The sequence below is a fragment of the Nicotiana tabacum genome, chromosome 23 (assembly GCF_000715075.1).
Source record: "Nicotiana tabacum cultivar K326 chromosome 23, ASM71507v2, whole genome shotgun sequence".
In the NCBI taxonomy this organism is placed as follows: Eukaryota; Viridiplantae; Streptophyta; class Magnoliopsida; order Solanales; family Solanaceae; genus Nicotiana; species Nicotiana tabacum.
Genome location: NC_134102.1, coordinates 67802805 through 67874738, shown reverse-complemented (window position 1 = coordinate 67874738; position 71934 = coordinate 67802805). Strand labels below are relative to the sequence as shown.

Genomic DNA, 71934 nt, shown 5'->3' with positions numbered 1-71934 from the left:
GTTATTTCATAATAGTTTTGTAAACTCTAAATCTTAAAAGCTCATGATTTGTACTACCAGTCCTTGGGAATTCTTGTATAACAGTTCATTTGTCTTATCATTTCTTCTCTTAATAAATATCATTTGAACTGGTTTGTTGTTAACTGGCTTACCTAGCGGGTTGGGTTAGGTGCCTTCACGTCTAGATGGATTTTGGGTTGTGACAAGGTGGTATCAGAGCTCTAGGTTCATAGGTTCCACAAGTCATGAGCAAGTGTCTAGTAGAGTCTTGCGGATCGATATGATGACGTCCATACCTATCTTCGAGAGGCTACAGGGCAATTAGGATAAACTTCCCATCTTTCTTTCCTTATTGTGCGGCATTGATTCAGCTTGAAACATAACTCTTTGAATTCCCTCCACACATTCGTATACATATGTGAGCGCTCGGTATCAGTTGTGCATCGCTGGCTTGTGATTCCATGAATGAGGTGTGAGGTGTGATTTTGGTGCGCTGATGATGGGCCATTCTGGAGGACTTTAGGCCGGGTTTTGACTGCAGCTTGAGCACGGGGATTTCGGTTATGTGAGCACATGTTTTTGGACTTATACGTCCGGTAGTGTCCCTATGACTAGAATTTGTGACTCGATGAGTGGCTGGATGGCTATATGATGAGCATGATATGACTGCGGAATGTGTTTAGATGGTTTGATTGTGATGAGAATAGTTTGCTTGAGATGTAAAAAGGAATATTGGGTGCTAGATTATTGTCTTGGTGTGACGTATAGTCTCGAGTTAAGAGTGTGTTGAAAGATTTTTCATGTTGATTAATTGTTGAACGAAGTAGATTTTCATGTCTTGTTGTGAGTTCAGACTCAGCAAGATTTAGTGATGGCGTAGTATTTGTGACCGCAAAAGGGTATAGCAAGATGCCAATTTGAAGCCAAGCAGGTGGGTTATCTTATGTGGAGTAATCTACGAAGGTGCGATCCTTATAATGTTGTGTGGAGAGTTTCTTTTCTACCAGCGGGATATATGTGTTGAGATTTGAATTTGAATTTGGTTGAGAAAGTCGACTTGACCGCCACGTGGATGTACGTGAGCTTAGTAAATGATTCGAGGTACTATATGGTTTGTGTTATGTGAGCTTATGAAGGATTTAGTTAAATCTCCCTGCGGTATTATGGTAATAATAGAGTATGGGTATTGCGAGTTATCGAGTGTTTTGATCTATGGCTTTGAGACAAGTGGGGGAGTCTGCTATCACCGATTTGATTGGGTGGTTATGTGTTGTACTGGTTTCGATTTGAGGCATACTTCTAAATCATATATGACAAGCAGAGGTGGAGAGCAAGGATGACTCGAGTAAAGGAATTTCTGGATACTGGATATGTTACACTTTATGGGTATATGGAAATCATGAATGAGTTGAGTTGTTATTCGTGACGGATGTAGTGTGCACGGTGTATGAATTTGCTTGGTTGCATTAAGGCAAAATTACTTCTTTGGGGTGTTGTTGTTCAAATTGAGCATAGGCAGCTCGGCCCGTTTGGACGGTGCAATTGAGATTTGAGTAGAGTGGATGACTCTCAAGAAAGTTCTAATGGATTCAAGATTTTTATGTAGCAATTGTGATTTTTCTTTCCAGATTGGTATATGGCTAGAATATGAGATTTGCATCAGATGGTATCAGGACTTGCAGTATTTCTATATCATTATGGATTTTACATTTTAGTATCTAAAAGGTGAAGGAAACGACTTTAGATTCACATAAGGTCTTTTCAGAGTGGGTGTTTCGGTTGTCGTACTTTTGGGGTTCTTAAGAGGGAATACAACGGCTTATGGGCCTTAGGGCGGTGTGGTTTTATGCTAGAGTCTCGTGGGGTGAGTTTTGGTTAAGGATTGTGGTGTTCTGGCAAGGGAAGTGTCCATTTGAGGGCAATTCATAAGGAACTTAGAGAAATAGAACAACTTGGTAATAGCTTGGATTAGCATGGCAATGGATATGATCGGTTCTTTGGGTACTTATGATGTGGTGAGCCTCTACAGGAGTTTAGTGGCAATGCTCTTGGGTTTTGGTGACATGCGTGACTTGGTTCAGTTAGAGGGATTCGGTTCTGATAGCTGGGTTATGTGCAAATAGATTTTAAAGTATTCTAAATGGTTTCTACCATGGTTCGAAGTGTATATTTCTGGCTGGCGTGAAGAGCGTCGTAACGACCCGACCAGTCATTTTGAGTTCAAGTGCGTCGTTCGGTAGTTTGAGGCCATGAGCAGCTTCACTTCAGGTATTATGACTTGCACGCGTGGTCGAAATTGAAATTTCGGAAGTTCAGAGTTGATTTGGAAAGAAAATTCTCATTTCGAAAGCTTTAAGTTGGAAGAATTGACTAAGATTGGATTTTAGAGTAAACTGCCTCGGAATCGGGATTTGAAGGTTCCAGCAGGTTTGTATGATGATTTCGGACTTGGGCGTATGTTCGGATCGGGTTTTGGATACCCCGAGAGCGTTTCGGCACCTATTGTGGAAGTTAGCATTTTGGAAGAATTTCCATAAATTTGGGTTGAAGTGCATTTCAATGTTATCAATGTCCGTTTGGGATTCCGAGTCTGGTAATAGCTCCGTATGGTGATTCCGGTATTGGGAGCGCATCCAGAAGTGGATTTGGAGGTTCGTACGTCATTTTGGAGTCGTTTGGCGAAAGTTAAAAATTTGAAGGTTTTTGAGAAGTTTGACCGGAAGTGGATTTTTTGATATCGGGGTCGGATTCTGATTTCGGAAGTTGGTAGGCCCGTAATGTCAAATGTGACTTGTGTGTAGAATTTGAGATCAATCAGACGTGATTTGATAGGTTTCAGCATCGAATGTAGAAGTTAAAATTTCTAAAGTTCACTAAGCATAGAATGGGGTACGATGCATGAATTTGACATTGATTGATGTGATTTGAAGGCTCGACTAAGTTCGTAACGTGTTTTGGGACGTGTTGGTATATTTGGTTGAGGTCCCAAGGGCCTCAGGTGGATTTCGGGTGGTTAACGAATCGAGTTTGGACTTGGAAGAAAAGATGAGGCAGCTAATATCTGGTGTGATCGAACCTACGCAAAAAGAGCCGTAGGTGCGAGCTAGTGGTCGCAAGTGCGGTTTGGGAGAAGCTGGTCAGTGACCGTAGGTGCGAAGGGTTGTCCGCACCTGCGAGGGTTGCAGATGCGGAGGTAAGCCGCAGGTGCTAGAGTGAGAGAAGAATCTGGGAGCACAAGTGCGAGGTTATGTCCGCACCTGCGAAGGCGCAGATGTGGAAGGAAAGGCGCAGGTGCGGAGTCGAGCTAGGCAGAGGGAATGCGCAGGTGCGAGGTTTTGGCCGCACCTGCGAGACCACAGATGCGACGAAGAGTCCACGGGTGCAGAAGTCGGGGCTGGGCAGTGTCTCTTTTAAAGCGAGGGTCTGGCTCTATCTCATTTCATTTTCGCCCATGGGAGCCGATTTTGCAGCACATTGGAGTGCCATCTTCATAAATCATAATGGGGTAAGTGTTTTCTTCACAATTTTGAGTTAAATACGTGATTATATATGGATTTAAACATGGAAATTAGTAGAAATTATGGGGTTTTGATAGGAAACCTAGAGTTTGGTATTTTGGATTTTGTTTTACCACGAATTTGAGTATGGAATTGAGAATAAACTATATATTTGAGTTCGTAAGGTTATGGGTAAAGTTATCTTCAAAAAAAAATTGGAATCCGGGCACGTAGACCCGAGGGTGATTTTATCAACTTTTCGAACGGAGTTGGAAATTGTTATAAAATGATTAATTATGAGTATTAGAGTATATTTTGATTCGGTTGCTTCATATTTGACTAGTTTTGGAGCGACGAGCATCAGCTTGAATTGTCGGAGCGGCTTTGGAGCCGGTTATGGAATTTCGGAGCAAGGTAAGTCTCCTTTCTAACCTTGTAAGAGGGAATTAACCCCATAGGTGAACTAAATTATTATGTGATTCTATTTGTGGGGGCTACGTATGCACGAGGTGACGAGAGTCCGTACGTAGCTACTAACTATGCCTATGTTTGGGTAGTTTTAGGCTTACATCATGCCTTATTGCTATTGTTGTTGAATTATGACAACCACCTCTTTGATGACGTCCACTACATCTATATATATATGCTCCGGTTACGGAGGGAACTCGCTAGTTGCGAGCTTGAGTAAATTGTAAAGAGGAAAATTGTACCACGTATTTTATACTTATTTGTTTCATATATTTACTCTGTCTCATATTCATTCACTTCTTTACTGTACCTTATATTATTTATGGCCACAGTAAGTGTCGGAGTTGACCTCTCGTCACTACTTTTCGAGCTTGGGCGGGATACTTACTGGGTACGCCTTGATTTACGTACTCATGATACACTTGATGCACAGTTTTGTGCAGGTACACATATGTTTAGCGGCCTTGTGGGCGCAGGGGCGTGATTATGGCGGGGACTTAGGTGAGCTGCATTCTATATGACGCTCCGCAGCCTGCAGAGTCTCCTTCGGTGTATTGTATTTTCTTTCCTGTCCAAATTTGTATTTCGGACAGTTATTGTATTTTATTTTAAATTCCTTGAAAATGCTCATGCACTTGTGACATCGGGTTCTGGGATGATTATGGGATGTTCAGTATTGGAATTGGAAAACATTGTTATTTATTCTGTAAATTCATCTTTTACTAGATAAATTGAAGTAAAATTTACGATTTTAAAAATATTAAAATGAGAATTTAATTAATTATTTAGTGTTGGCTTGCCTGCCAGTGGTGTTCGGCGCCATCACGGCCTTTAACGGATTTTGGGTCGTGACAATATAGTTTCAGAGCACTAGGTTCACTTAGGTCTCATGAGTCATGAGCGAGTCTAGTAGAGTCTTGCGGATCGGTACAGAGATGTCTGTACTTATCTTTGAGAGGCTACAAGGCAGTTAGGAGCACTTCCCTTCTTGATTCTCATTGTGCGATTTGATTCCTTTGAGGCTTATGCCTTCATTTCCTTCCCATTAAATCTTATGCGACGTGAAGCGCTGGCTATAAATCAGGAATTGACAAATTGTAATGGTACAATAGATGAGGTACGGGATGTTTCTCCTTGCGTAGTTGCTTGGACTATTATCGTCGCCTTGCAGAAGGATATTCTGTCAATTCAGCTCAGTAATTGTACTTCTGAGAGCTTTGAGGCTATGCACAGGTTGCTATGATGCTCAGGAGTTATTGTCACACATTATTGATGTGATGGTAGGATGTTTGCCTATGTGTCGGGGCAGTGAATGACTTGGAAGGAGGTTTACTTAGTGCATTGTTCCGAGATTCAGTATCTTATTTCGGCGGAGGAAAAGCAATTGGACTATGAATGTCCAAATTTGGGTTGGTGGAGTAACGAGGCTTGGTATTTTCTAGTGTGATGGAATCTTCATCCGAGGTGTGGTGTCGTCGTCCTTGATTGAATGTATTAAGTTCGTCGGTGTTATGATTTTCTTCCATTCGCCTTTGGGGCAGGGTAGCATATGGGTTCGTTGGTAGAATGACTACACGCCTTGAGAAAGTTTAGAGTGATTTGGGATTCATGGTGGACAGTAACTAGGTCTACGGACTTAATTTGGAGTATTGGATGCTATATTGAGGAAGATTGGGGGTGACAGGAGAGAGTTGCTTGATATGAAGAAGGATACAATATGACTTTGGATTGGAATATATTGTCGCACCTTTAGTTGATGTCCATGAGGAGTGAACGGACCTATACAGCTGGTGAATGAGCACGGGTCCAGGATGGGTTACTGATTTTGTAGTTATTGTACCTAGTGCAGCGGCATTGGATGATGTCAGCATGGAATTTTCACAGTTGAGTTATCTCTTGTGAGTAGGTTTGCGTGGTGTTGATGGGTCTGTCACGAAAGAATTCTACTGGTTATCCGGCAAGAGGTCGACTATGTGAATGTGGTTAGTGATTCAAAGTGTTCATAAAAGGTCAAATGGAAGGATTTCGAGGAATTTGGCGAGTTGGTTGTGCAAGATCAGTTCAACGATGAAGAAATAATCTTGGCGGGTTCTAGAGAGATTTATGCAATGATAGCTTCAAGCTAAGTGAGAGAGTTCGACCGCCTACGGTTTGATTGCATGGTCGGTTAATTGTGAGATTTCTGGTTATCGGCATATTGGTGGGATATATGGCTGTCCAACGGGACGGGACGAGAAAAACATTAACGGGACGGGAAAAACATTAACGGGATGGGACGGGACGGAATGACATTTAGCCAGGATGGTGGCGGGACGGGACAAAACAGGACGGGACAAACGGGACGAAACGGTAGGCCCATCCCGTCCCGCTAACAAACGGGATGAGACGGGACGAGACGGGACGGGACGGGACGTACGGTAGGCCTATCCCATCCCGCTAACAAACGGGATGGGACGGTACGGGACGGGTTCGCGGGCCTTAAGTGTCATTTTAAAAAAAATATTTAAGCATTGAGTTTGGCAACGGCTATTCTTTTGACAATGACTAAGTTTTTAAAATTTGCAACAGCTAGTTTTTTGACTTATTTAATAAACTTAAAAATTAAACAAAAATTAGGAAACTAAGTAAAGAATTATAAAATATTAAAACAAAAGACTTTTAATGAAATATTCTAGTAATTATAAATTTATAATAGAGTTATAATATATTTATGATAATTTCAAGCCACTAAGTAACTAAGTAAGAGTGTAAGACAATTCATAAAAAAAATTTAACGCTTGGAGGCTTTAATTTTATTAATAGAACTTTCAAATCTCACATACAAATATAATTCTTTTGAAGAGCACCTAATCTACGCAACCACCTTCTAGGAAGGGTTTTGTTTGAACTAGTCCTCTTAGTAGCCAATTACAAATTATCATACTAATATTTGTAAGCTCCTATATAACTTTGTTGTTAACTTATCTATAATTTCTCTCGGACATTGTTCTGGAATTGGCAATGTTGATTGATGTTTCATGAGTTCCATGTCGTCATAGCTCTCAGTGCTAAGTATCTCATAGTATTCTTCTTCTTCCCTAGTTTCACCACTTGTTATTTTCATAGATTTATATTTATCAAACATTGATCTAACATAAGCATATATGTTAGCTTGGCAGTCTTCGAGAGATGGTTGTTCATTTTGTTGAATTGCTAAATTCTCATAAATTTTACGAACAAGTCCATTTGCATCTCTTAATTTTAAAGATGGGTTAATTATAGTAGAAATTAAATAAACTTGGGGAATAGGGAAAAAATACTTTTTAAATTTTGCAATCATTTCATTAATGGTCGGTGCATAAGTTGGATTAATTTTGCAATAATTTCATTAAGATAGTTGTTACAGTTGTGTTAGCACTTAGCAGAAGCATTATGTAAGGTGATAGTTAAAATTTTATCAATTAGTCCATAAAAATCAACAATTTGTAGAATAGTAGTTGCAATATATGCTCCAGTGAGTTTTGAATAAACAAATTTATAACCAATAATATGTTTTTGCATGTTTCAGTGATGATCAACCCAATGACATGCAACAGTTAAATAACCATAACCATTAGGACTACGACCTACATCATATGTGATAAACACTTTACAATCTAAGTGAAAAAATACACAACGAATATACTGAAGATATTCGGTTTGAAATTTAAAAACATCATTTCTAACTGTGGTCTTAGGAAAACCTTGAAAAGCACGATTATAAGTTTCTTGTATATAATGCACAAAAAAGAATAGGACGTGGGACAGGTGGGACGGGACGGGATGGGACAGGACGGGACGGGACAGTTAGGGACGGGACGGGACGAGACAGGCGAGATGGGACAGGACGAAACGGGACGAGACAAACGGGACGAAATGGCCATCCCGTCCCATCATGTGTCCCGTTTAACATGGGCCCATCCTGTTTAGAATTAAGTAGGACAGGACGGGACGGGACGCGGGACAGGATTGGGATGAGACGGGACGGCCCGTCCCGTTGGACAGCCTTAGTGGAATATTATGACTAAGTAAGAGAGAACATCAGCGGTAATTTGAGCAAAGTATTGAGGAATGTGTGCTATAGTAGGCCTTATTGACTCATGTTCAGGTTTTGGGAAGATTCAGGATTTATGCTTCGTGTAAAGGTGATTTACAAGGAAAGTGATTCAGTCAGGTGATTCTTGAAAGGGCGTTCATGTGCTAGTGGAGCTTGGGAGTTTGATTATATTCGGGACCAAGTCAGAGTGGGTGACTCTCAACAACGGTCCTAGTGGATTCAAAAGTTAAAGTGTGGTGCCTAAGGATTTCGAGTCCGTAGTATTGTTAAGTATTGAGTTGTTGCAGCGGATTATAAAAGTGGCTTGGAGTGTTCTATGTTATCTTAGGTATGCGGTGTAGCAATGGAAGAATGGGAGAAAATAACTTCGGAATCGTAAAGGAAATATCAGAATGGGTGTACCAGTTGAAGATGCGGATGTGCGCACAAGGGGGATGTGAGATGGTTCGTGGGTTTTGGGGACAATGTGGTCTCGTGAGATGGGGTCACTCAGGATGAGTGCAGATTAAGTTTGTTATATTGATAAAGGAGTTGTTGTTATTTCTAAGGAAGATCCAGAGTAAATTAGAAGTCGGGTTCGGTTAGCAATGGTTCAATCGGCATAGTGATGGCAATGATCAGCTCCTTCAGTGTGTTGGGTTATTCATGTGATTGGTGACAGTACGTGCGAGGTTTGACGGTCGCCGTAACTGATCTTATTTAGAGGCTTTCGAGTATTATGGCATGTTATGTGCAGATGGATCCTGGAAGGGTTATGGTGGTTTAAACCACTACTTGAGGTTGGTATTTTTTGCGGATATGAGGATTCAGTCGCGTGTTGCAATAGTTCTCTTGGAATGAGTTAAGTAAAAGGTTTCTATGTGATAAAGTATTTACCCTATTAGTAGTTCGGAAGTTAAGATGAAATTCTTGTACTCTTGCGCATTGGTATGATTAAGTGCAGTGATTGGCATGGGATTCGGAAGTTGAGGATCAAGGTTGCAGTTTTGTGTCGACAAGAATGTCAAGAGCTCGAATGAGCGGGAAAGGATTCAGATGGTTAGAGTAAGTTGGTATTGTCTCTGCGTCACCTGAGATCGGTGTCTTGTGTAAAAGGCTTTGCATACTGATTGCAAATTCTTGATATGCTTTACAACATTATTGTGACCGGTGGTATGGATGTACGGACTTGTTACCCGGTGCGGAAAGTCGTGGGAGCGTGTCCCACGGGAAGAGTGTATAAATGTGACATGTAGTCACTTGACTGATTGAAGATTTAATCCCAGTATGAAGAGGGTTGTAATATCGCTAATTTGAAATATTTATGTCTGGAGGGCGCTCGGTTCATTTGTTTTGGACTGTGGAGGTTTATTCCGGATGTGATGGTTGTTCTTGTGTGTTATGAGAAAAAGGGTTATTATGAACCCTTGAAAGGTTATTATCCTAGTACGGTGAGATCAGAATCGGCTCGAGGTCTGTGGATGGATTTAAATGTGAATATAGGCTCTATGTCAGGCCGGATGTGTTCATTTCAGCATAGCACTCCTTATGGAGGAGTATTCAGACGTTGGATGTCATTTAGTCGTCGGCTATTTCATGTAATACTATATTGTGCCGTGTGAGTTGTGAAACAGATTGGTAAATTTCTTATGTGTTGGGGTTCCGCATAGCGATGGTGTTATGTGAGCAGGATGGCTCTCGAGATTCAAATTATATACCCTACCTTAGTTGTTCTTGCATTTTGTAGTGTATGGCGCTATCTGTCTCCCCAGGGATGGTATTATGCACTTAGCGTGCTTGTGGCTGATATTCGGGTATTTTGTAGTAATGAGTATTCTTGCTCGGTAAGTATCTCTTTATGTGGATTTTATATGTAGATCGGGTGGCACGCCGCCACAGGTATGTTGTTACAATCGGGTTGCACATCGCAACAGTGGGATATTGATTACAGTCCCCTATATCTATTTTCGTGTGTTTTGTTTTCCATTTTCTGGGAAAGGTTCATAACACCTTTTCGGTTGTCTAATTAGTTGCGCGGGTTGAGTAATCCTTTCTAGATTTCATTTTCCTTAGGTATCACATTCGGGTTTGTAGCCTATTGGCACATTGTGGCATCATACGCGACTTCTGGCAGTGCCTGAGGTGGCTTATTGCCTGAGGTGGCTTATTGCCTGGGCAGCTTATACTGGGTGAGACGAGAATTTTGGATTTGGGATCAATGCGATCAAATTATATGAAGCATATTAAAGAGCAAACACCATTATTCGGTTCATAATGGGGTGATGATTCTAGTCAAGAGGGGAGATTCAATGATTTGTTGACTCGGGAGTTGGTAATGAATTTCTACACGTCTCTTCCGTCATGGAGGTATTTCAAGTGTTGGAACCAGACTTATATATGTCATGAGGTGCATGGTGAACATCAGATTCGGGGAATTTCGGCTATTGTTATCAGAGGATGTTATTATTGTCATGTGAATTATGCAATGCACGGTGTGAATTCAGCAAAGATATGCAGTCATGTTTTGGTACATCGTGTGGTGATTGATACAGTGATCGTATGTTGGAAACAGGCCTAGAAGAAGATTTCGGATGTTGGAATTTGGATCTAATGCTAGTTTGACTAAACACAAGGGGAATTTTCAGATTTGATCAAGCCAGTGTGCTCAACTGAGTTGTGGTAGCACGTGTAGGTGCACGAGGTGTTAAGCAGTGATTTCAGACAACTCCAGAGCAGTTCTTAGCACGTTCGAGGACGAACGTATGTTTAAGTGGGAGAGAATGTAATGACCCGACCGGTCATTTTGAGCTCTAGCGTGTCGTTCGGCGGTTTGATGCCATGAACAGCTTCGCTTCAGGTATTATGACTTGCACGCGTGGTCGGAATTGAAATTTCGGAAGTTCAGAGGTGATTTGGAAAGAAAATTCTCATTTCGAAAGCTTTGAGTTAGAAGAATTGACTAAGATTGGATTTTAGTGTAAACGACCTCGGAATCGGGATTTGAAGGTTCCAGCATGTTCGTATGATGATTTTGGACTCGGGCGTATATTCGGATAGGGTTTTGGATACACCTGGAGCGTTTCGGCACCTATTGTAGAAGTTAGCATTTTGGAAGAATTTCCATAAATTTGGGTTGAAGTGCATTTCAATGTTATCAATGTCCGTTTGGGATTCCGAGTCTGGGAATAGCTCCGTATGGTGATTCCGTTATTGGGAGCGCATCCGAAAGTGGATTTGGAGGTCCGTATGTCATTTTGGACTCGTTTGGAGAAAATTAGAAATTTGAAGGTTTTTGAGAAGTTTGACCGGAAGTGGACTTTTTGATATCGGGATCGGATTCTGATTCCGGAAGTTGGAGTGGGCCCGTAATGTAAAATGTGACTTGTGTGCAAAATTTGAGGTCAATCGGACGTGATTTGATAGGTTTCAGCATCGAATGTAGAAGTTAAAAATTCTAAAGTTTACTAAGCTTGGAATGGGGTGCGATTCATGAATTTGACGTTGTTTGATTTGATTTGAAGGCTCGACTAAGTTTGTAACGTGTTATGGGACGTGTTGGTATATTTGATTGAGGTCCCGAGGGCCTCGGGTGGATTTCGGGTGGGTAACGGATCGAGTTCAGACTTGGAAGAAAACATGAGGCAGCTAATATCTGGTGCGATCGCACCTGCGCAAAAAGGGCCACGGGTGCGAGGCTACAGGTACGAGCCAGTGGTCGCAGGTGCGATTGGGCAAAGCTGGGCAGTGATCGCAGGTGCAAAGGGTTGTCCGCACCTGTGAGGGTTGCAGATGCGGAGGTAAGTCGCAGGTGCGAGAGTGAGAGAAGAATCTGGGAGCGCAGGTGCGAGGTTTTGTCCGCACCTGCGAAGGCGCAGACGCGGAAGGTGGCGCACGTGCAGAGTCAAGCTAGGCAGAGGGAATGCATAGGTGCGAGGTTTTGGTAGCACCTGTGAGACATCAGATGCGACGAAGAGTCCGTATGTGCGGAAGTTGGGGCTGGGCAGTGTCTCTTTTAAAGCGAGGGTCTGGCTCTATCTCATTTCATTTTCGCCCATGGGAGCCGATTTTGCAGCACATTGGAGTGCCATCTTCATAAATCATAATGGGGTAAGTGTTTTCCTCACAATTTTGAGTTAAATAAGTGATTATATATGGATTTAAACATGGAAATTAGTAGAAATTGTGGGGTTTTGATAAGAAACCTAGAATCTGGTATTTTGGATTTTTTTTTACCACGAATGTGAGTATGGAATTGAGAATAAACTATATATTTGCGTTCGTGAGGTTATGGGTAAAGTTATCTTCAAAATAATTTTGGAATCCGGGCACGTGGACCCGAGGGTGATTTTATCAACTTTTCCAACGGAGTTGAAAATTGTTATAAAATGATTAATTATGAGTATTAGAGTATATTTTGATTCGGTTGCGTCATATTTGACTAATTTTGGAGCGACGGGCATCAGTTTGAATTATCGGAGCGGCTTTGGAGACGGTTATGAAATTTCGGAGCAAGGTAAGTCTCCTTTCTAACCTGGTAAGAGGGAATTAACCCCATAGATGAACTAAATTGTTATGTGATTATATTTGTGGGGGCTACGTACGCACGAGGTGACGAGAGTCCGTACGTAGCTACTAACTATGCCTATGTCCGGGTAGTGTTAGGCTTACATCATGCCTTGTTGTTATTGTTGTTGAATTTATGTTTATTGCTTGCCTTGAAAGGAAGCGAGATTGAGTTAACTTATTAAACGTTTTGAAAGGAGTTGAAATTGAGGAAAAGTTGAGAACTTAAAGGTTTTCATTTGAACTTCGTATTTTTGAAAACAATTGAGGAACACCATAATAACTTAAAAAATCTATGTGTAACCGCGTCGCATGTATGTTTCGCGAGCGGGGTAATTTCCTTAAAAAGCTACAAGCTGAATTTCCCTTATTTTGAAAAAAATCAAGAAAGAGATATGATTTTAAATGTTAAATTTATATTTGACCGCGTCGCACGTATGATTCACAAGCGGGGTATTTCCTTTTACCACTCTTATGGTATCGGGTCGTTAGCCTCGGCAGAATTTATGTACCACACTCTCATGGGAGCGGGTCGTTCGCCTCGGCAGGTTAATAGATGCATCTATGGTTCGCGTCGTTCGACCCTCAGCAGTGCACAGTTTACTTTTATGTTGGATCGGGCCGTACACCTCGACATTTTCTATATATATATATATATATATATATATATATATATATATATATATATATATATATATATATATATATTATCCTCGTGGAATCGTGCGTAACATTTGGCAAGAAGCCAGTGTATCTGAGGGTTTTTCCTTGATTTGAATTATGACAACCTCTTTGATGAGGTCTACTACATCTATATATATATATATATATATATATATATATATATATGCTTCGGTTACGGAGGGAACTCGCTAGTTGAGAGCTTGAGTAAATTGTAAAGAGGGAAATTGTACCACGTATTTTATACTTGTTTGTTTCATATATTTACTCTGTCTCATATTCATTCACTTCTTTACTATACCTTATATTATTGATGGCCACAGTAAGTGTCGGAGTCGGCCTCTCGGCACTACTTCTTCGAGGTTAGGCGGGATACTTACTGGGTACGCGTCGATTTACGTACTCATGCTACACTTGCTGCACAGTTTTGTGCAGGTACACATATGCTTAGCGGCCTTGTGGGCGCAGAGGCGTGATTATGGCGGGGAGTTAGGTGAGCTGCATTCTATACGACGCTCCACAGCCAGCAGAGTCTCCTTCAGAGTATTGTATTTTCTTTCCTGTCTAAATTTATATTCCGGACAGAGATTGTATTTTATTTTAAATTCCTACAAAATGCTCATGCACTTGTGACACTGGGTTCTGGGAAGATTATGGGATGTTCAGTATTGGAATTGGAAAACATTGTAATTTATTCTGTAAATTCATCTTTTACTAGATAAATTGAAGTAAAATTTATGATTTCAAAAATATTAAAATAAGAATTTAATTAATTATTTAGTGTTGGCTTGCCTGACAGTGGTGTTCGGCGCCCTCACGACCTTTAACGGATTTTGGGTCGTGACAAGCATGTTGCGTGTTGTGATTTTCTCCTGGATGAGATTAAATGGAAGGTTCATGGCTAATTCAGTATGTAGTTTGCTTGTGACTCAGAGTTGATTATGAGATTCTCGTACATTTCATATTCGTGATAGATGCGATATGTTATGTGAGATTAAGATTTGTGTGTGCAAGTTCATGGTTTGGGTTTGAAAGGAAGGGCATGAATTCTTAGACAACATGGGCGGTTTCAGATGACTAGATGAATGATATTACTACTTGGTATTGCCTGAGGAGAGCGTACATTTCAGAAGGTGCACTGAGTGCTGACTTACGGATGCTTCATTGGTATTACGGTACTCGCCTGGTTGATCGACTGCTGATATTCAGATTTTGCTATGTGGCACGGAAGAATTATAGAAGTATTCCTCGTGAGATGATCGTGTATGAGAGATGTGTTAGACATTCAGGCGGTGGAGTTGGGATCAAATATGTGGTTCGTGTGTTCTACGAATTTGGAGACCAGGAGTTCTCAGAAGCAGATTGTTTCGTGGTTGTGGACGGTGAAGATGTGGACAAAGCTAGCCATATGATAGTATATGCCATGGTTAGATCATTATGGACTTTTGGAGGATTATTTATCTATTTGTGGATGACCAGAGTTGATTTGGGGCCCATTGGTAGGACGAATGAGGATGTGTATTCTACACCGGGTCGGATTGGTCGACTTCGTACTGCTATTGTATGGGGATGTTCCATTCGGTAGAGTGGAGCTTATTCGTGCTCTGATATGATCTATGTGTTACTCCTCTACGCTACGAGGGGTTGTGATTTGTTGGTTATAAGCATACATGGTGCGATTCTGTTTGGGTCTTGTAGCGGGATTTGAGCGAGATGGTTATTGGGGTGTCGAATGGTTGATTGCGCCTTGGTAATGTTCTCTCCGGACTGTGGTATATTGTGCTATTTGCTTCTCCGTGGTTATGGTCATACACTTCATGTATTTGATGTTGAATTGCGTGTAGTTTCTAATTTTGAGCATGGTGGTTTGAGGTATTTCATATGAACTCATTTTTGGATGGGGTCATGCAGTGCAGCTGGGTTATGTCGGGATATGATCCTTTGTGTTAGATTCGTGTGTCTTGGTTCTAATATGTAAGATGGGTTTGTAGCATTGCGATTGTGGTGGTACTTGTTGAACTTGCGGGATGGTTCTCTCGTTTGAGTCATTTTCCATGATTGAGTACATTTGGGTCGTTGCTTATTGGTGCATAGATTATGTAGATTGTGGTTTTAGTTTGTATTGATGTGGCATATCACTAGAGTGGTTGTGTGATGAGATGAGGTCATCGGACCTAGAATGGGTGCTATCAGATTTGTTTGCGGTATATTTGGAAGGGTAATGTCATTGATCGGCTTAGAAATGAGCTATAGTTCTTGTCGAAGGAGAGGGAGCTCCATGGCTTGTTGTTCTGATGAATGATTGTGAGTTACTGCGTGTTTCTTTCATCATCGGCGGTGTACAAAGGTTTTAGAATGAGGTTTTGTTTGATATGAGGTTTATTACCGGCATTGGGATGGTTTGAGCAGCCACCGTGATCGGAAATTTTTCTACGAGTATGCGAGTTGTGTGGTATGTCATGTGAACACATCTTCGGTTATGGTTATGTCTTGATACAACTTGTTCAGACTTATACAGTGTGTAGATGTGACTCGTGGCACATTCGAGGACGAACGTATGTTTAAGTGGGGGAGAATGTAACGATCCAACTGGTCGTTTTTAGCAATTGCACTTTGCTCGGTAGTTTGGGGGCACGAGTAGCCCTGTATAATGTATTATGACTTGTGTGAATTACCGGCATTGGTTTTCAGGTGTTTCGGAACTTGTTTGGAAGAATGAATTTCATTGTTGAAGCTTTAAGGTTGAAGAGTTGACCAAGTTTGACTTTTTAGTATTCGACCTAGGATCAGAGTTTTGATGATTCTGTTAGGTCCGGACGATGATTTTGGACTCGGGTGTATGCCCGGATTTGCATTTGGATAATTCTAGAAGATTTTGGCACTAACTGGCAAAAGTTGGAAATTTGAAGGTTTGGAAATGTTCATAGGTTTGACCGCAGTTTGACTTTATTAATACGGGGCTAAATTTCGATTTTGGAAGTTATAGTAGGTCTGTTATGTTATTTATGACTTGTGTGCCAAATTTGAGATCAATCCGAGGTGTTTAAGCTTGTTTGCCGTTAGTTTTGAATTTTGAAAGTTAATTAACTTCATTAAGTCGATTTAAGGTGCGATTTGTGATTTTGATGTTGTTAAGTGAGATTTGAAACATCGAGTAGGTCTGCATTATGATTTGGAACTTGCCTACAAAATTCGGGGCGTTCGGAGTTGGTTTGATAGCATTCGGACGCTTGGTTGTAATTCTAGAAGTTCTTGAGTGCTCCTTTCAAATTTCATGCGTGTTGATGTCCGATTCATGGTTTTAGGCGTTATTTTGGTGATTTGATTGCCCGAGCAAGTTCGCATGATGTTTCTAGACTTGTGTGGATGTTTGGCGTGGAGCTTTGAGGGCTCGGGTGAGTTTCGGACCATTTTTAGGCCATTTTTAGTTGTTGGTTTTTGGCTACATGGGTGTGCATTGTGATAGCGTGGATTTGGAGGCGATAGCGAAGTGAAATTAGGAAAAATGGAGCAGTGAATCGCAATCGCGGAAGACTTCACGCGATCGCATAGAAGAAAATCTCTGATGCACTGATCTGACTTTGGAAGCTTATAACTTACAATCTATAAGGAATTTGGAGATGATCCAAAACTAAAAGTTGTAGCCCTTTGTGTCTAGTTTTCATAAAATTAAACTGTTTTTCATTTGGATATTTGTACCAAACGTTATGGCTAATATATTACAAACTATCTGAGAAGAGTTGGGAAGGGTTAAATGGAAGTTTGTTCATCGCGATAGGGGGGATATGGCCGCGATCTCATAAGGTAAAAATTGTCCTACAAAATTTTATAATCGCGATCGCGAGGTTTTGACCACGATCACGAAGGGTACCGCTGGAACAGTGTATAAAGTACTCTATTTCGAAGGTTTCAGACATTTTTGCATATTTGGAGCTATGGAGCTCGGATTGAGACAATTTTTAAGCAATTTTTCACCATATGAATTGGGGTAAGTGTTCTCCACTCATTTTGTATTATATTTCATGATTCTATCTTCATTCTTGGCAATTGGATTATGAATTTTAAAGAGAAATTGAGGGTTTTAGCCTAAAGTTTCATAGAGTAAGTTTTTGAGTTTTGAACATCGATTCGGAGTCGGATTTGAGTGAAATTAGTATGGTTGGACTCGTAATTAAATGGGTTTTCGGATTTTATAAGTTTCATCGAGTTTTGAGGCGCAGGCCCAGGTTTGACATTTTGGCTGATTTTGGGCTTTTGATTAAGGATTCGACCTTTATCATTTGGAATTGTTTCCTTAGGCATTAATTGATGTATTTGAGTTGATTTTGGCTAGTTTCAAGCCGTTTAGAGGTTGGTGCGTGCGGGTGGCATTTTGGAGCATCGCTTGGCTTGCTCGGTATTGGATTTGGCTTGTTCAAGGTAAGTAATACTTCTAAACTTTGAGCTGAGGGTATGAACCCTGATTATACGTGTTATGTGATTTATTTGAAGGTGACGCACATGCTAGGTGACAGGCGTGTGGGCGCGAACCGTAGAAATTGAGACTCGGTGGATTCCGTAGAGTTGTGTAGCTAATTGACTTGTATTTTCCATGTATTTTTCATGTGTTAGAGAAACTGAGCTGTGACTCATGTTAGAAATCATGCTTAGGCAAATGCTGGTTTTATTGGGACCCACTGAGGTCATTCCTGCTGTCGAATTATATATTTAAATTGTAATTTCGTACTCAGTCATGTTCATTCATTGCATATCATATCTCAGTCTCTGTTGCTACTTATTAATACATCATATCATCATTTTGGGCTAGTTTAATGACATTGTGAGCCCGAGAGACTGGAGAGATTGATGACTGAGTGAGGCCGAGGGCCTGATTGTGAGTGATATTTATGAGATCGGGTTGCACGTCGCAACATGTTTATTGATTTATGCCTGGATTTGGCTTATTATAGCGCTTGGGCTGAAGGAGCCCCTCCGGAGTCTGCACACGCACAGTGAGCGCAGTCGATATTGTATTGAGGGATGGATCTTCCTTGGGCATGGATCTTGCCTAATTATTTATATTGAGGGATGGATCTTCCCTGGGCTGGATTTGCTCTATACAGTACTGAGTGACTACATGTCAGTTATACATACATACATATATATATATATATATATATATATATATATATATATATATATATATATATATATATATATATATATATATATATATATATATATTGGGGGATCGGGTTGCACGGACATATACAGTACTGAGTGACTGTGCGCGAGTTTTCATTTATATTTGGGTTGAATCTGCCCTGTACAGTGCTGAGTAACTGAGCATGCAGAATATTGAGCGTGATGAGTGGAAATGCGAGACAATAAGATTGGGTACTCTGAGAGTATGAGTACATGAGTTCATCACTGTGTTGCATTGCATTAGACATGCATACTTGATATGTAGGCATAAAGAAGTATTTTTCCTCATGCCATCTTATAATGGAATTTCTTATATGTTGTTAAAGTTTTTGAGAAAAATCACAGATTTCAAACTTACTCATATTTTCGATGATTTCGGCAAGAGATTTGAGTTTTACTGTTATACTTGAAAAGAAAATGTTTATTTTCCGGAATTGTATACGAGCTGAGTATTTATTTATTGAGTTATTTCTTGGACCATCTTTATTATATTGTTATGAATTGTTGCTGGTTATTAGAGTTGGACTCTGACCTTTGTCCCAGCTCATCACTACTTTCAACCTAAGGTTAGGTTTGTTACTTATTGAGTACATGGGGTCGGTTGTACTCATACTATACTTATGCACCTTGCGTGCAGATTTTGGACGCTGATGTTGATGTGTATGACGGAAGCTAGCATTGAAGATGTACCTGCATTCCAGTTACAGCTGCTTGTTGTTCATGGTAGCCCTAGACTTATACAAATCTGTTTATGTACATTCGGACAGATGATGTATTTATTTCATACAAGTTTTGTAAATTCTAAATCTTAAAAGCTCATGATTTGTACTACCAGTCCTTGGGAAATCTTGTATAACAGTTCAGTTGTATTATCATTTATTCTCTTAATAAATATCATTTGAACTGGTTTGTTGTTAACTGGCTTACCTAGCGGGTTGGGTTAGGTGCCATCACGGCTAGATAGATTTTGGGTCGTGACACCTAGCAGGTTGGGTTAGGTGCCATCACGACGGTTTGGATTTTGGGTCGTGATAGACAAAGAGTTCGTAATTACGACAATTGCGAACCCTCACAATTGCGAAGGACGCCTAGCATATGCAGCATATGACAAGCCCAGGAGATGTCGTGATTGCAACACAGACCTCGCAAATGCGAAATCTGCACTCCTCGCAAATGCGACAAAATTGTTGCAAATGCGACCTAACCCACCTAAGCCTAGACTTCGCAAATGCGAAACATATATCTCAATTACAATATCTGAGTCCCCCATGTCATGTTCGCAATTACGATGCTAGTGCTTGCAATTGCGACAACCGCAGCACTAGCAACATGTATTTGAGTCCAAACCTTTTTGAAACATGTCTGAAACTCACCTGAGCCCTCGGGACTCAAAACCAAACACCCACACAAGTATAAAAATATCGTATGAACTCGCTCGCGTGATCAAAATACTAAAATAATATCTAGAACTACGAATATAACCTCAAAACGCATGAATTTCAAAGAAAAATTCAAGAACCTCTAGAATTGCAACCAAGCGTCTGAATCCTATCAAATCAACTCCAAATGATACCAAATTTTTCAGTCAAGTTTCAAATAGCAAAACGGGCCTATTCCAAATCCTGAAATCAAATTCCAAACCCGATAGACAAAAGTCAACCTACGGTCAAACTTGGGAAAATATCTAAATTTCAAATTGCAAACTTTCGGCAAAATAAGTCAAATCAACCTAGGGACCTCCAAATTCGATTTCGGGCATACGCCTAAGTCCAAATTCACAATACGAACCTATCAAAGCCATCAAAATACCATTTCGGGGTCACTTTCACAAAAGTTAAATATTGGTCAATATTTTTAACTTAGGCTTCTAAACCATGAACCAAAGGGTCCAAATCAATCCAAAACCTTTTCGGAACAAAACTAACCAACCCCGTAAGTCATAAAACTACAAATACACATGTGTGAAGCATCAAAAAGGGAAACGAGGCTCAAATACATAAAACGACCGATCGAGTCGTTACATGTACGCTTTGAGACTTGTAATGTATTCCTTGTAGAGCTTATAACTTAATATTACTGGGGTTTAAGAAGTTTCTTATTGTAACCATATTTGGCAGTTTTGTCATATAAAAAAAGGCAAATTGGAATACGAAAATCCCATAAGCTTTTTACAATAGAGATGAAGGAAAAAAAACCCGATTAAATAGCCGACGACCCTCTCTCTTAAATTTTACGGCAATAGGATTGCTATTATTATCAAATTAAGAGACATGAGAGTACCATTTTTCCTTTGTGTAATTTTACTAACTAAGTACCGTAAGCTTTTTACAATATAGATAATATACTAACCCCATGAAGATGAAATTGTATGTAATTTCACAAACAGTCTCAACCAACAATTTACTCAATTAAACAAAGAAGGAAAAAATGAAAAGTCACCTTATAACTACACAACCAACATACACAAATTGAGCCGCAAGAGAGAAGATTTAAAAGACAGAGGAAAGTCGTAGAGGAATTGAGTAAATCCGAAAACCTAGACAAAGAACGGTATTTTTTAGGTCAAAACTGTGGAAATTGCGTGCGTTGCAAAAACGTTTCATTGTTTCCAAAATAACCCTGACAACCCCAATCTCCTCAAACTCCTTATTAATGAGAGAAAAATATACTTCACTCTAGAGGATAGATAGAGCATATAAAGAAACCGAAGGAAAACCGAGAAGAAAAAAAGGAACAAAAAGGGGGGAGGGAACAAAATGAGAGAAAAAGGATCTGGGAATGAAAAAGAGAGAGGATGGAAACACAGAACAAAAATAGGGGAGAAAAAAACCTAGCAGCTAGAAATTTTGAGCAGTCGCACCTTCTTCTTCAAGGAGAGAGCATCGGCAACTGATTCTTCATCACACTCCATTAGAGCCCCAAATATTAACCTTAAACCACCTAAAACCATCATAAAACAACCACTATTTCAACGCTAAAACACCCTCTTTCACTAGCCATCTTCTTCCATTAAAGCAACATTTAAACCCAGCTGAAAATTAGCTCCAATATACTCAAAAAAACAGCCAAAATCACCCGTCAACAGCCACAAAAATTTGCCCGAAAACAGACCTCAAACCCAGCAAAAACAGTCTAAAAATGCCCTCTCCACAGCCCAAAAATAACTGAAAATGCAGCCATGAAACCCCAGTGAAGGGGTTGAGTCCGCCGAGGTCGACGTGGGAGTTCTCTGGCCGAAGGTTCCTGTTGAGCTCGTTTGTTGCTCATTTTGGTCGCCGCCTTGCCTGGTCTGTTAGATTCATTAGCTCGAAGTTTTTGTCCAACACTTGTCTCTGCTGTACAACTTTGTTCAAGGAGCTTTCTTAATTCAATCAATTGGAAAACAAATTTTTGCTTCATAAAAGGTCTAGTTCCTTAATTACTTTTATTTTTATATTACTCTATTAGTGGATAAATATTTTGGCAAAAAGTATATTTTTTTCTGTTTGAAAGTTCTTGAATGTCTCCATAAATTATGTGTTAGCACGCCTTAAAAATTACTGATTGTATTTTATGATTTATGATGGTAGGCTATAATCTCGTATTTTAGTCGCTTATTAAACTCTAATTTATTGTACTTTAATTGAGTTTGAGCTTTAATCGCTAGTTTTTTTACTAATTGTGTGTTTTATGCCTTGTATGAGTGATTTCGAGATATGCAGATGTTATGGAATGAATTCAAGTGATTTGAAGCTTTTAAGTCTGAGTAAAAGCCCAAGAGAATAAGCCGGGATCGCATTTGGGGGTCGAGAACCACGTTGGGATAGCTAAAAAGCAAGGAAAATCCGTACTCAGAGAAAGTCCCACAGCCGCGGCGCGTGGCGCACCACGGCTGCTCAATTTTCCCAAAGCCTGTCAGAACAAGCTCTGTGAAGTTTCCCACAACTGCCTCATGTGGCGCGTCACCCCATGCGGCGTGCCTCAACAATATTTACAGAGTTATTATACCAGTTCGTGCAGGAAAAGGTATTTTTGTCTGGGCCCGGGCCTACTTAGTATAAATACATGTAAAAATATTATTTTAAGCACTTTTGACACATCTAAGACCTAAGGAGGCTAAGGAGGAGGTGGAGAAGTGAAAGCACAAGGAATTCATCATTCAATCCTCACTCAAGACAAGAGTTTGGATCGTTTTATGTTTTTCTTTACATTTGTGATGAATTACTCCATATCTATGGAGTAGTTCCCTTTAGGATTTGATCGATTTGGTGTATTGATATTTGTTTGCGGATTATAACTCTAGTTTTTATGTATTGAATCATTTTGGATGTTTAAACTGTTTCATCTATATTCACATGATAATGTAATCGAGAGAGGCATAACTTGTGAAATCTTTGATTTGTCTTATTGGTTAAATTCATTATTTCTTCTTGGTAATCGAAAGAGGCTATGGATAATCGAGAGAGGTTCTCCTAAAGATCAATCCACTACGAATTCTTGCATATCTTCACTAAGCTTAAATTGGTTCATATTGTAAGGTTGAGACTTAATCGAGAGAGGAGTTTCTACTAAACACTTGAACTAATAATTGAGTGAATTCGAGAGACTCACTTGAACATTAGAAGTGAATTAACTAGAGTTAAGTCCCAGACATTTATCTTGCACCTATCCAATCAATTCATATTTTCTCCCCTTGATATCTTCCTTTCTTACATTTGTTCGAGTGTCATTCGTCAATTAGCTTTAGATTCTTAGTTAATTTTAGTATCACATAATTCTCAACTGTTGATTATCTTTATTAGCAATCTAGCTACAAACTACGATAATACTGTTTAACTCCAATCCATGTGGATACGATATTATATATATTATACTATATTCGACTAGCGAGCATATTTTAGTGTGTTTTGCGCTCGTCAAATTTTGGCAACGTTGTCGGGGATTGGCAATCAATAGTGTTTGAAATAGTTTGTAGTGGTAATTCAGGATTTTTTCTTTTATTTTATTTTTCCCTTTTTACGCTAGGTATTGACTGTGCGCAGGCTGCAGATTAAGTTGGTGCATGACTCAATCTTCAGGGAAGGAAGTGCTACCATACGAACCAGAAATCGAGAAACAACAGCGACAGCCAAGGAAGGAAAGAAATCTCCGTGAGAATATATAGAAAAGGTTAGGCAATCCTCAACCAAAGAAATTATGGCGGGAGATGATGATAATGTTGATTTGGCTGGGTGGCCTTGCATTTATTCCTATTGGTAAGAGACAACTTGCGTCAGATGTTTAGGCCTTGGCCAGCCAGTTCGTGAGATTAGATATTTTGGAGCCCAGTCGGATTCTAGCTTGTGTGGTTTTTCAGTCTTCCTTATATGATTGCATCAAAGAGCGTCAGTATGATGATCCCCATTTGCTTTTCTTTAAGGAAACGGTGATGCCAAGGATGTTACTATTGGGGATAATGGGGTGTTGAAGATGTAGGGTCGGATCTGTGTACCCAATGTCGATGGGCTACGTGAGTTGATTCTTGAGAAGGCCCACAGTTCGCGGTATTACATTCACCCGGGTACTGCAAAGATGTATCAGTACTTGAGGCAGCACTATTGGTGGAGGAGAATGAAGAAAGACATAGTGGGTTTGTAGCTCAGTGCCTAAATTGTCAGCAGGTGAAGTATGAGCATCAGAGACCGGGCGGATTGCTTCAGAGGCTTGAGATTCCGGAGTGGAAATGGGAACGTATCACCGTGGATTTTGTAGTTGGGCTCCCATGGACTTCGAGGAAGTTTGATGTTATTTAGGTGATTGTGGACCGGTTGACCAAGTGCGCACATTTCATTCTAAAAAAGCTTCAAGGGATGCCGAGGAAACAGCTCTTCGGAATGCACAACTTGTCTATGAGGGGGAGAGGGCTCAGAGAATTGTTCAGAATCAACCTTTGGGTGCTGGGAGACCACTTGGTGATTATGCTAGACCGGTCTACAACCAAGGCTTATCAAGTTTTAGACCACCTCCAATGGCTGCGAACAATTTCGGATTGAATCAAGGATTGCTCCAAACTATGCAAAACTGTTGTGTCTTCAAAGGGAAGATGAACGAAGATCCAAACACACATCTGATGGACTTCGAGGAGATTATGAACACCTTTCAATATAATGGTGTGTCACAAGATGCAGTGTACTTAAGGGCATTCCCCTTTACTCTCAAAGATAATGCAAAGCAGTGGCTTCGAAGCTTGCCCCGGGGATCAATTAGAACATGAGAGGAGATGACCAGAAAATTTCTTGATAAATATTTCTCCTCAACTAATATAGGCAAGTTTAAAAGAGAGATCTATAACTTCTGCCAGAAAGATACTGAAACTGTGTTTGAAGCATGGGAGAGGTTCAAGGAATTAGTTCGAAAGTGTCAATATGGCGGAATTGAAATCTGGATGCAACTCCAAGATTTTTGGGATGGTTTGACACCGGCCTCACGTAGAACATTGAGTAATGTAGCTGGAGGTCCTTTGATAAAAAAGACACCAGAGGAGATAGTCACTATTCTCGATGAATTGTCTAAAGATGCAAATCAATGGCCCTCTGAAAGTGCTGAAAGAAGAAGGGCGAATGGTGTTCACCAGATTAATGCTAACACATCTGTACAGGTAAAGCTTGATGCCATGGCGAAAGAGATAAGGAAGCTGACCTTAGCTTCAATACAAAGTGAGAATAACACAGCTTTTGATATATGTGGAAGATGACACCCTACTCATGAGTGACATGCCTTAGCTGAGGAAGTAAATGTTGTGGGAAATTATAACTTCAATGCAATAGGTCATAAGAACCCCGATTTTTCATGGAGTTCACCTGGGAGTACTGCAGATGCATGGCAACAAAACAACTCCAGATTCCAGGGACAAGGAGCTCCAGGCTTCCAAAATCAGCAAAGGCAACAGTTTCAACCTTAACAATCCTATCATCCTGGCTAGAAGATCTGATGAAGTCCTTTATTGTCAAGACAGATGAGAGGTTAGATGCTCATAGTGCAACTATCAAAGAACTTGGAACATGGATGCGAAATTTGGAGAAGCAAGTGGGACAAATTTCTACAATCTTATCTGAGAGAATCCCAGGTACTCTGCCAGCTGATACTGAAAGAAACCCCAGAGAGACGGTAAATGTTGTAACTCTGAGAAGTGGACAAGTAGTGAAAGAGCCCACCCCTATCCAAAAGGAGGTGGTACATGAAAAATAAAGTAAGGAGCATCTGAAAAATGAAGTTGATAAGAAGAAGAAAGGTAAGAAGGGAGCTGAGAAAAAGAAGAAAGAGGAAACTTCAAGAAGGGAGGAATCTAATGATAGCGAGAATATGCCTGCTTTACCATTTCCCCAAAAGATTTATAGAGAGAAGTTGGACAAGCAATTTGAGAGATTTCTGGATATGCTGAAAATAGTTAATGTAAATTTGCCATTCATAGAGGTGCTCTCCCAAATGCCAGCTTACGCTAAGTTCTTGAAGGAAATCCTGACAAAGAAGAGAAAGATAGAAGAGACATCAGTAGTCAAGCTCACAAAGCATTGCAGCGCAATCTTGCAAAACAAACTCCCACAAAAGTGTAGAGATCTAAGGAGTTTTACTATACCTTGCTCGTTAGGTACTCTTAATTTTGATAAGTCTTTGTGTGATTCCGGTGCCTCAATTAATTTAATGTCTTTGTCTATTTATAGAAAACTTGAGAATGAGCTTGGAGAGATAAGGTCTACACCAATATCTTTGCAGCTGGCAGACCAAACAACGATAACACCCGAGGGGATAGTGGAAGATGTCTTAGTTAAGTTAGATAAGTTCGTATTTCTAGTAGACTTTATAGTGGTGAATATGGAGGAGAACAAGCTGATACCCCTAATCTTGGGAAGACTATTCTTAGCAACAGGTAGAGCAATTTTAGATATACATGATAGAAAACTCATGCTTAGAGTGGGTGAAGAAACTGTGACGTTCGAGACGAATGTAGAGACGGGGGTGATAAAGGAGAAGCCAGCTGCAAGTGTTGAGTGGAAGGTGAAGGATTCGAAAGTAAAGGCTGCAATGAGTGGAAAAGATAAGTGTGAGGTGTACCCTAAGAGGTCTGAGAAGAAGCTATCCGCATGGATGTGTGCTTTGGTTCGGGCGTGTGGAATGGAGCCCAACTTCGACTCAGACCCCGACTAAAAATTCAGGGAAGTTTTCTTTACCTTATGCTTTCTAATCGTGTGTCATGGGGACATGCCACAACTTAAAGTGTGGGGTGCGGAAAATTTATATGTTGTATGTATCTGTGTTAGTAATTTAGTTTTGTTGTTTTAGTAGTGAGAAATAGAAAAATGAGAAAAACCATAAATATTTAAAATTTTCGACTTTTCCCGACGATGGATATCATTCGACGGGTTTCTTGAGGGATTAAAGCCGAAAGAAAAAGACAAAAAGATTTTAGTTTGTTAGGTAGTGTAATAATTCCCCCTTGATTTTTCTTCGTGCCGCGGTTCTTTTCCAAGGGTTTTGTTTGAACCGGGTGTAGTTAGTTTTTGTTTTTGTTAGGTGTAGGAAACCTTGTGCTATGTTTTGAGTTGAAGGCAATATCTCTTGACTTGGTTATGCCTTGAGAATAGTGAGTACTTTAATTGTGACACTTAGGCTCGTTTTTGACTCTTGTATAAGTACCTTAAATTGTATGATCTTAACTTTGTTTAACTGCTTTGACTAGAGTGTCTTGATAGTCCGATCCTGAGTGAGTTATGTGCCATGTAAGTGTGAGGTTTTGGTATATTTTGTGCATTGCATTTGATGTCTAGAACTTTTTTCGTGTGTTTGCAAAGCAAAATAGTAGTGTTGTTCAGTCTTATAAGTGATTTAGGCATTTCTTTGTTGAACCAGTTATATGCTCTTACCCACCTAATTGTTATGTATCTTAGTTAATCCTTTTTAGCCTGTAATCTTATTTTTTGGCAACCACATTACAAGCCTTACTCATTTGTTTTGAAGTGACCATTTATTTGAACCTTTGACCTCTCATGAGAACTTGAATTTGTTATAAACTTTGTAAAAGTTGAAGTATGGGGTGATTGGTTTGGCTTTTGAGTGGAACTAACGAAATAAGGAGAAAGGTGCACTGTTTTGAAAAAGTAAGAGCCACTTGAATTGAAAAAGAAAGAAAAAAATAATTGTATTATTGTGAAAAATATTTTTTGATAAGTGGTAACTCTTGCTGTAATTGTGCTTAAAGAAGTGAAAGTTAATGTATAATGATATTAAGGTGGAGTATGGTTTGACATAAGTGTGGGGTTTTTAATGTTAAATTATATGTATTAAAGTGCTTAGGGAGGTGTAGTCACTCTTATATCTAAATGTATCATACCTGTCTCGCAGCCTACATTACAACCAGTTAAAGTCCTACTTGATACTTGATTGAATGAACTCAATTAGTAGAGTAGTACACTACAGGCAAGCCTATGGTGCATATTTTGTGGCATATGAATGTTGTTTCTGAGAGTGAGTGAATTCTTTCTATCTGAAGTTCCTAATTTTTCTTAAATTTGATCGTATGTGGAACTACTCTCTATTGTTGTATGAGGGCACTAAATTCATGAAGGAAAGGTAATTCTTGACTTCTATGTTGAGTAAGTGAGTGAGTTGTGAATAATGTGTGGTACTTTTGAGTCAAATCTTGAGGCGAGGATGTTATGCTACTGTGTTTAGTCTATTTTAAATATTCTTGGTGTAATGAGTTATGGGAATTGCTAAATAAGGTTGTGTCTATATAAAGTGTAGTTTGATTGCTCGAGGATGAGCAATGGTTTAAGTATGAGGTGTTGATGGTAGGCTATAATCTCGTCTTTTAGTCGCTTATTACACTCCAATTTACTGTACTTTAATTGAGTTTGAGCTTTAATCGCTAGTATTTTACACTAATTGTGTGTTTTATGCCTTGTAGGAGTGATTCCGAGCTATGTAGATGTTATGGAATGAATTTGAGTGATTTGGAGCTTTGAAGTCTAAGTAAAAGCCCAAGGGAATAAGCCGGGATCACGTTCGGGGGTCGAGAACCACGTCGGGATAGCTAAAAAGCAAGAAATATTCGTACTCAGAGAAAGTCCCACAGCCGCGGCGCGTAGGGCGTCGCGGCTGCCCAATTTTCCTGAAGCCTATTAGAACAAGCTCTCTGAAGTTTCCCACAACCGCCCCGCGTGGCACGTCACCCGATGCGGCACACCAGTGTAATATTTATAGATTTATTATCCCAGTTCGCGCAGGAAAAGGTATTTTCATCTGGGCCCGACTCTACTTTGTATAAATACATGTAAAAACATTATTTTAAGCATTTTTGACACATCTAAGACCTAAGGAGGAGGTGGAGAAGCGAAAGCACAAGAAATTCATCATTCAATCCTCACTTAAGACAAGAGTTTGGACCGTTTTATGTTTTTCTTTATATTTGTGATGAATTTCTACATACCTATAGAGTAGTTCCCTTTAGGGTTTGATGGAATTGGTGTATTGATATTTGTTTGCGGATTATAACTCTAGTTTTTATATATTGAATCATTTTGGATGTTTTAACTGTTGCATCTATATTCACATGTTCATGTAATCGAGAGAGCCATAACTTGTGATATCTTTGCATTATCTTATTGGTTGAATTCATTAATTCTTCTTGGTAATCGAAAGAGGCTAGTTGAATTGTTGATTAGACCTAGTTAGGAGGATAATCCAGAGAGGTTCTCTTAAAGACCAATCCACTATGAATTCTTGCATATTTTTACTAAGCTTAAATTGGTTCATATTGTGAGGTTGAGACTTAATCGAGAGAGGAGTTTCTACTAAACGTTTGAACTAATAATTGAGTGAATTCGAGAGACTCACTTGAGCATTAGAAGTGAATTAACTAGAGTTAAGTCCCAGACATTTATCTTACACCTATCCAATAAATCTCTATTTTCTCCCCTTGATATCTTCCTTGCTTACATTTGTTCGAGTGTCATTCATCAATTAGCTTTAGATTCTTAGTTAATTTTAGTATCACATAATTCTCAAATGTTGATTATCTTGATTAGCAATCTAGCTACAAACTACGATAATACTGTTTAACTCCAATCCTTGTGCATACGATATTATATTATACTATATTCGACTAGCGAGCATATTTTAGTGTGTGTTTTGCGCTCGTCAATTTATCTCTTAAAACAAGTGAAGTTACTAAATAGGCTCACAGTTATTTATTTGGAGTTGAACATGAGATATTTGAATTGCTTCTGTTTGTTTAATAACTCTTGAAAGGAAGATAGAAAATTTTGATGACTAAAGAAGTGATATTTCGGAAAAAAAAAATTAGATTTTTGGGCCAAAAGAATTAATTTTGTCATGGAACAAAACAATAAATTCATAAGCTAACCCATTTCTTATAAATTAATTGATCATTCGAATCCTTCTAGCTTAGTAAGATAATTGAACTTGCTAATAAATCCAATAGCTAAATCTAAACCTCTCCACCAAATTCCATAAATCTTGACCTACCACAAATCTCAAACATAGGGAATAAACACTCATAACATCGTTAGTTTGCTTTAGGCACGAAATTAACAAAAATAATCATCATGGTTATTGATACCCAATTTCGCCCTCATATTTTATAAATATCATGTATATTTTCAAAATATCCTTTCTGCATCATCACCAATTTACAAGAATCAGATAAGTACTTTCTGTAATTTTTCATAATTTTTAAGGCTTTAAAATTGATTTTCCTGCACTTAAATTATTCAAATATTTATTAATTACTCCTTCAAATTAGTAATGACTTAATTATCTAAATTTATTATTTACACCCACATATATGCTTTATAATATTTTACTTCATTTTATATAGTTACATCTATATTTTTGAACTATTTACGCATTTTTGCAATAATAGCATGTACTTTACAATTAATTGCATTCTATCATTCAGGGTCAATTTTTTTTATATATTTTTATAACCTTCATCTATTATTTTAAAATGTGAAGTTGCATAAATAATATTTTTGATACATATTTAACTATTTTATTAAATTATTTTCCCTTAATTTCTTGTATTTAAAATCTAACCCAATCCTAAGCCAATTTTCGGACCAAATTAATGGCCCAAACACCCTAAATCCCTAGCCCAATTCCCAGAGCCCAAATCAAATGACCTCTTCATTTAACCCGGTTGCGACCCATCTCATGACCCGCCCCGCTTCTCTTTCGATCATGGTCGTTGATCTTATATGATCAACGGTCCACAATAGCCCTTCCCCTCTCATTATAACCCTCGCCCAAACCCTAGAGACCCATCTCTCCGCCCAATCGCCTTTGCATTCTCTCATCTCTCCACTCTCACACTAACCCCTAGCCGACCATGGAGATTCTCTCTTATTCCTTCCTTGTACGTGTTCATACGTGTATTATACTTACCTTTTCTGTTACTATCACTCATTTATGGTAACTTTCGTTACCATTACACTTATGGCAAGCTCGATTCTTACACTATGGTTCTGGATGCGATTGTGGTTCTATACACTTAAAAAGAGAAAATTTTCTCTTGTATATGGTATGTCTCCGGTGATTCTGTCGTGATTGGGGCTTGTGAACGGTTTGCTCTAAATCCGACTCCAACTAGGGTTCGTAGTTCTCACTTCCTCTGTTATTTTGAGTATGCATGGGATATATTCTTTCCTTTTTGTGTTGATTGATTGTATTTCCTTGTTTGTTCGTTCAATTTCTACTACTATATAAACCCTCTTCCCCGTTCCATTTTTAAATCTTAAGGATTATTACTGAACTACTGTTATTACTCCCTCACGCTCACTCATTCTACTATTCCTTAGCCGGCTGAAAGCCAAGGCTACTGAAATTTGATTGTTACTCTTTTCTCAGTGCGAGCACTGCCCGTGGTTCACTTGAAACCATTGGAAACTCTAACGCACTGGGATTTTGGGATTCTGCTGCTCTTTTTGCTACTGACGATTGGAGCACTGTAGAAATTGTTCTTCTTATTTTGCTTGTTTGATTAATTTGCAACTGGTAAGTCTCTTTGCCTTAGCAATTTCATTCTCTTTCGTTCAAATTTATGCTTTGTGACACTGAAACTTCTATGAATCAATTGCCTACTATTCCATCTTGTTGTAGCCTTGTTTGCTCTTAAGTATTCTTGTGACTCTATACTCTTAGCATCTAAACCTGCCTAGGTTATAATTATGGTGTATGCTTATCATATTTATTTAGCGTAAATGACTTCTGGTTCTCTTAAACCTATTTAGTCTGCTATGTCAATGCTAATACCTGATGATTGCCCTGAGTTTATCTTTCTGCTTTGTTGTGGATTATTATGATAACCAACTCATGTGTTCTAGACCTTGTTGAGTCATTCATACCCAACCTGCTATGTTTCTGAGGTTGTACTGTTAACTAGGGCCCATTTCCATGTTATTTGAGTTCTAGTGTATCTTTTGACTTGTGCAATCCTGTGTTCTTCAATATTACTTGAGAAAACCTCATACCTAGCCTTTTCTCCTATGTGTGGCCAACTAGTATAAAGTTTGATGTCTGTATGTCCTGATTGACATGTTACTTGTTTTCCATAAGTGCTTCTGGTATTGACTGATACTCAGCGTGTTAAAGTTGTCTCATGTTCAACTAAGTATTTGCTCATGAGCTTGTTCTGCTATGTTACGTTCTCTGTGCTCTCATGTTAGACATTCTATTGTATCCCACTTGTTCTTGTCTACTACTATACCAGATTCTCATATTTAAGTTTCTTATCTAAAGTACTTTTAGGCCAACTCTAGATCATTTTACTTTTGAACTCTTGTTAGAATAATTCACTAGCCTATGATGGTTAATCCTGTCATTCTAACTTTATTTCTGAGGATACAAGCATGAACTTGTCCTGCAAACTTGTCATTATTTCATGTGATCTTGTCTATGTGTTTTGATTGGAACTGTTGGTAGATACAACTTTAAGAACTAAGTGCGAAAAGTTATTCAATTAATTCCCTGAGTAGTTGTCACTTGCATGGTTAAGTCTGACATCAGTTGGGTTAAGTAAGTCATGCATCTTGGGCCTGATATTGGGCCATATATTTTGTTGGACCTGGGTACTGGATTCAGGCATACTCTATTGTTCTGCTAAGCTTGGGATTTGGGACTGCTGGTTGTGTAAAGAGTGAGCTTGTCAAAGGCCCAGACAGTGGTGGGTTGCTTTTGTTTGGGCTTATTCTCAGGCTTGCAGTTGTTCTTTGTGTAATATTTGTACTTGTACTCATTATTTGGGCATGTAATAATTTGTAAACAAATAATTGGGGTGTTAATGAAATTGGGGGGAACAAGTATATTCTATTTTTGCATAAAGGAGTAGAAAATATGCCTAAAAGGTCTACATGTTTTGTTTGCTATTTTATTTGACATACTCTATTTCTACACAATAGTAGAAGTCATGCCTATAGGAATCACACACCTCACTTAATTTGTCCAAATACTTGTACACTGTTCGAAGCATATTGGTTTAAGTAATTGCTATACCCGTTTCCATGCCAACTGAATGCTTTAGATAGCATGTTTATAGGAATCAAACGCCTTGCTTAACCATTAGACATCATGCCTATAGGATACAATAATGTATGGCTTTGATAATACTCATCTAGATACCATGACTATAGGGTTTTAAATAATTAATCAATTGCTTTCTGTTATTTTTACACTGCCTCACTTAGATGACATGCCTATAGGGATAAAGTGTTATAAAACCAAGTCTAATTATCAGAAATCCTGCTTATAGGATACTCTCACTCGCCTAGAAGAACTGTTTATAAAATTAACGCTATTAATGCTGGGCTTTCAAGCTATTTCACTGCCTCACCGCAACATTTAGATATCATGCCTATAGGGTCTATATTGTTTATAAGCTGCGAATTCATTGATCTAAAGCTGCAGTATTTCCTGTGCAAATGCTGGAAATCAGGATCACCTAGAAATTATGCCTATAAGACTTAACGGCCATAATGTTTCTTAACTCTGAAATTATCCATTGCCTAAATATGCTCGCGTGCATTTCTTGCTTGTGTGTGGAGGCGAACTTAAGCCATTTATTGTCTTTATGTGAGGTCTTATATGTTTTGAATGCGCGCTAGTTTTATCATTTTCGAGGACCCTAAGTAAAGTATAGAATCACCCAAATAGTAGGTCCAAAGCCTCCTGGACCATAGGCAAGGGACGGGTAGTGCATGCCTAAGACACGGTTTAGAATTGAATTAGAACGCTTTAGGTAAATAACTTTTAATATAGTAATTAGGTAGCAAGAGATGATAGTTTGTGCCTGCTGAATAATATGAGCAACCCCTACCCTAAGGGAGTTGCGAAGTATTATTTATGTTGCACGGGGTGATCCTTTAGGCTAAAAAACTTAAGACTCCCCTCTTCCTTATATGATTATTTGTTCACACTTAGTCGTGGAATTTAGAACAATTGAGTTGTACCATGTAACCTCTAAAGACTTGTACTGATCGTCTTTATAACTTAACTATTGTCCGATTTTCTTTACACTTGTTCATAATAGAACCTTTAAGTTCTTTATTGCCCTCGCTTATATAATCACATAGGACAGTTATTATCTAATAATCCACATAGCATGAACTTCGGCTGGGACCCACAGTTGTGGACCTCGAAGAGTACCTGACACCTTCTATTTAAGGTAATTTGAGCCCTTACCCGATCTTTAATGACCTGGACTGATTCTAACAGAGTTATTTGTAAATAGGTGCCCTAACGCACCTCAAAATCGTTAGGTGACAACTCTTCTCTTTTAATGCCCATTTAAAAGAATTTTCATATGTCGAAACTCGCTTTCGCGAGAAAACGAGGCGCGGCAATGGTTATGGGTACGATTTCTGTGATATAATTACGATACGTAACTCCAAATTCAAATCGACAATACAAAAATAATATAATAATAATAAAATAATAATAATAATAATAATAATAATAATAATAATAATAATAATAATAATAATAATAATAATAATAATAATAATAATAATAATAATAATAATAATAAATATTAATAATCGTGGGCATATACGCATGGCACGGTTTTGGACATACAAACATAACAAGTGCACGTACGCGTGACTTGTTCAAGATAATTTCCATAATTCGATAAATAAATAAATTAAAAGCGGTTTAAAAGTGGAAATGCATAAAATCTCTAAGAACATTGAAAACAACAACAAATCAGTAAAATCTCACAAGTGGGGTTTGGGAAGCGTAGTATGTACGTAGACATTACCCCTACCTTATGAAGGTAGAGAGGCTGTTTTCGAAAGACCCTCGGCTCAAGAGCAGTAAAAATGAAGTAATAGAGAAACAATAGCAGCAACAAGGTAATAAGACAATGAAAGCAAATAATACAACGAGCAATAACAGAGATTCAGGGATACGAAACTACAAGAATAGTGTCAATCCTACTGAAAATAATGACACACCGTATAAAAATAAGGTACTAGGAATAGGAAAAAAAACCCGACTAGTACTACTACTACTACTAGTAAGATAAGGCGAAACTCTAGACTGTCTATCAATCCACCACCCTAATTTTCGACCTCCATACTTTTCTATCGAGGGTCATGTCCTCGCTAAGCTGGAGCAGAGCTATGTCCTGCCTAATCACCTCACCCTGATTCTTCTTAAGCCTCCCTCTGCCCCTCCTCTGACTCTCCATGGGCAACCTCTCGTACCTTCTAATTGGGGCATCAAAGTCTCTCCTCTTCTTATGTCCGAATTATTTCAGCCTCGATCCCCCCAACTTATCTTCCACAGGAGCCACACCCACTTTGTCCCTAATATATTCATTCCTAATCTTGTCTTTTCGGGATTAATTGAACCAAGTGTGAATTGTTAAACCAACCACGCTAAAATTACGAAACTCGGCGAGTGCCTTACACCTCCTCCCCGGTTAATAAAATAATTGTTACCCAATCTTTTGTGTTCGCGGACCATAATTAGAGTCAAAACTTTTCTTGATTAGGGATTTAATAACCGGTGACTTGGAACAACGAAATCAAGTAATTCCAAGCGGCGACTCCTAAAATCCATAAAATCAATCCCTATTCAAAATTCAAATAATGTCACTTTAATTGGGAACACTCCTTTCTTTCCACAATTTTCGGGGAAAAAGAGGTGCGATAGTACTTAGCCTCCCGGGCCCCTCTCCAAAGCGTGTCTTACCTTACATATTTTAGGATGAGGTATGACATGTGATGTGTGGACAAGGTTAGGATGACTCTTCCTGAGGTATATTGTGAGACACTACTTCTATTCTGTGGTAGCTATCATGTTGTTTCTTATTTTCTTTTAGTTTGGGCATTGTCCCAGGTGTTTAATTTTATTCCTTAGAATAGAGGCTCCATGGATAGTCATGTTGGATTGTAGTAATGGGATTGTACACGACATACATAAAATGATATTTATTTTATTTTTCTTTTAGTATTATTATGAGGAGCTTCGTATATGGTTTCGAATTCTGCAAAGGTTTCACAATTTGACTCGAAAATGTTATGAAAAAAGTCTTGACTCGCCTTTTATTTTTATTTATAAGTTTTCATTTTAGTAAACTTATCGGTTGTGATAAAATATGATACGGTCAAATCAAATAATAATTATGTTATTAAATGGTATCAAAAGATACAATCTATTCAAATATTATATTCACAAAATAATTCAGTATAATACAATAAAATACAAAAAGATATATTATGAAACAATGGTCAACACCTATCCAAACAAGATGTTAATTCTCTTTCCAAAATGAGATTCTTTATTCTTTTTTCCTTTCTAGTTTTTCCTTTCCAACTCAACCAACCTTCCCCATAATAGACAAGCATCTTTTTCTCCAACAAGACAGTTGTTCTCCTTCTTCCTCCTCTTTTAGATCTCTTCTCGAGGGAGCATCTAAGATCTTAAAGTCTCGGCTCCATCACTGATATAAATGTTGTTTGAAGCCGATTATGAAGTTCATAGGTGTAATTGCAAAATTTCTGAAAATACGAAAAAACATAAACACCTAAAAAGGACTACTTGAGAAAATCATCTAAATTTAAAATATTCAAAAATACGTTCCTATAAAGTATGAGGGCCTAATTTTCATAAAAGAAAAATAAATTACGGTTTATGTAATTTTGAGAATCCAAAAAATTCCACTAGACACAAAAAATGGGTCAATTTTTTTAGAAACTATACATCAAGAATTTGCATCATTCACTGGTGACAAAAATAGCAGAAACTTCAAAATTACTTTTCCAAGTATGAGTTTTATTAAATCTAACAATTATAATTTATTAAATATTTTTTCAAAAAATACTCACTTTTGACAAACCCAATTTAATATCAAAACTGAATAGTTTAGACCATCTCAAACATAAGACACTATTTTTGTCATTTTCTTGCTAAAACAATTTGCCAGCTACCTCGTCTTCCCAGAAAAGAAAAGATATTTACGACCCGTATAAGTCCTAAGATTTAGGAGTTGTTCTTCCCCGCCAACGATCTCTTTTTCCCACCGTCTCTTCGTAGTTCATTCTCTTTTTTTCCCCCTTAACCAGATACAGTTATTTTTTCCAGATTGGAAACTGAACTTGTGAGTTAAATCTATTAAAGCATATGCCTTTATTGTTTCCTTATTGAATTTGTTATTTTTAACTGGACCCCTTGCACTTATTTTGAATCTTTCTGGGAAAAATTCTCACGACCCTTAAATAAGATTGGTGTTTTTTATGTTTTTCACTATCAGTATATGGATTTCTTTTCTGCACATGCCTCTGTTATCAAAGAAAGTCACGAGGGTTCTGTAAAACTATTATTTTGTTCGTTTTTTTTTTATTTGGAAACTGTGGTACTTTTAATTCCTTAATTGCTTCAGCTTGAGGTGTGTGTGTGGGAGAGGGGTAAGTTTAGGTATTGATTTTTTGTTTGATGAGGTGGCCAAGAGAGGCTTAAAATATGCAATTTTTATAAGCTAATGACTAAGAAAGACAATTTGTAGTTTGTTAAATTTATTACTTCTTGTTTGCAAAGCTCAAAAATTCCCGTGTTGATCTTTACATTTATCATTACTGTAGGGTGAATTTTATCAAAGTTGGACCTGAAAATGGTTTCTGAATTGATTAATGCCAACCCTATTGTGTATGAGAAGAAGGAGCGTCGAGATAGGAGTGCTCCAAGTGTTGCGGATGAATATACAGCTGAACCTATCGACCAGCTAGAGATTTTTGATATCCTTGTGCTAATGATGGCTGAAATCGTATTTTGTTATGCTAGACTTGAAATTAATCTTTCCACGATAAGGGAATTTCGATGAGGCTAAAATTCATCCACTTCAGAATCTATGAGTGCTTTATGTTCAATCCTTCAGATTTCATATGGAGAAGTACATGTGATCCATAGCGAACCTGCATGCTGAGTCTCTGAATAGCACTAACATACTACTCCCTCGTTCCAGTTTATGTGAGCCTATTTACTTTTTGATCCGTTAATGACCCCTTTCTAAATTTGAAAATAATTTAGTTTAAACTTACAATTCTACTCTTTTATAACCGCACAAATACTCTGGACCCCTTTTTGACTTGTTTAGGACTACAAATTCCAAAATTTCTTATTTTTTCTTAAACTTCGTGCCCAATCAAACAGGTTCACATAAATTGGAACGGAGGGAGTATACTGGAAAATACCTAGAGAAATAGCAAACTAGAGTTAATTTTCGTTATAGTTGTTTTTTATGTTTGTTGTTGTGCCATGTAGTTTTATAGGAAAGACAGTAAAAAAACCTTCAGCACCTTGGTGTACGAGGTATGTTTATAGGCTTTCCCTTTTCATTTTAACATCATCTTTTTCTATTTTGGCTAACCCTAGAAGGAATTTGGAGTGAAGTAGGCATATTAAGTATATAGTTACTTTACAAAAAGAGGGGATATGTTGGATGATAGAAGTACGTGTCAGTTACTATGCGCCAGTTTCTGTACAAGCATGGCCTTTCTACCTTTAGTTTGAATTTTCAGGAAACCAAAGAAATTGACTTATGTTTTTCTTGTCTTCTTTGCTTTTCCTTGGGTTTGTTTTGTTGCTATTTTTTTTTTTTTGGCGGAAGCGCTGATTTCTGGTTCCACCCCTGGCTACCCTTGTGGGTTGTTCGCAATTCACATTAAAGACCCTTTCCAAAGGTTGAGTACCTTGGCTCGGGTAGGTGGTGCTGGGTTCCGTGTCCTTGGCAGGCTCGACCATCGGAGATCCGTTCATTACTAACGTTTTTTCTCGATGTGGACCAAGCTCCGACTTCCTTTTTAGCTTTTCTGCGTAGATTGACTGAACGTAGAAAACCGGGGGGGGGGGGGGGGGGAGCATTCAATTTTTGCACCTTCAACTTTGCTTTACATTTTTTTGGGATTTCAGCAAAATCAAAGTTCACATTGTTTTACTTTTCCTAGCAAATGATGGAATATATTAGGATCATGTGTTACGGAAACTTGTAGGGTTACCTCCGGTTCTGATATGAGGTACTGTTCGCCCTGTTTGGTCTTCATTGTGTCATTTTGAAGGGAAAAGCAAGTGTGAAGTTTGATTAGTTGGGGAAACTTTTTAGCTATGAAAAGTCAATTATTCCTTAACATTCTTACACCATATTAGAGATATAAAAGATCCAGAGCATCCCTATTCTCTGGAAGAGCTGAAAGTTATAACAGAAGATGCTGTTGAGGTAAAAGACGAGCGAAGCTATGTAAGGTGAGATAAATAAATCTGTTTCATATGTTCATGTTTTGATTCCTTGTGGCATTTTTCATGTTGTCTAAGAAGAGGAAGTTCTTGGATTCAGGGTCACATTCACGCCTACTGTTGAACACTGCAGCATGGCGACCATTATTGGATTATGCTTGCGTGTGAAACTTATGCGATGTTTGCCTTCCCGTTATAAGGTATGCTTTATCACCCTTCTATTATGATTCAATAGGCTTATGTGTGTTACACATCTTTTCCTTAAAAGCATATTACAGTGGATAGAATGTTATGTTATACTAATTGATATGCTATTATGATATTATAGAAGTCAACAATTAATTACAGCTTACTGGAAGTGAGGTCACATGCAGCTGTATGTATATTTTCTTAGAACTGTTAATGACTTCGACCTGAAAGTAGTTTCCTTGGCACTATTTGGCGTAAATCTTCAGGAATATATCCTACAGTCTCGTGATTTTATTCCAAAATCTTCAGCCATTTGTAAATATGGTTACCTTTTTGTTAAACGTGTTATTACTGGGTGTGGGTAGATTCTGACCAACACGGCAAGTATCGTAATCTAGCCAATTTCAGGCCTTAATTTAATTCAACCAAGCCATTACTTCAATTGTGGTATGTTGAGTATTAAATAGCAAGTTTTCCTTGTGTCTAAAATGATGCGCAGTAAAGAAAATAAAGTGACAAGAATTAGGAAAAGGAAAAAGGACACGCACACAAAGATATAAAGAGAGAGAGAGAGAGAGAGAGAGAGAGAGAGAGAGAGAGAGAGAGAGAGAGAGAGTTTATTGGTAGCTCGGGCATAGAGTGTATGCACATATCCATCTGCCTATGGTTCTTGTTACTCTAGCTTGAACATCCCTCAGCTTGCTTCACCGTAGTTGCCTGGTGACCATAATCAATTTCATTTTCTACAGAAATAGTTCTGAAGCTTGGAACTCTATTGTGCTTGGTTTTTGAAATTACAGCCGATCTTTGTAATTCTGAATTCCTCTATTCCAGCCCCTTCCAAATTCTAATAAATAACAATGACAACACTTCTGGTTTTTCTTCATTGGTGTTATGTCATATATGTTTCCCCTTTAGATGCTTTAATGATATTCGATCTAGTCGCCTGTGGCTCTGGCTTTGCTTCATTTGGGAGGGAGGTGGGACGAGGAAAGGCTGTGGGAAAAAATGTTGGAATGGAAGGTTCGAATGTAGAGTCTAATCTGTGGTCTAAATCATGGCTTTGGGTGTAATTTTGTTATATAGAAGTAACTTGGGAAAATGATAATAGTAAAATAAATCAATGAATTTGTGTCATGTCAACTTGCTTTATTTTGTATATCATATTTTCCAGGAAGAGTGGTAATAGAGGAAGACTTATTCCTTCGTGTAATGTAGTAATCAAGTAGATCGACATCACTTAAAACTTAGAAGTGTTTATTAAAATGATTCCATTTACGCTTTCTCATGGGAAATGTGGTTTTCAAAGTAATTTACCATTTTCTGGCCTTGATTAAAGCAGTCCAACTACTTGTAAGAAGTTTTCTCTAATTATTGTCTCAAAACTTTATTTGCAAGCCGTTAAGTGGTCACAACTTTTTAAGGTAAGTTGATTCACCTTTGGCTACTCTTCTAAATACTGCTCTATGTGTGGGTTTTTAACTCTTAATGTTTTTCTTCTAGTCTTTTTAACTTTCGTATCCTAAAAAATGCTTTAGCCATTCTTATGGGAATTGTCGGATTTCTCTTTATCTTCTATCAGTAGAAAGAACTGACTTTTTCTTTTCCTCTGATTAATCTAGTTTCTTTGATTTGTTTTTTCAGCAGTTCTCCTGAAATAAAAATTGGCATTCTGCTTCCTAAAACTTTCGGTTAATATGACAGCCTAACCTGTAACCCTTTAGCCAATCAAGAACTAGTTAACTAGTATTTAACTCTGAAGTTCTAAGTTTGTTACGGAAGTTGCCATGATTTCCTGCTTCATTTGTTAAAAGCTGTTCTGAGTTTGATCAGCATATTATGAATATTCTTCTCCATTCCATGTATAAAATCTGTGCTTTAATTTTTGGCTGCTTTACACTAATACCAGTTTCTAAACTAAGCATTTCACCAAAATATTTTGAAATATTAAGACAGTAAGACCCTGAATTTGAGCCCCCTCTTTTAGAATTTATAAGCTAAAATCTTCTAATAAGATATGTACTTTCTACTTCAATAGAGTCAACATCAGACTAGACATTCATCGTTAAGGCTAAGTGATCAGCCAATTACATGTTTGTTTTCTGATTAAAGTTCTTTAGTCTGGTTAGAGAATCTTTTGAATCAGGTAAAGTAAGATTTCATTCAATAAACATCCAGGGGATGCAACTTATTACAAAAAGAGTTAGCTCCTGTACATTTACTTGTCTCCTCTCTCAAAATTCAAGTAGCTGACAAAATCCAAAAACAGAAGGGGATTAGTTACAACACAAAAATTACACCAAGCAAAAAAGAGAGACTAAACATCCAGCCTTTAGAACATGTCTGGAGTTGCAATTCCATCAAAACACCTCTGATTTCTTTTCCCTCCATATGCACCAAATAATACACTGTCGGATCATCTGCCATGTATTTCTGGTGGGTTTTCCAGCAAACAAAAGCTTCCTTTGGGCCACTAGACATAACCCAACTAATACCAATAAGATTCCACAACATATACACTGGACAGTGTTAGAACAGATGGTCTAGGCTCACTTTCTCTGATGCATAAAATAGCATCTATTACATAGTATTATACCTCTCCTATTTAGATTATCTTGTGTTAAACATGCTCCCGGGATTGCCAACCAGCAAGGCACGCCACTCGAGTTTTGGTTAAAGACTTGTACATAAAGGTAGGGATAAACGTGATAAAAGTGTGTTTTAGAGAACCCTTTAGTTGTGGAGAACTCTCAATTTTTCCTTACAAGACAAATTATTTATTATTGGAATAAATGAACCTGATGGAGTTAGATGGATATAGGTGATTCATATAAATCTCGACTAGTTTGAGATTGTAGCTTATTTTGTTTAAGTAATGATGAAAAGACTTCTGTTGGAATTCATTTATTTTGTTTGAATATTATGCAAATATCTCATCCTTGAAGTTTTTTTGTTGATTGCTAGCTGTGTCGTTAAATTTTTTATCTATTTACAAGTTCCCGGTCTGTTTGTTTTTTGTTAACATATCCTTGTTATATTGCCAGGTGGATATTAGAATAGCACCTGGGAGGCATGTCACGGAAGCTGCAAGTACCGTCTGTCTGTCAATATCTGTCACAGAACATCCAATCTTTAGCTACCATTTTCCTCTAACCGCCACTACCCACAACAATCTTAAGCTCCAATTCTCTAGTTGTCACTATGCTGGACTTCTTCCATTTGAACGTGCCAGGCCTGCATTTGTCAGGCCCTATTTGCTCCGGCGATGCTCACAAACTGTGCTTATTATATTTGCCCTCTTTAACATACCGCATGGGCATAGAGCTGATTTTGGTTTTTCTTTTATTTCGTATATGGTGTTCGGCCTTTTTGTTAACATAAAGTTATAACATATCCCTGAGTAACTATCAAAAAGTTTATAACATATCCCAGAAGAAAAGAGACGGAAAAGAGAAAACCATACAAGTTTCTTCTTCTTTTTTTTTTTTAATCATAAAGCATTAGCACTAGAGAGCTTTTTTAGGAGTAGTGTGCAATTGCTATATATTCAGCAACTGATCATTTATTTTCTCTCTGCAGTAAATAAGCAGTTGAATGATAAAGAGCGGGTAGCTGCAGCATTGGAAAACCCTAACCTTGTCGACATGGTTGATGAATGCCTTGCTCCATCTTATGCATGAGAAAGTCTTTGTTCAGTATATGGAGATACAACCTGAAAGTCTTTCCTCATGGCATATTACGTGTACCTCTTTTCATTGGTTTTATTTAATTCATTAGATTAATAAGGTTGTTCTTTAGTTAAACTGTGAAATCACAATGTAGTGGCTGGTATGAGATAGGCTGCTTCTTTATGAAGAGATGTATTGCAATATTTATGTCATCCTACTTGGTATTTTCAGCCTGCAAGTATATATATAGGTCTTGGATTTTCATGAAAATGGTACTTGCAAAGCCTGGATAGAAAAGTAATAAATGGATCCACTGTTGGCGGCTTGGTTTACATATAGAATAACGCATCAACAACTCATATATATGACATACTTAGAAGATTGCAAGTCGTGACATTACAATATTTGGATTCGTGCAAATTCTACTTTCAAAATTTGTGTGATCCTGCCAAACGTTTAAGAATTTCAAAATCTCATGTTTCCTCAAGACAAGTGAAAAAGGTGGTTTACAGAGAAAATTTGACACCTTCATCATCAGCTGAAGTTCCCTTAAATATCGCAAGCTTCCCCTTATGTTCAAGCAGCTTCAAAGCTCGCATAAGAACTGTACGGTCCATTCCATGAAGCTCTGAGCAATAAAATGCCAAAGATAGATGACATGATAAAGAAGCAAATAAAATAGAAGAGATAAGAACATAAGATCTCCATCAATCCACGAGTTGATGAGTGAAGTTTGTCATAACATAAAATGTGTGGGAATTCACTACTAAACATAATAGTGAGATGTTAAACTGAAAAAAGTTTGATTATGTATCACTATAATTTCCGTTACATGTTTATGACCGAGTAGTTCAAGATGGAAACAAGCAGATGGTCATATATTTAAGACAAGGGAAAATTGAAACCATCAACTATTCTCAATCTATCTAAACATGTTTTATGCATAGAAGGCAAGTGAAATGCCGAGACAATAAATAGTAACCAATTTGTGCTACCTAATACATTGTAGATTTTAAAACCCAAATCTTACCTGTTCCACGGGACTCCGTCCCGGAACGTATTTCTTCAACTGTCATAACACTGTCCTCCAGCCCATACTCCTTTACCTAATTAGATAAATAATATTTCCATAAGGAATCCGATAAGGCTGGGGAATGGCAGTACATTGCAAACACAACTACAGTGTGAACAAGGTTAAATAATAGTTCATCAAACATCTCCAAAACCAGACAGCATCCATCCCCAAATATGGTATATAGCAGTCCCCAACAAGAACCTAATTGTTAAACATTAAAATCGTATCTTTTATAGGATAATACTCTGAGAGAAATTCAATTCAAACGAGCAAACTGCAAAAGCGACTTCAGATAAATTTAAGAACAAGAAAGCAGGAAAATGGAAGCTAGGAAGAAGTCTTCCGGGGATTGTTGAAGATTGATGATAAACAGGACCATGGAGCGCCACTCTTTATATAAATGAATAACACATAGAGAAGCAAAATGGTTCTATTCTCAGATAGTTAGATGGGGTGGTAAGGGTGGAGTGAGGGAGAGCATGAGCAACATGGATTGACAGGGAGTATAAGACTATTAAAGAATGGAAAATCAGGAAAGGAAATTAGGGGTTTTCCCATTTGCCCAAACTTCCTCCACTTCATCATTTCAGTTCGAGTTCAGATGTTTACCATATGCTATCTTCACCCTGATTATGGGGATCTGCAACTGCCGTAAAATTTCAAAAACATTTGTCAAACAATTTAAAACATGGTTTGAAGTAAAAGAGGCTCTTTTGGACAATCTCTACTTTGTTGTTAGTATAATAATAGCATATGATATTTGAGTATGATACCCTAGAATGAGTCCTATATCCACTCAACTAATCATACCCTAGAATGAGTCCTATATCCAACAACTAATCATTGTATAGTCCCCTCAAACACAGACACATTCCTAACCTACCGGGTTCTACAATCCACTAGAATGTTGGGTTAGGACCATGCTAAACTAAAAACAGACAGCAATTATTTTAAGGTTGCATACTCACAAAGTTTACAATCAAGTCTGCCCAGTCCTGGATGCGATGCCATAAGATTAGACATTTTCTATGACCTTTATCCATCCATTCTGCACGACCTGTCAAATGGATCAGAGTTAGAGATCTGGCCTTCTGCAGTATAGTGAACTCTCATAGCAATAATAGGTTCAACACGATCATTAAAACTGGCAAGATCACTTACCATCAGAAAACAAAGCTGAGAGAAATGCCTCCCTAGCTTCATGACTCAGAGATCCTGCACTATCAGAGATCATCCGTATTCAGTTGTGGAATACTAAAGTTGCCAAGCTAAACCACATAAAGAGATTAGCACATTTTCAATTAGCGAAAAAATGCAAGGATTTTGCAAATTAAAACAAATGACATTTTTGTTCATATGGTCTGTGAACTGACATGCATACTTCACGGCATAGAATTAGAATGATTGAAGAAATCTCTTTAGAAACCTTGTACTCCAGATGAATAAGTATTACAGATTCACTCCATTAAACCTCATAACATAAATTTTTACAGTTTGATTCACATGTAATTAATCCATTTCCTTCCCTGATTGTAGTATCATCTCTGTTTTCAACAAACTGAAGAAATCAGCAAAAGTAGAGAAAATGAAAAAGGTACTTGCATTTAGCTGAAAAGACACGATAATTTTTATGGAACTATATTGTTAGAATAGTTATGTGAATATATGTAATTAGTCCTAGTCCCTTATGCAATAGGAGTAGGTTATGTGTTATGTATACACATAAATAGGGCTCATTATAACATAGAATAACAATCAATAATATTTTCTCCCGTGCTTTCTCACATGGTATCAAAGCATTGGTGAGATAATTATCGTTGTGCGTCATTCCAACGACATCCGGGAAGAAATCAGTCGTCACCGTGCAATTTTCCGCTAACTAAGCAGTTGTTCACGTCAATCTAAGTTTCAGCGGGGTTTGTGCAAATTCCAACACCACCACAAGGTTCTCCTATCACCGGCGACCAAACCCCAGTGAAGATCTCCGGCAGAAAACTTCGCACGCGCCGTCATGGGCCTCCGGCAGTTAGGGTTCCGGCGAGAGTGTTGAGGTCGTTTTCCGGCATCTTTCAAGTCTGATTTTTCTTCTGGGCTGGTCGCCTGCCTTTTCCGACTCGACCCTTCGAGATTTTGTGGTTTTTCAGTTACAGGAAAAGTGTTTTCGGCGAGAGCAGTGGTCTGTCACTATTCTGGTCACTTTTTCGGCCACCTTGTTCACATACTAAGGTCGCCTGTTGATTCCGACCTTAGTCATTTAATTTCCACCATTTTGTTGACTTCAATTTCCTTCCGATGAATATCTGAAAAGTCAGAGCAGTTGCGTCTGTCAACTGAATGTCTTCAACACAAATTTTTCAGCACTCTGAAGCTCGACTAACAATATCAGACCAACTTACTCTAGTTTGGTGATTAGAACAGTGTCTGATCATTATAAAAGTTTGGTTCCAGTTTCTAATTGCTTGATTTGAGGGTATCCCATCACTGTTGGTAATCTTCATCAGATATTTGGGTTTGATCTCTTTTAAGTCCATTATAATGTCACTCAGATCTGATGCTTTTGGCTCAAATACCGTTGGATCCTATACTTCGAATGTTCATATGGTATCTTTATCAGATTATGAGGGTGTTTGGATTGACTTTTAAAAAGTAGCTTATAAGCTAAAAGCCAAAAGCCATAAGTTGGTAATACCCAACTTTTGGCTTTTGGCTTATTTTTGTACTTTTCATGCCTAAAAGTAAGTGTTTTTAAGCACTTTTTATCATTGCCAAACATCTCAAAAACTAGAAAAGTGCTTAAAAGCACGCAAGCAGATACCTCCTGAGATAGCTTTTGTAGCTCAAACAGGTAATAGCGTGACTTGTGTATCTCAATCGACTTCTTCTTCCGACTCTTGGGTCATTGATTCAGGTGCATGATCATATTTCTGGTAACAAATCTCTTTTCACTAGTATTTCATATTCTCAATCTCTTCCAACAATCACAATGGCCAATGGGTCTCAAACCATGGCAAGTGCAATAGGTCAAGCAAGTCTACTTCCTTCCTTACCTTTAGATTCAGTTCTTTATGTTCCCGGTAGTCCTTTTAATCTCATAGCCGTTAGTCTCTTAGCCAAATCATTTAAATGTGCTGTTTTATTTCTTGATGACCTTATTTTTATACAGAAACGCAGTACGGGGCGGATCATTGGTACTGGACGTGAATCAAATGGACTTTATTACCTTATCCTTGCTAAATCACATGGATTCACATCTTGTCTTCCTTCAACAACTTGTCATGTTACTGATTCACCGGATTTATTATATTAAACGGTTGGGACATCCAAGTTTGTCAAAACTTCATGAAATGGTACCTGGTTTATCTCACTTGTCCACTCTAGAGTGCGAGTCATGTCAGCTCGGTAAGCATACTCGCTCCCATTTCCCTCGGCGTCCCGATAATCGAGCGGAGTCACCTTTCACTTTAGTCCATTCAGATGTTTGGGGTCCTAGTCGGGTCAGTTCTACCTTGGGATTCCGCTACTTTGTCAGTTTCATTGATGATTATTCCAAGTGCACTTGGATATTTTTGATGAAAAATCGATATGAGTTGTTTTCTATTTTTCAGACCTTCCACGCTGACATTCAAAATCAATTTGAGGTTTCGATCCGCACATTTCGTAATGATAATGCCCTAGAGTATTTGCCTTTCCCATTTCAACAGTTTATGAACTCTCATGGAATCATTCATCAAACATCTTGTGCGTATACATCTCAACAAAATGGGGTAACTGAGAGAAAGAATAGGCATCTCATTGATATTGCTCGCACACTTCTCATCGAGTCTCATGTTCCGTTGCGTTTTTTGGGGCGATGCAGTTCTCACATCTTGTTATTTGATCAATCGGATGCCTTCATTTCCCATCCAGAATCAAATTCTGCATTCAGTATTGTTTCCCCAATCAACCTTATACACTCTTCCCACTCGTGTTTTTGGGAGAACATGTTTTGTTCATAACTTAGTCCCTGGAAAAGATAAGTTAGCTCCTCGTGCTCTCAAGTGTCTTCCTTGGTTATTCTCGTGTTCAGAAGGGATATCGTTGTTACTCACGTGATCTTTGTAGGTACCTTATGTCAGCTGATGTCATATTTTTTGAGTCTAGACCTTACTTTACCTCTTCTGACCACCTTGATATATCTGAGGTCTTACCTATACCGACTTTTGAATAGTTTACTATAGCTCCTCCTACGCCCTCACCCATAGAGGTCTTACCCATACCAACCGTTGAGGAGTTTAGTGCTGCTCCTCCTAGATCCCCAGCCACAAGAACACCACTTCTGACTTATCAGCGTCCTCCGTGCCCAGCATCAGTTCTAGCTGATTCATGTCCTGCACTTGACCCTGCTCTTACTGCGGACTTGTCTCCTCCTAGTCAATCGATTGCGCTTCGAAAAGGTATAAGGACCACACTTAATCCTAATCCCCATTATGTTGATTTAAGTTATCATCATCTGTCATCATCCCATTATGTTTTTTTATCTTCTTTGTCCTCTGTTTCCATCCCTAAATCTACAGGTGAAGCACTGTCTCATCCAGGATGGCGACATGCTATGATTGACGAGATATCTATTTTACATACGAGTGATACTTGGGAGCTTGTTCCTCTTCCTTCAGGTAAATCTACTGTTGGGTGTCGTTGGGTTTATGCAGTCAAAGTTGGTTCGGGTGGTCAGGTTGATAAACTTAAGGCCTGTCTTGTTTCCAAAGATATATTCAGATATTTGGGCTCGATTACAGTGATATTTTCTCCCCCGTAGCTAAAATAGCATCAGTCCGCCTTTTTCTATCCATGGATGCAGTTTGCCATTCCTCTCTATCAGTTAGACATTAAGAATGCTTTTCTTCACGGTGACCTTGAGGATGAAATTTATATGGAGCAACCACCTGGTTTTGTTGCTCAGGGGAGTCTAGTGGCCTTGTATGTCGCTTGTTCCGGTCACAATGGTCTAAAACAGTCTCCTCGAGCCTGGTTTGGTAAGTTCAGCACAATTATCCAGGAGTTTGGCATGACCCGTAGTGAAGTTGATCACTCTGTGTTTAATCGGTATTCTGCTTCAAATCTCTGTATTTATCTGGTCGTTTATGTTGACGATATTCTTATTACCGGCAATGATCAGGATGATATTACTAAGTCGAAGCAACATCTCTTTCAGCACTTTCAGACTAAGGATCTGGGCAGATTAAAGTATTTTCTGGATATTTGAGGTCGCTCAATCTAGCTCAGGTATTATGATCTTACAACGGAAGTATGCCTTAGACATTCTTGAGGAGTCAGGAATGACAGGTTGTAGACCTGTTGACAATCCGATGGATCTGAATTCTAAACTTCTGCCAGGACAAGGGGAGCCTCTTAGCGATCCTGCAAAATATAGGCGGCTGATTGGTAAATTAAATTACCTCACAGTGACATGCCTGACATTTCCTTTCCTGTGAGTCAGTTTATGGATTCTCCTTGTGATAGTCATTGGGATGCAGTTGTCCGCATTCTTCGGTATATAAAATCAGCTCCAGGCAAAGGTTTATTGTTTGAGGATCGAGGCCATGAGCAGATCGTTGGATACTCAGATGCTGATTGGGCAGGATTACCTTCTGATAGACGTTCCATGTCTGGATATTGTGTTTTAGTAAGAGGTAATTTGGTGTCTTGGAAGAGCAAGAAACAGAATGTGGTCGCTCGGTCTAGCGCAAAAGCAGGATATCGAGCAATGGCTATAGCAACATGTGAGCTAATTTGGATCAACAGTTGCTCAAGGAGTTGAAATTTGGCGAGATCAGCCAGATGGAACTTGTGTGTGATAATAAGCTGATTTTCATATTGTGTCAAATCCAGTGTTCCATGAGAGAACTAAACACATTGAGATTGACTGCCACTTTGTCAGAGAAAAGATATTCTCGGGAGATATTGCTACAAAGTTTGTGAAGTCAAATGATCAACTTGCAGATATTTTCACCAAGTCTCTCACTGGTCCTCGTATTAGCTACATATGTAACAAGCTCGGTACATATGATTTATATGCACCAGCTTGAGGGGGAGTGTTAGAATAGTTATGTGAATATATGTAATTAGTCCTAGTCCCTTACGTAATAAGAGTAGGTCATGTGTTATGCATACACATAAATAGCGCTCATTGTAACATAGAATAACAATCAATAATATTTTCTCTCGTGCTTTCTCACATATATAATCTTAGTTCAAATGTGTGTGCATGCATGAGAATATCATCTATTCCGTCTCTGCTTCCTTGATTAATATCAACTCAAGATTTGCTTTGACAATCTTGTAAGAACCACTGTTTTCCCCTTCTACAAGGATACACACGCCACCAAACAAAAGGAGACAACTCTAGAGGGTGATAGTTACTCCCTTCTTTCAAATTTGAATGAAACTCTTCTCATTTTGGGATGTTCCAAAATGTTGCATCATTTCATTTCTATACAACTTTCACCACCTTTATGAATTCAAATTCATTAAAATATGCATTTTTAAATTTTGATATAAAGCTTTCTGTATAAAATATCACAACTTACTTTTCAAACTATCACTTTAATATTCTTCTTCCATTATCACTATTATAATATAAGTCAAATTAATATCTTAAACTTCACATAAATTGATATTTTACGTTCCACTGATGTTCTAGATCACTAGCGTTATGAATTTCTAGGCACCTTGAGTTCATTTTAGCGAAAGCAATAGTTAGGGTAATATATATAACGCAGCTCCTAAGCTGAACATCAGACATATAAAACACTAATAATAAGAAGCACTCACTTTCAATAGCAGGATTACCGAACAATGGAAAGTCTTCCTCCAGCCCAATTACAAAGACCTTTTGGGTTCGACAGAAATCAATTATGAGCTCCTTCCATAGCTGTATCTGCTTCTCCCTAGTTTCCCTTACAGGCTGCAAACTAAGGAAAGAAGAAAAATTATCCTATGTGCAAACTACGAATCTTCTAATATTGCTCGAAGAAAAGTTTAATTTAATGCACAACAAATAAAGACAATCATTTTTTTTGTGAGAAACCATCTTAAATCCCATTGAAAGATATGTTACCACCATGCTTAAAGCTACAAGTCAACATTTCACATATAGGCGAAAGAATGTCATTTTCTTTTGCTTGTACACCATCAGATGTTAAACTGAAATTCTCCACTTTCGAGAAAAGAATCCTACGGTGTTAGCTTCATTACATCCTAATTATGGGATCCAAGATCGAAGATTCAAAAAATCCAGCAGAATTCTTAGACCATATATAACTGTAATATTTATCATTTACCTTGACTTAAACATGCTCGAAAAGTTTGAACTTTCACATTTCAATAAACACAATTTGTTTGATAAATCATTACTATATAACAACGTTAATTTTTTTCCACAAGATTGAAGACTATATTACAAAATCCAAGAAGAGAAAAATGATTTTTTTTTTTGCTCTAACTATCTGAAGTTTGATTCATGGGCAAAGGCCTAATTGCTGTTTTCAACTACCATATAAAAGTATAAAACATTGATTAATTAAAGATTTGATGATTGCATAATGGCTAAAGTAAGTGGAAATTACTTCTATATGATTTTTAGTCTTCTTTTGATAAGTAAGAAGAGATACTTTTGTCTTGGCAATAAATATATGACAAACAAAGAGCAGAGCTATGCAAAGGATAGACTATCAGAAAACTGTCAAATATGTCACTAGGGTTAGTGTTGAAGTGGGAAGATAAAGTTAAACTAGATAGAATTGTAGGTTGTTTGGCAACTCTATTTATAAAACTAAAAACAAGCTTCCCTAACATGATAAAAGGTTGGACTTACACATGGAGGTGAAACAATAAAAAAAACTGTTAATATACTATGAAAATCTTATATGTTACAGATTAAATGGAAAAACATGTTTTCATCTACCCAAGAAAAGGCTGGATAGCAGATGAATGGAACAGGTATCGGAAGTGCTTAATAATTACTTGATAACAACCATTAGCTTATAAGAAATCCATAAAACATTCATGCTTGGTAGTTTCCAGTTTTTAAGATACAGCAATAAAAAAGCAATCCAAACTAAATTTCTGCAGGTAGATCTAAATGATTTGTCATCCAAATGTTGAGACTACGACTGCATCCCCTGATTAGAACCTTTCTCAAGCAATTTTACTTTCTCCTCATAAGCAAATGTATACATCCACCATGCACCATACCAAATTCAGTGACTCATATAGCCAACCTCCACTGATTTGGGAAATTGGGATTAAGGTGTAGTTGATTGATATCTACTGCTGTCAAAGTGCAGGTTCATGACCCCGTCCAAGAAAAGGTTTTCCATCATATGTTTTGACCAGACGTGTTCAAATATAGGCAAGTATACATATGGAGACATGGAAATAAGGGAAAGAGTAAATTACGTGAAGTAAGGTGGATAGTTGAAGAAGTTAGGCAGCTTGAATTCGCCCAGCTTCTGCATCTTTCTTGAATTACTTCCTTCTCTGCCTTGGCTGCTCTTTCAAAAAATACCCCCTTGTGATAATAAAGACATCGAAAGAAAGGAAGGAAGGAAGCAAGGAATAGAATAATATCACCAAAATTAACCTGACACTAGTGGTGGCAAATGGCAGGTTGGATTGGATTTGGACGGGTTTAAAACAAACAACAATGACAACTACGGCTCAAGATCGAGCTAAAAATGAGTTTAAATAAAAAAAGGGTCATAATCCAATCTGTCCTTATTTATACAGGTTAAATACAGGCTGGTTTGTGAATAATTCTGGTCCAACCAACATTTTAAAGATTAAATTTACCAAAAAAACAAAAAGCCAAGTCTGAATTCTTTCCGGCCCCAAACAGAAGGAAATTTTGAAATACAAAAATATATGTGTACTGCTTGACATTGTTAAAATAGCATTACAAACAACTACATACAAGGTTTAGTTACATCGAAGGTTCTTTCTTCCTACATATCAGATATCAATTTGTTGTCCGGAACTTGGCTTATTTGCATGACGAATTTGAAACTAAGTTCAGGTGATATATGTCGTTTTGGTCCAAGATGGAAGTGATATATCGATATTTAGAATACGCTGATACTCTGACCTTGTGATTTAGTCCAGGAACAGCCATAGAATTCCATATATTATACAAGTCCAACAATACATTAATTTTGTTCAGTCATAGAGTATTATAAATGTATGTTTTCACGAAGATTTAGAATACTCTATGACTCTGAACAATCAAAAGTGAGGTTAGACTATATGGAATTCAATAGCTCTTCCTGGAGTCTGGGAGTTAAAGATTGGAATTTCGAAAGCTCTGTCAACATTTGTAAAGGGAGCAAAATGCAGCGTTTCTATTTTACTTCAGGGATAGAACCAGGAATAGGTAAAGCCGATCAGCATCAGAGGGCACTTCATGATCAGAGCAACTAATAATTTGAATAATGATTTCTCAAGAGAAAGCAGTTTCTACTTCCTCCATACACATCCAGAAAAATAAAATAAAAAAACAAATCTTTTTAGAAAATTTGCATCTGGGGTATCTTTAATACTAATGTAAACGAAAAACAAAGATGAAGAGTACATACTTCAGCGAGCCAACAACTCCGTCGTATATGGAGAAATTCAGAAAGTCAAATCCAAGACTCACCACAAAGTCGAAAAAAAATTGTCGGATGGCAAATGACCCTGAAACTAAAAATATCAAAAAAAATTAAAAGAATAATCAAATTCCTAATTGTAGTTCGAGATTAAAATATTGTTATGAGTAAACCTATGACTTTCAATATTATAAGCTTGTTATTGTAGAGAGCATAGAATAACCTGAGAATGATAGATGAAGACTCGGTGATGAAGAGAAGCTCAGGGAGAGACCAGTCTAACTGTAACTTTGGATCAAAGTTAAAATTGAGTCCTTTAATAGGTTTATTTTGGGGTTGTTCGTAATAATAATGATAAAAAGTTGGGACCTCGTAAGAACAAACTAAGAAAATTGTAAAAATGCAAACAAGCCCAAAAAGTTATAACAGATGGATTAACTGGCCCAAGGGCTTTTTGTTCAGTTCTAATGGAAAAATAATCAAATTTGTCACAGCAAATGAGATTTAAGCCCAAAAATTGTTATAATTTTATTTGACTAACTTTTAATCTTACCAATCACTCTGATTAAAATATACATAAGGCTTTTGACTGACGGGATAAGAATAGTAATTTCGAAATAAAATATATTGATATTTTTGTCTGGATATAAGTAGTTTTGAGATTATTTTTTCATAAGTAATATTATTTTTATTTTCATATTCAATTTGGTTAGCAATACTAATCTTGAAATAAATCAATAAAATGATATATTTTCTCTTCGCCCAAAATTTTAAGTGAATCAAGATTAAAATTAAACAACAACTTCCAATAAAAATATATTTATATAAATAATTTTAGTATTATTTAATTTCTTATCCAAAAGATCCCTCAAGGAGATATACAATAGTGAAGCAATTTTAAATGCTCTTTCTATAAATTTGAGTGGAAAAAGAGAGGTGAAAATGAAGTGGTGCAACTAAGGCAAGTGAATGTCAAAACTGGACTGCTGCATGTGCACATATTGTAGTTATTGTCATCGTCTTCAATTCAATTCAAGTCTGCAATCACAGTAGCTGCACTAACCCAGTAAAGCGAGTATCTTTTCTCACTCTTTTTGTTTATCTCTGTGACAAAATCTGAATGATCACTCGTCAACCTTGAAAAATTTCTAACTTTCTTGAAATTGTCATGTGGACTTAGAGCTGTGCAAAAGATTTCCCCTTTTTCGTTTTTCCACAATTGTTCTATTTCCTAGTGGTTTGTTCTGCCATTCGTTGAGTTAGGCCTAGATGATTACCGTGGGGTGGATGATTCTGAGTTTAGCATTTTGTTATGTTTTCTTTGAGGAACCCATGTTGAATTATTTCAGCATAGATGCTTTTTTAGTGAAATCAAAGATCTCAATTTTCTTTTATTTTATATCATGCTAATTAGGATTATGGTTTGGTCATGTTGGTGTACTTACATTTGGTCATGTGCTTGATAGGAGTCTCTGTAGTTTTGTTATAAATTGGTCCAATTCATATAGCTGATCCCAGCTAGTTCGGGATTAAGGCATATTTCTTGTTATTGTTGACTTGTTTTTAAATTGAATTGGAGGGCTTGTGTTCTTTAGTATGCTTCATTTCAGTCTCTTTGTATTTTTTTAAGAAAAATAAGTAAATTTTGATTTTGCAGCTTTATCAGTCTTGAATTGCACATTTCAAGCTTTTCAAAGTGAGAATTGTTTAATAATGGAAGTGTAATTTTGGGATTTTTATATTTTGAATTTTTTCCATTTTACGTTACCTTAATAATCCAGTAGCTTTTATATGCATGAATGTCTGATTTTCGGCTTATTGATTGTTAAAAAGAGTTGCCTCTACTCCTGGAAAGGTTTTAATGACAGGAGGTTATCTTGTTTTGGAGAGGCCTAATGTCGGTATTGTACTCAACACAAATGCTCGTTTTATGCAATTGTGAAGCCACTTTATGAGGAAATTGAAGCTTCTACAATTTCTCATGGGACTTAATGAGTCATATGAACAAGCGAGAAATCAATTGTTAATGATGATTCCTGCTCCCTCTGTTAACAAAGCCTCTTCAATGTTAATGGAGAGGGAGAGTCAAAGGGCTATTGCTCATACTGGTGCTTCTGTAGATAGCCATGAATCTGCTGCCTTTGTTTCTTCTACTAGAGGTAGTTTTCATCAGAAATCTAGAAGAAATTATAATCTTGTATGTGACTATTGCAACTATAAGGGACACACTAGAAAGAACTGTTTCAAGCTGAATGGATATCCTGCTGACTTTAAAAACAAAAAAAAGGGAGGCTCCTTCTCTGCAGCCAACTTTGCAGGGAATAGTGGAGGATCTGTAACTACTGGTTTACAAATGCATGCATCCGGAGCTCAGGAACCTATTCTAGCAGTTAACTTTGCAGGAAATAATAGTGGAGGCTATAATGGTGATATGATTAAGCCACAACCACAATTGACTCCACCTCCTGTCTCAGCACCCTACTTTACTCCAGAACAATAACAACAAATCTTACAAATGCTTGGCAAAGTAAATGAGGAAGGAAGTTCTACTCAACCAACAGTAACAGCAGCAACAACAGGTATATTCTCCTTTCTATCCAGAGTGGTTGATGATAGGTGGATAGTTGACACTGGGGATACTAATCACATGGTAGCAAACTCTAATTTGTTGAATAAACTGGATAGAGACTCTAACCTAAAAGGTGGAAAGGTACATTTACCAACTGGTAATGTGGTATCAATATCAAATACAGGAACATCTAGCATATTTAGAAATCAAGAGATTCAGAATGTTCTGCATATTCCTGATTTCAAGTTCAATCTACTATCTGTCTCTCAGTTGACAAAGGAACTGAGATGTTATGTGGCATTCTTTCCTGATTTCTGTTTCTTTCAGGACATCTTCAGTGGACAGGTGAGGGGATTGGTAGAGAAGACTGTGGACTGTACTACCTGAAGCCAACCTCAACTCCAGCTCAATTACAGCAGCCTATTAGAACCATCTCCATTTGCTCTTCTGTGTCTGTTAGTGTTCCTTTGTCTGTATGGCATAATAGACTAGGCCATGCACCACATGATGTACTTAGGAAAATAGAGTCTTTAAAACAGTCCAAGCCAGATAAAAATCATCACTGCACAGTGTGTCCACTTGCAAAACAGTCTAAACTTCCATTTCCTACTAGTACAACTAGTTCAAATAAACCTTTTCAACTAGTACATGGTGATGTTTGGGGTCCATATAGAGTTCCTACACATGATAATAAGAGGTACTTTCTAACACTAGTAGATGATTTCTCCAGGTACACCTGGATATTCTTGTTGAACAATAAAGCTGAAACTATTGTTGTTATAAGACAATTCTTAGCTATGGTAAAGAACATTTTCAATTCCAATGTTCAAATTCTGAGAACATATAATGGATGTGAGTTTTCTAACTCTCAGTTTGATGAATTAGTTAAGGAAAATGGCATTATACACCAAAGTTCTTGTGTCTACACACCTCAGCAAAATGGTGTAGTAGAGAGAAAACATAGATCAATTCTGAAAGTTGCTAGGTCACTAAGGTTTCAAGGGGTTGTACCTGTGAAGTTCTGGGGGGAATGTGTGTCTACAGCTGTATAACTACTTAACAGACTACCTTATATTATTCTTCAAAACAAATCATCCTTTGAAATGCTGCACTGGTACGCACTCTCCAGGTATTGACCACTTGAGGGTCTTTGGTTGTCTTGCATATGCATGAAGTCCAAAAGTCACTGATAAGCTGTCAGCCAGGGCTATTCCAGCAGTTCTAATGGGATATTCATCTACTCAAAAGGGCTATAAACTCTATGACTTGCATGCTAAAACATTCTTTGTCAGCAAGAATGTGGTTTTCAAGGAAGATCTGTTTCCATTTAAATATTTCACACCCTCTACATCACATCTATTTCCAGTTTTAGAGCCCAGCATTCATAATCAGCCCCTATCAGACTTTCAACCCTGTGACTCTCAGCCTACTCAAGAGGAAGGGAATACAAGCTTAGCTTCTTTTCCTTCAATTCCCTCTAATACTGCAGATCAGCTTAGTGTGCCATCTAATACTGCAGAGCAACCTAGTGCTTCTAATACTGCAGATTAGTCTAGTGCTTCAAATTCACCTTGTGATATAGCTGCTAATGACTCTGTCATAAGTCATGCTCCTGCTACCACAGAACAGTCAACTGAATCACTTAGAAAGTCATCTATAACTGTTAAGCAACCTCTTTGGTTACAAGACTATGTTACTACTAAGGCTTCCAACTATGTCTATCCTATCTCTTCTTATATCAGCTATGATCAACTTACATCTTCCTACAAGACAGCCTTGAACTCCTATTCATCTATCTTGGAGCCTTCCACTTTCAAGGAAGCTGCTGCATATCCAAAGTGGATTGAAGCAATGAGACTTGAGATAGCTTGTCTTGAGGAGAACAACACATAGAGTATTGTGGATCTCCCTGAAGGCAAAATTCTCATTGGGAGCAAATGGGTGTTCAAAGTCAAATATAAATCATCAGGAGAAGTGGAAAGGTATAAGGCACGCTTAGTGGCAAAAGGATACGGTCAACAAGAAGGATTGAATTACAAAGAAATATTTTCACCAGTAGCTAAAATGGTTACTGTTAGATCAGTGGTAGCTGTAGCTGCATCCAACAATTGGTTCATCTATCAAATGGATGTCCACAATGCCTTCTTACAAGGTGATCTTTTAGAAGAAGTCTACATGACCATTCCATATGGATTTGCTATACAGGGGGAGATTAAGAAAGTCTGCAAATTATGTAAATCACTGTATGATCTGAAACAAGCACCAAGACAGTGGAATCTAAAACTGACTGAAGCCCTGCACCAGTTGGGCTTTGTTCAAAGTCACTTTGACTACTCCTTATTCACACAGAAGCTAGGCAGTGATATAATTGTGATCTTAATATATGTTGATGATCTAATCATCACAGGAAGTAGTCATGAGTTGCTGATCAAGACAAGGAAAGATCTACAGAAGAAGTTTAAAATGAAGGATCTTGGAGACCTTAAATTTTTCCTAGGATTGAGTTTGCCAGATCAAAGAAGGGCATGCATATGTGCCAAAGGAAGTACACGTTGGAGCTAGTATCTGAACTTGGTCTAGGTGGAGCAAAGACAGCTGGAACTCCTTTGGAGTGTAATCAAAAACTCACTTCGGTGGAGTATGATAAAACGTTCAACAGAGATGCAGGCTATGAAGATCCTACATTGAAGGATCATGTGAGTATCAAAGGTTGATAGGAAGACTATTATATTTAACTATGACCAGACTAGATATATCTTTTGGAGTGCAAGTACTAAGTCAATATATGCATGCTCCAAAACAATCACACATGGAGGCTGTCCTAAGAATTGTCAGGTATCTAAAAGCATCACCAGGCTTGGGACTCCTGATGCCAGCAGAAGAAACAAAGCAACTACAGGCATTCTGTGATTCAGATTGGGGCTCCTGCATGCAGACAAGAAGATCTGTCACATGGTATCTCGTGAAGTTTGGAGGAGCTTTAGTATCATGGAAGTAAAAGAAGCAAGAAACTGTAGCTAGAAGCTCAGTTGAAGTTGAATTCAGAAGCATGGCATCTTGTGTAGCTGCGATCACTTGGTTGATAGGCTTGTTTAATGAACTGGGAATTAAACTTCATCAACCCGTTGATTTGTTTTGTGATAGTAAGGCTGCTATTCAGATTGCAGCAAATCATATATTCCATGAAAGAACCAAACATATAGACATAGACCGTCACTTTGTAAGAGAAAAAATGAGTCAAGGAATGATCTTAACTTATCACTTGTCAATAAAAGATCAACTGGCAGATTTGCTGACAAAGAGCATTGGCAAAACATAAAATGAGTTCCTATTAAACCAGTTTGGAGTCGAGAATATTTTCAAAGCATCAGCTTGAGGGGGAGTGTTGAAAGTGTAGCAAGCTGATGTGGCATTAGTCAGTTAGTGAGTTAGCTAGATATGTGGTTAGCAAGTGAGTTAGTAATTTAACTAGAGTTAGTATTAAAGTTTGATTTAGCCGCGTAATATAGAATTCTAACTCTATATATATATATATATATATATATATATATATATATATATATATATATATATATATATATATACTCATATTTGTTGTAGTTGAAGAAAATGAGAATGAAGTAATCTTTCTCTCCAAGTTTTCTTCTCCTTCAATTCAAGTTCTTTTCTCAATACTTTGTATTACTGTAGTGTAACAATTTGACATAGTATCAGAGCCTACCACTTGACATGGTGGCAATTGTTACCATTCTGCGGCTTGGAATGAAAATGTTCAATCAAAATTTATGCTGCTGGTTCTTTTTCTGAGTTCCACATGTATAATATGCCTGGGTTTGTATTATGTGTCAGGGAAAATTAAAGGAATTTTATGCCTACTTCTATCAATTCTTCAGCATGTGAAGAAAGAGTTTATCTTCAACCAATCAAGTAACTGAACCCCATATATCAGACTATTTGGTGTTGGCTACATAAATCCTCTCTATTATTATTTTTCATCATATATATCCATTATAGGTGTGGTGCACACATCTCTACCAATCAACATCTGCTATATGGAGTGATGAGATGTTGCAGATTTGCATCTGAATGTTGTCGAATGTAGTTTCACAACTGTTCTATTTTTTTTGATTTGCAAAATGCATGTATGGCAACACCACTAACAGAATTCATTAAGGATGTCCTAAAAGCCAAGTGGGATCATGAGAAGACCAAGTTTTCATTGCCTCCTTTGATGACTCTAGTGAGTGATATTCTATATCCACAACCTTATGAATGTTTGTCTGGTTAAGAATGATGGACTGCTAATCTGCTGCAAGCAAGCTGGATGATCAAAATTCCCATGTTTTACATGCTAATCGACCTTTAATGACACATCCTTGTGTCCTCTTTTGATATCCATGCCCTTAGCTGGCTACCCAGCACATTGACTATCTTACTATCATATAGAAATACATAACTTTTTGCAGTTTCAATGCTGAATATTGACGTCAAGTATAAATTTATTTGATTTTGGTGCTTGGGCTAAGCAATGAAATTTCTCTTCCTGAATATACTTAATTGTATTATATGATGAAAATGATAAGTAATAACTTTCATATAGGTCAATAATCCAACCTAGCATGCTTTTATTGTGGCCCTCTTTGATGGGATCTCCTGATTGGTTGTATAACCGTTATAACTGAAGATGTTGCCTGATTGGAAACATTTGCCGTATGCTTCCTCACTTAAATGGAATCATTCTTCCTCTTCCAAGGAATCCTACTCAAGCCGAAGCTGTCTCAAGATCAAAGTGGTTAATTGTATGTGGTACATATTTTTTCTTTCTTTTTAAGTTGCTGGAGCTAACAACTGAGTACTTGCAGTTACTTGGAGAACCGGGTAGTGGGGGATCTTCAACACCGTCAATGGTTAGAGCTGTTAAGAAATGGCAGAGCTCCGACCCTCAGGATTCTCTAAAAACTGATGGTAGGCTAAATCTCGTATTCTAGTCGCTTATTGCACTCTAATTTACTGTACTTTACTTGTGTTTGAGCTTTAATTGATAGTGTTTTGCACTTATTGTGTGTTTTATGCCTTGTAGTAGTGATTCCAGACTATGTAGATGTTATGGAATGAATTTGAGTGATTTGGAGCTTTGAAGTCTGAGTAAAAGCCCAAGGGATTAAGCTGGGATCGTGTTCGAGGTCGAGGACCAAGTCTGGACGTCAAAACGCAAGAAAAATTAGTACTCTGAGAAATCCCCATTGTCGCGGCGCGTGGGGCGGCACGTGGGGCGCCGCACTTGTGCATTTCTCTGTTGCCTGTCAGAACCAACTCTCTGGATTTCCCTACTAATGCCCCACATGGTGCGTCGCCTCATGCGGCGCGCCTGTGTATCTTCTACAGAGTGAATATCCTATTTCGGCTAGGAAAATGTGATTTCATCTGAGGCCGACCCTACTTGGTATAAATACATGGAAAAATATTATTTTTCGGACTTTTGACATATTGGAGACCTAAGGAGGCTAAGGAGGAGTTGGAGAAACAAAAGCACAAGGAGTTCATCATTCAATTCTCACTCAAGACCCGAGTTTGGATCGTTTTATGTTTTCCTTTACTTTAAACATATTTGGGATGAATTACTCCATATCTATGGAGTAGGTCCCTTTAGAATTTGATGGATATGGTGTATTGATTATTGTTTGTGGATTATAACTCTAGTTTTATGTGTTGAGGCGTTTTGAATGATTTAATTGTTACATCTATATTCACTTGTTCATATAATCGAAAGAGGCATAACTTGTGATATCTTTGCATTATATTGTTGGTTGAGTTCATATATCTCAGCAGAGGAGTCAGCCTCTGACTACAGCCCCAGCTACCTCACCATCTGCCCAGTCAGCTAGGGGTGGAGGTCAGTCAGCTAGGGGTCGCCCTAGAGGGGGAGGCAGATCAGGGGGCGGTCAGGCCCGTTTCTATGCTCTCCCTTCCATACCGGATGCTATTGCTTCAGATGTTGTGATTACAGGTATTGTCTCAGTTTGCCACAGAGATGCCTCAGTTTTATTTGACCCTGGTTCCACGTATTCATATGTTTCCTCATATTTTGCCCATTTTCTGGATATGCCCCGTGAGTCCTTAGTTTCATCTGTAAATGTATCTACTCCTGTGGGCGATACTATTATTGTGGACCGCGTATATCGGTCATGTGTGGTGACTATTGGGGGTCTGGAGACCCGAGTAGATCTATTGTTGCTCAGTATGGTTGACTTTGATGTGATATTGGGTATGGATTGGTTATCTCCATGTCATGCTGTTCTAGATTGTCACGCTAAGACAGTGACATTGGCTATGCCGGGAATTCTGAGGGTTGAGTGGAACGGTTCTATAGATTATGTACCAAGTAGGGTGATTTCATATTTGAAGGCTCAGCGCATGGTTGAGAAGGGTTGCCTATCTTATTTGGCTTTTGTGAGGGATGTTAGTGCAGAGACTCCTGTCGTTTATTCTGTTCCGGTGGTACGTGAATTTCCGGATGTGTTTCCTACAGACCTACCGGGCATGCCGCTTGATAGGGATATTGACTTTGGTATTGATTTGGTGCCGGGCACTCAGCCCATTTCTATTCCACCGTATCGTATGGCACCGGCGGAGTTGAAGGAATTGAAAGAACAGCTTCAGGAACTCCTTGATAAGGGGTTTATTCGGCCTAGTGTGTCACCTTGGGGTGCACCGGTTCTATTTGTGAAAAAGAAGAATGGTTCCATGAGAATGTGTATTGATTACAGGTTGTTGAAGAAGGTCACAGTCAAGAACAAGTATCCTTTGCCTCGTATTGATGATTTATTCGACCAGCTTCAGGGAGCGAGGGTGTTCACCAAGATTGATTTGAGGTCCGGTTATCACCAGCTGAAGATTCGGGATTCAGATATTCTCAAGACAGCCTATAGAACCCGATATGGCCATTATGAGTTTTTGGTGATGTCTTTTGGGCTAACCAATGCCCCAGCATCGTTCATGCATCTGATGAATAGTGTATTCCAGCCCTATTTGGACTCATTCGTAAATACCAATTCACTACACATTCTTGCATATCTTCACGTGCTTAAATTGGTTCATCTTGTGAGGTTAAAACTTAATCGAGAGAGGAGTTTTTGCTCAACGTTTGAACTAATAATTGAGTGAATTCGAGAGATTCACTTGAACATTAGAAGTGAATTATCTAGAGGTAGATCCCAAATAATTATCTTGCACCTATTTTATCAACCCTTATTTTCTCTCATTGTTAATTTCCTTGCTTACCCTTGTTTCGATTGTCATTAGTCAATAGCTTTGGCCTCTTAGTTATTTGTAGTTATTAATCATATAAATCTCAATTGTTGATTCTCTTGAATAACAATCAAGCTAGAAACTATGAAAATACTGTTTAACTCCAGTCCCTAAGGATACGATATTATACTATCTTTGACTAGCGAGAATAATTAAAGTGGTGTTTTGCTCTTGTCAAAATTTGGCATCGTTGCCGGTGATTGGCAATCAATAGTGTTTGAAATAGTTTGTAGTGCTAATTCAGGAATTTTTCTTTTATTTTAATTTTCTTTTTCTTTTTTTATGTTTATTGTTCTTTGACTGTGCGCAGGTTACAGGTTAGATTGGTGCATGACTCGAACTTCTACGAAGGACGTGCTACCATATGAGCCAGAAATTGAAAAACAACTACGACAGCTGAGGAAGGAAATAAGTCGCACCGAGACATCAGAAAAGGTTGGGCAATCCTCAACCAAAGTTATGGCTGGAATCAATGATGATAATGTGGATTTGGCTGCAAGAGAGACAGCCCAACGAAGAGAACAAGTTGCAAGGGATGTTGAGGAAGCAACTATTAGAGATGCACAACTTATCTACGACGAAAAGAGGGGTCGTAGAATTATTCAAAATCAACCCTTGGCTACAGTCCAGTTCAGAAATATAGCTCCCATGCCTGGGACTTGGCGATTATGCTAGATCGGCCTACAATCAAGAATTATCAAGTGTGAGACCACCTCTAATTGCAGCAAACAACTTTGAATTAAAGCAAGGGTTGTTTCAAACCCTTCAGAATTATTTTGTCTTCAGAGGGAAGCAAAACGAAGATCCAATCACATATCTAATGAACTTCAAGGAGATTATGAACATCTTTCAATATAATGGTGTGTCACAAGATGCAGTGTATCTAAGGGCATTCCCCTTCACACTCAAAGATGATACTAAGCAGTGGCTTTAGAGCTTGCCCACGGGATCAATTAGAACTTGGGAAGAGATGACCAGAAAATTTCTTGATAAATATTTCTCCTCAGCTAAAACGAGTAAGTTTAGAAGAGAAATCCATAACTTCTGCCAGAAGGAGAATGAAACTGTTTTTGAAACATGTGAGAGGTTTAAGGAGATTGTTAGAAAGTGTCAACATAGCAGAATTGAACTCTGGATGCAACTCCAGAACTTTTGGGATGGATTGACACTGGCCTCACTTAGAACATTGAGCAATGCAGTTGGAGGTCCGTTGATGAAGAAGACTCCAGAGGAGATAGTCATAATTCTTGACGAGTTATCTGAAGATGCTAAATCAGTGTCCCTCTGAGAGTGTTGAAAGAAGAAGATCAACTGGTGTTCACCAAGTTGATGCTAATACATCTGTGCAGGTACAACTTGATGTTATGGCCAAATAGATAAGGAAGCTAACCTTGGCTACAATACAGAGTGAGCCTCATGCAGCTTGTGATATATGTGGAAGAGGACACCTTACTCATGAGTGTCAAGCCTCAACTGAGAAAGTGAATATTGTGGGAAACTACAATTTTAATGCAATAGGTCAGAGGCACCCCGGTTTTTTATGGAGTTCACCTGAGGGTACCGCGAATGCATGGCAACAAAATAACTCTAGACCAAGCAGAGACAGCAATTTCAGCCTCAACAACCCATTCAGTCTGGCATAAATGATCTCATGAAGGCCTTCATTCTGAAAAAACTAATAAGAGGCTTGAAACTCATAGCGCAGCTATACGGGAACATGGAGCAGTTATTAAAGAAATAGGTACTGGTTTTCGAAATTTGGAAAGACAGGTTGGGCAGCTAACCACTCTATTGTATGAGAGGATTCCAGGGACTCTCCCCGCTGATACAGAAAAGAATCCCAAAGAAACAGTGAATGTTGTAACCTTGAGAAGTGGGCAAGTGTTGAAGGATCCCACCCCAATCCAAAAATATGTGATAATTGCAAAAGAAAGTGGGGAGCAACTGAAAAGTGATGATAACAAGAAGAAGAAAGGCCCAATGAAAACTGAGAAGGAGGAGGAGGAAAAATCGAGAAGGGAGGAACCTGAGAAGAGCGAGAATATGCCTGCTTTACCTTTCCCCCAAAAGCTATATAGAGAAAAGCTGGACAAGAAATTTGAGAGATTTCTGGATGTGCTGAAACAGGTTCATGTAAATTTACCATTCACAGAAGTTCTCTCACAAATGCCTGCTTATGCCAAATTTATGAAGGAGATCCTGACAAAGAAGAGGAAAATAGAGAAAACCTATGTGGTCAAGCTTACAGAGCATTGTAGTGCTATATTGCAAAATAAACTCCCATAAAAGTGTGGAGATCCAGAGAGTTTTACTATACCTTGCTCTTTTGGCTCTATTATTTTTGATAAGTCTTTATGTGATTCTGGTGCCTCAATTAACTTAATGACTCTATCTATTTATAGAAAACTGGAGAAGGAGATTGGAGAGATAAGGTCGGTGTCAATATCTTTGCAGTTGGCAGTCCATACGACCTTAATACCCGAGGGGATAATGGAAGATGTGTTAGTTCGGGTGGATAAGTTCGTATTTCCTGTGGATTTTATAGTGGTAAATATGGTGGAAAATAAGGAGCCCCCCTCATCCTAGGAAGACCATTCTTAGCAACGGGTAGAGCTATACTAGATGTACACGAGATAAAACTCATGCTTAGAGTGGGCGATGAGATGATGACTTTTGATATGAATGTAGAAAGAGGGCACAAAAGGAAAAATCAGCTGTGAGTATTGAGTGGAAAGTGTAAGGCTCAAAAGAGAAGGCTGCATTGAGTGAGGAAGATAAGTGTGGGGTGTACCCCAAAAAGGCTGAGAAGAAGTTGTCGGCATGGATGTACGCATTAGTTCGAAGGTGAGGAATAGATCCCGACTTCGACTCGGACCCAAACTAGATGTTCAAGAAAATTTCCTTTACCTTATGCTTTTTAATTGTGTGTCATGGGGACATGCCACAACTTAAAGTGTGGGGTGGGGGATAAGTGTATGTTGTATGTATATGTGTTAGTTTTGTTAGTTGTAGTTGGAAAATTGAAAAAACCATAAAAATTGAAAAAAATTTGATTTTTCCCGACGATGGATATCATTTGACGAGTTTCTTAAGGGAATAAAGTCGAAAGAAAAATATAAAAAGATTTTCTTTTGTTAGGTGGTGTATTAATTCCCCCTTGGTTTTTCTTCGTGCGACGGTTCTTTTTCAAGGGTTTTGTTTGAATCGAGTGTAGTTAGTTTTTATTTTTGTTAGTAGTAGAAAACTTTGTGCTATGAATTGAATGGAAGGTAATATCTCTTGACTTTATTATGCTTTGAGTATTAGTAAGTGCTTTAGTTGTGACGCTTAGGCTCAGTTTTTGACTCTTGTATAAGTACCTTAAACTGTAGGATTTTAACTTTGCTTAACTGCTTTGACTAGAGTGTCTTGATGAATCCGATCCTGAGTGAGTTATGTGCCATTTGTGTGTGAGGTTTTATGTTATTCTGTGCATTGCATTTGATGTCTAGAACTTGCCCTGTGTATTTGCAAAGCGAAATAGTAGTGTTGTTCGGTCTTGGAAGTGATCTAGACATTTCTTTGTTGAGCTAGTTATAAGCTATTACCTATATAATTGTTATGTATCTTAGTTAACCCCTTTGAGCTTGTAATCCTGTTTCTTTAGTAACAACATTACAAGCCTTACCCATTTGTTTGAATTGCCCATCTATTTGAACCTCTTACCTCTAGTGAGTACTTGAATTTGTTATGAACTTTGCAAAAGTTGAAGTGTGGGGTGGTTGGTTTGGATTTTGAGTGGAACTATTGAAATAAGGAAGAAGGTGCACTATTTTGAAAAAAGTAAGAGCCACTTGAATTGAAAAAAGAAAAGAAAAAAAATAGTTGTATTGTTGTGCAAAATAGTCCTTGATAGTGGTAGCTCTTGATGTAGTTGTGGTTAAAGAAGTAGGGAGTTAATGTATATTGATGTGGAGGTGGAGTTATTGTTTGACACAAGTGTGTGGTTTTGAACAATGAAATGTATATATTAAAGTACTCAGGGAGGTGTAGTCACTCTTATATCTAAATGTATCCTACCCATCCCGCAGCCTACATTCCAACCAAGTAAAGTTCTACTTGATCCTTGACTGAATGAGCTCAATTAGTAGAGTAATACACTATGGGCAAGCTTATGGTACGTTTTTTGTGGCACATGAATGTTGTTTCTGAGAGTGAGCGAATTCTTTCTATCTTGAGTTCCTAATTGTTCTTAAATTTTATTGTGTGTGGAACTACTCTCTATTGTTGTGTGAGGTCACTTGATTCATGTAGGAAAGGTAATGTCGTTGACCTCTGTGTTAGAGTAAGTGAGCGGATTGTGAAAAATGCATGGTGTTTGTGAGTAAAATCTTGAGGCGAGGATGTTACGTTAGAGTGCTTAATTTATTTTAAATATTTTTGGTGTGATAAGTTATGAGAGTTATTTAAAAAGGTCGTGTCTATGTGAAGTGTAGTTTGATTGCTTGAGGACGAGCAATGGTTTAAGTGTGTGGTGTTGATGGTAGGCTATAATCTCGTATTCTAGTCGCTTATTGTACTCTAATTTACTGTACTTTACTTGTGTTTGAGCTTTAATTGATAGTGTTTTGCACTTATTGTGTGTTTTATGCCTTGTAGGAGTGATTCCGAACTATGTAGATGCTATGAAATGAATTTGAGTGATTTGGAGCTTTGAAGTGTGAGTAAAAGCCCAAGGGATTAGGCATGGATCGTGTTCGGGGGTCGAGGACCAAGTTTGGACGTCAAAACGCAAGAAAAATCACACGGGAGATTCTGCCGAAATTTCTAAAAAATTTTGGAGTTAGTAAAATTTGGGGGATTGATAAATTATGTTATGTGTTTGAGGGCGATTGATCTTAAGCGGGGAATAATGTAGCACCTCAGAGAAAGTTTTGAATTACTTCAACACTATTGAGAAAATTTATATGTGCATAGGCATGAGTTGCTATAGCCAGTTGAGACTAATATTGTGCGTTGTTGTGAGAAATCAGGCATTTTGGAAATGATTGGAGAGTTAGGGACTTTGCTTTAAAGCTTATAAGAATGGAGAAAAGAAATAATCTCAATTGAGATGGTGTTGTCGTACCCGTGTTAAATTGTGGGAATGTAAAATCACTCACAAGTATGTGTGCAAGAACATACTCAGTAATTTAAAGTCCTCAGAAAGATTCTTAGCACGTTCGAGGACTAACGTTTGTTTAAGAGGTGGAGAATGTAACGACCCGACTTGTCATTTTAAAAATTAATGCCCCGTTCAGTGATTTAAGGTTTCGAGCAGCCTCGCAATATGTATTATGACCCGCGTGTATGGTCGAGTTTGATTTACGGATGATTCGGAGTGATTTGGGACACTTAGTCCCTAAGAAGGAAGCTTAAGTCTTAGGATTTTGACCGTAGTCAAAACTGTGTGAAGACAACTCCGGAATGGAGTTCTGTCGGGTTCGTTAGCTCCGTTGGGAGATTTTGGACTTCAGAGCGTGTCTAGACTGTGAATCTGAGGTCTATAGCCAATTTAGGCTTAAAATGGCGAAAGTTTAATTTTTGGAAAGTTTGACCGGGGGTTGACATTTTGATATCGGGGTCGGAATGCGATTCCGAAAGTTGGAACAGCTCCGTTATATTATCTGAGACTTGCCTGCAAAATTTGACGGCATTCCGGGTTGGTTTGATAGGTTTCGGCACGAGTTTTAGAAGTTGGGAGTTTTTGAAGTTCATAAGTTCAATTTGTGGTGCGATTTGAATTTGCGACGTAATTTGAAACCTCGAGCGAGTTCGTGATATGTTATGGGATTGGTTGGTATGATTGGACGGGGTCCCGAGGGGCTCGGGTGTGTTTCGGGGTGGTTTCGGACCAAATTGGAGTTGTTTGGATTATTGTTGCTGAAGTCTGGTTTCCTTTTTCACGAACGCAAAGGTAGTCCCGCGTTCGCGAAGAGGAATTTGAGGGGCTGAGGATTTTTCCTCCGCGAACGCGAACGCAAAGAAGAAGCAGGGCAAGCTTTCGCGAATGCGGCCAGGGCAACGCGAACGCGAAGAAGAAAGGAAGATAGGGGCATGGGGTCGTTTGGCCTTTGCGAACGCGAAGCGTGGAACGCGAACGCGAACACGAAGGAGCTGGTCAGAGGGCCATCGCGAACGCGACAAGGAAGTCGCGAACGCGAAGAGGAAATGATGATGCAGGAATAGTTGACCTTCGCGAACGCGACGCTTGGCACGCAAACGTGAAGAAAGATTTGAGGCAGCTGGAATTTAGCTTTCGCGAACTTGAAGAAGGTGTATCTGGGCAGAACTAAATGTCCCAAAAATGAGGGTTTGAGTTCATAACTCAAAATCAAATTGGGAGCTCGGTAGAAGGCGATTTTTGGAGAGATTCTTGTGTGGGTGTTTGGGGTAAGTGATTTTTTTCCAGTTTTGATTAATTTCCATAATTATGTCTTTGAATCCATCATTTTATTCGAATTTAATGGAGGAAAAATCAAAATTTTTGTAAAATCTTCCAAAATCAAAAATTTAAGATTTGGAGGTCGATTTATTATTGGAATTCGATAAAATTGGTATAGTTGAACTCGTATCGGAATGGGTGTTGGGATTTCATGAAAATTATGTCGGGTTCCGAGAGGCGAGTCCCGCGTTGACTTTTGTTGACTTATTGGAATAAATTTTTAAGTCGACGTATTATTATCCGGAATTATTTCTGATGAATTTTAATGAAGTTATACAATTAAATTGGATAGATTTGAGCTGTTCGGAGGTCAATTCAAGCAAGAAGGCTATTTTGGAATATCGGCCTAACTTCAAAAAGGTAATTGTCTTGCTTAACCTCGAGTGGGGGAATTTTTCCTTAGGCATTGAGTCTTATGTGCAATTTGTGTAATTGAAAACTATGTATGCGAGATGACGAGTATGTACTTGGTTTATATGTGCAAATTTATTGAGTTAAAGTCTAGAGTATATTGTGTAGTAAATCGGATAATTATTGGCATATATTTAATCATATACTTGTCGTGCCTAAATCCTTGTTGTTGACTCTGTTGTTATATGACAATGTGATGCGATTGTTATTTGATTGTTATGAAATTTCGTGAATTTGTTGTTTGATAATTATTGGAACTTAATTTCATTTTGGATTTTTCCCTCTGCAAATAATTAATCAAATGAGCTTAAGAAGAGGTGTTTATATAATTATTGAAAATTTGATCTTTATGAAAACTTTACTTTATGTTGAGTAATTTCTATCTCTATTTGATTGTTTTTGGGTGTTGTACACATTGTGTGGAGCATTTGGCTATTTGTTGTGAAATTAATTGACTTGGTTGTAGCTTTGGAATTTGGTTAATTGTGATATGAATTGATTTTTGTTATGTTGCTGTGATAATTTTCCGTGTAAATTATTGTGTTGTGTGAGTGGTTATTTTGGGGAGATAAGGATGGCATTTCATCGTTGATATTATGTGGTTATAAGGGTGACATTTCACTATTGTTTTGTTTGTAGGAATATTGTCTGGGCGGAGCGATAAGGGTATCTATAGGAGCGATAAGGGTAGCAATAGGAGCGATAAGGGTGGCTATTGATATTGTCTAGGCGGAGCGAAAAGGGTGGCTATAGGAGTGATAAGGGTGGCAATATGAGCGATAATGGTGGCTATTGTCAGGGACGATATGTGATGATGTGGGTTTGTGGTGATGATGATTTTTTTATGTGATGTTGTGATTTTTCTTGTGTTTATTTCATACCTTGTGCAATTTGTTTTGTTGTTGTTAAATTGATAATAATCTGATTTATGTTGAAATTGAGAGCCTGTGGCTATGGCCAGGCGAATTATAAAATGAAATATGGGCACGAGGTGCCGTGGGTAAATAATGAGGATATTTAGCACGTGAATTATCCGTGCAGTTGATATATGGGATGTGGGCATGAGGTGTTGTGATGAGATGATAATGATATTTGGCACGTGAATTATCCGTGCATTTGTGATATGAAATGAGGGCACGAGGGTCCAGGGAAATATGATGATTTAATTCTGGGCACGAGGTGCCGTGGAAACATGAAAAATGGGCTGAGACCCGTGTTTATAAAAAATATAAAAATGGGCAGAGACCCGTATTTTTATGATTTTGAAATAAGGTGTTACATGGTGACTTTTTAATTGAAAGGATTATATTCAAAATATTTATTTGGAAGGATTTTTACTTAGAAAGTATTATATAAAAGATATTTATTTGAGAAAATTATATTTGAAAAGATTTATTGAAAGAATTATATTTGAAAAATAA

At 38.1% G+C, this 71934-nt stretch overlaps 3 protein-coding genes, 1 non-coding gene and 1 pseudogene across 9 annotated transcripts; 2 read left to right on the top strand and 3 right to left on the bottom strand.

Annotated features, from left to right (window-relative positions):
• Nucleotides 1-24733: 24733 nt before the first annotated feature.
• Nucleotides 24734-24832, bottom strand: LOC142177805 (small nucleolar RNA R71; annotated as a pseudogene).
• Nucleotides 24833-36852: 12020 nt separating this feature from the next.
• LOC142177428 (protein AE7-like) lies at nt 36853-43310 on the top strand. 3 transcript variants are annotated; one of them, XM_075245977.1, is made up of 6 exons: nt 36853-37081; nt 37563-37716; nt 39115-39219; nt 39311-39410; nt 42444-42677; nt 42979-43310. In XM_075245977.1, the coding sequence occupies exons 2-6, from the start codon at nt 37592-37594 to the stop codon at nt 42979-42981; spliced, it is 567 nt and encodes a 188-aa protein (XP_075102078.1). In that variant the 5' UTR covers nt 36853-37081; nt 37563-37591; the 3' UTR covers nt 42982-43310. The 3 variants fall into 3 exon arrangements, with proteins under 3 accessions (XP_075102078.1, XP_075102077.1, XP_075102079.1); XM_075245978.1 differs by having other exon boundaries at nt 36854-37081; nt 42444-42489; XM_075245976.1 differs by having other exon boundaries at nt 42444-43310.
• A 103-nt stretch (nt 43311-43413) lies between these two features.
• Nucleotides 43414-54123, bottom strand: LOC107761996 (vacuolar protein sorting-associated protein 25-like). 4 transcript variants are annotated; one of them, XM_075245981.1, is made up of 8 exons: nt 53986-54123; nt 53751-53856; nt 52579-52673; nt 50953-51092; nt 45304-45357; nt 45111-45199; nt 44098-44173; nt 43414-43695 (listed from the first exon to the last, which is right to left on the bottom strand). In XM_075245981.1, the coding sequence occupies exons 3-8, from the start codon at nt 52635-52637 to the stop codon at nt 43574-43576; spliced, it is 540 nt and encodes a 179-aa protein (XP_075102082.1). In that variant the 5' UTR covers nt 52638-52673; nt 53751-53856; nt 53986-54123; the 3' UTR covers nt 43414-43573. The 4 variants fall into 4 exon arrangements, with proteins under 4 accessions (XP_075102082.1, XP_075102080.1, XP_075102084.1 ...); XM_075245979.1 differs by having other exon boundaries at nt 52579-52668; XM_075245983.1 differs by having other exon boundaries at nt 52579-52668; nt 53813-53856.
• A 3005-nt stretch (nt 54124-57128) lies between these two features.
• Nucleotides 57129-58224, top strand: LOC107761995 (uncharacterized). Its single transcript, XM_016580296.2, has 3 exons — nt 57129-57325; nt 57507-57859; nt 57914-58224. Exons 1-3 carry the CDS (start codon nt 57129-57131, stop codon nt 58222-58224), a joined length of 861 nt encoding a protein of 286 aa, XP_016435782.2.
• A 6433-nt stretch (nt 58225-64657) lies between these two features.
• LOC142177800 (small nucleolar RNA R71) lies at nt 64658-64764 on the bottom strand. The gene has a single exon (XR_012706354.1). It is a non-coding gene; the product is annotated as a small nucleolar RNA R71 (small nucleolar RNA).
• Nucleotides 64765-71934: the final 7170 nt, after the last annotated feature.

Coding starts and splice junctions, on each gene's coding strand:
- LOC142177428 (XM_075245976.1), top strand. CDS start 37,592: ATGGTTTCTGAATTGATTAATGCCAACCCTATTGTGTATGAGAAGAAG. Junction 37,717..39,114: donor GACCAGCTAGAGATTTTTGA/TATCCTTGTGCT, acceptor AACATTCTTACA/CCATATTAGAGATATAAAAG. Junction 39,220..39,310: donor GACGAGCGAAGCTATGTAAG/GTGAGATAAATA, acceptor TCTTGGATTCAG/GGTCACATTCACGCCTACTG.
- LOC107761995 (XM_016580296.2), top strand. CDS start 57,129: ATGGTAAAGAACATTTTCAATTCCAATGTTCAAATTCTGAGAACATAT. Junction 57,326..57,506: donor AAAGTTGCTAGGTCACTAAG/GTTTCAAGGGGT, acceptor ATATGCATGAAG/TCCAAAAGTCACTGATAAGC. Junction 57,860..57,913: donor TAATACTGCAGAGCAACCTA/GTGCTTCTAATA, acceptor CTTGTGATATAG/CTGCTAATGACTCTGTCATA.
- LOC107761996 (XM_075245981.1), bottom strand. CDS start 52,637: ATGCAGAAGCTGGGCGAATTCAAGCTGCCTAACTTCTTCAACTATCCA. Junction 45,358..50,952: donor CGGTAATCCTGCTATTGAAA/GTGAGTGCTTCT, acceptor CTGATAGTGCAG/GATCTCTGAGTCATGAAGCT. Junction 45,200..45,303: donor CTCAGCTTTGTTTTCTGATG/GTAAGTGATCTT, acceptor TCCATTTGACAG/GTCGTGCAGAATGGATGGAT.